We start from the raw sequence: 67,324 nt of genomic DNA, 5'->3' as shown, positions 1-67,324 counted from the left end.
AGCCTTTCCTCTTTGTCTGCCAGCCATTGCCACAGAACTTTTCCCCATAAGTGAAGACTTTGGGCAAGGTGTCCCTGAACCTCCACCCCATGGCAATTTCTGCCTGCCCACCTGCAAGCAACACACGGAACTTCTCTGCCGATAGTGTCATGGCAACGGGCTCCAGGACCCCTCTGTCAACATCTTTCACATTTAGCTTGAGATGAACGACAGGCTTGTTGACCTGCTGGAGCTCACTTGAGCTCAGTGTGTAGTCCACTCTCCAGGAGACAGAATCCAAGCGGTTCACTGCAGACACAGGTTGCTGAGAGGTTAGGAATATTCTGTGCAAGGTCTGGCACTCTCAGAATTATGGAGCACTTTTCAAATTAACTCATCCAACCCCAACATTATGTCAGTTCTGAAATGTATCATTTTGAAAGAATTTAAAAATTTTCATGTTCTCTCTTTTTTACAAATTACAAACTAAAACAGAAATGCATTGCAACTGTAATAGATATTGATAGCAATGAATTCATGGGAAGAAGCTTAAGCACCAGATGATGAGAAAAGGAAAGTTACAAGTGGAAAAAAATGGGACTCAAGATTGTAAGATCAAGTTACATTTACAATAAAAATGATAAATATGTACTTTATTTAAAAATGTATGGTCAGAAGCATAGAAAGAAAATATTCAAAAGAGCCTTCTGATTCTGTTTTCTCTAATAGATGAGAATAGGGTTCAGCCTTGCTGGCCTTTTACAGAATACTTTAGAGATGTCCATAAACATTTCACAACAATAGCAAATTTCCGTGTGGGAAAAAGAGAACACCACAGCCCGGCAAAAGATTGGCAGAGTGCAATTTCCTGCGTAGCCTTTAGTTTCAACATTCTATATATAGAATCTACCGGCTTGACTTACATCTCAGGCTGCACCCCCGAAGGCTGTCCTGCAGGAGGCTCTGTTTCTCCTCGTAAGACCGGCACAGGCCTGTGGCATGTTCTGCCATGTGAAGAAGGGTGGGGAGTCAAAACACATGCAAAGTTAAGCAATCTCTCTGGACCTTCTCAGCATTTAACATGATCCAAGCCCACTATTCCAAAGGAAAACCAATCCCCAAATGGCCCTGTTTTAGAACAGGAGACTTTAAAATAGGGTGAGGAAACCTGTGGTCCTCCAGAAGTTGTTTCACTACAGCTCCTGTAATCTCCAACCATGATGGCTGGAGCTTACGGGAGCTGGAGTCCCAACGTCATCTGGAAGGACAAAGGTTCACCATCTCAGTTTCCTATACCAACGAACGCAGGCGGTGAGTGCTGACAGAAATGGAGCCGAAGCACTGAGAATGAGGAAAGCTATCAGCATGCTTCCTCCAAAGAATCCTGGGAACAGTAGTCTGTTGAGGGTGCTGACAGTTGCTAGGAAACCCCTATTTCCCTCATAGAGCTGCCGTTCTCAGAGTGGTTTAACAATCAATCCCTCTTCCCAGGGAACTCTGGGAAATGCAGCTCCATGCAGGGAATGCGGGGTGTCCTAGCAACTCTTAACACCTTTAACAAACTACAGTTCCCAGAATTCTTTGGAGGAAGGCAGGACTGTTTAAAGTGGTATGACATTGCTTTAAATGTATAGTGCAGAGCGGACCTTTTACATGGCTGGAATGTCACCGATTTGTACAACGTTGCATCTGTTGCACTGCCTCTGGCTTCACCCACCACTGGCATGTGGTCCTTGGAAGGCTGACTACAAGGGAGTGAGGCCCCCAGGGTGTCCCCACCCTATTGCTTCCTTTGAGTCTGCTTTGCATACCTTTAGGCAACCCCAATTGCTGAAGCTCACTGGAGAGAGACTCGCAGTCCACATTGTGTTTCGCGGCATTGGAAAGGATGAAGCTGAGAACAGCAATGGTAGCCTTCACATCCCCAGATTCTGCCAAGAGGAGAAGCAGCAAAGTATGATGGGCAGCCTCTTTCTCACACACAGACACCACAACTCAGGAATCCCACCACAAGGATCTGGTTTAAGGTTCCCAGACACCCAAGGATTCCTACATACTAAGTGCCACTGGTCTGTCTAGGGCCACTATAAAGCTTGAGGAAGCACACAGCTGATTTGCACAAAAGCCATGCAGTCAAGGTGTTAGACCTAAAAGACTGTTGGGCTGGTGACCAGTAGGCATTACTGTCTCTAGTAGTTTTCCATGAAGCCTGCAAGTTTGAAGACGTAACTGTGGTTAAGGGGGAGTTATGTCTTTGCCCTGTCTGGGAACGGACTGCCAGGGCTGTTGCTATGGTAGCCATCTGATAGCGACTGGGAAAGTTCTAACAGAGTCTGTGTGTTGTTTTCTTCTGAATTATGCCTCTGAGCTGAGAGGCTGTCTTGTGTGTTCATCTATGGAGAGAGATGTACCAGAAGGGGGGTGACTGAAGAATCTCTACATGTATTTACTCTTAAGCCTCTGGCCTTAATGTCTTTCAATAAAGACTCTTAACATGCTCTGGAGAAGTTTCTTGCTCAACTTAACTCCAACGTAATGTATGCTGTTTCACACAACAACGCACACACGCCAACAGTGGTAGCAGAGGATGGTTGCGCTCCACAGCGCATTACACCGGAGTAAGTTGCTGGTCTGAACGGCAGACGGAGTTCCAGAGACGGCAGCTTGATTGATTGTACCAGACGGAGGTGAGCAACATGGCTGTAAACCTGTCTGGGGGAGGCTTGCCGATGGAACGGCTTAATGAAAAGAATTATGGCAGCTGGAAGCCAAGGATGCGGGCTTTGCTGATAACAGAGGATTTATGGGACGTGATTAAGGAAAAACCTCCGGCGGTACTGACCGCGGCCTGGAAGCGTCGAGACCAGAGGGCGCAGGCGTTTATAATCTTGGCTCTATCGGATTCTCAACTGATGTGTGTGAGAGATGAGCCATCAGCTAAACAGATGTGGGACGCGTTGCAGGATTTGTCCCAGGAATGGCAGCGAAGGCAGGAGGCGCAGAGAGCCCAGCCGGTGGAGGCTGTCAGAAGCAAGGAGGAGAAATGTGCCGAACCAGAGCAGGCTGCCGAAAGCAGACAGGAAAACAAGCGGGAGCAGCAGCGGCGGAAATCTTGTTTTGCCTGTGGGGCTCGTGGGCATCTCCGTAAAGATTGTGCAATCAAGCGCAACTCCAGGGACGGAGGCTTGAAGCAGGGAAGTGTGAACTTTGTTTGTAAACAGAACTCTCAAGATTTACGACCTGTGAACTGGTTGCTCGACAGCGGAGCAAGCCATATATTAATTAAAGACAGACGTTTGTTTTACGTTTCAGAAGAAGTGAAAGACTTTGTTTTACTTGCTGATGGATCACGGAAATCCGTAAAAGCTAAAGTTCTGGTGAAATTTGACAAACTTGGACTAATGTCAGACTGTTTGTTTGTTCCGGAATTGGCTCATAATATTTTATCAGTTAGCAAACTGGTGAGTTATAATTATTCAATTTTGTTCCACAAAGACCAATGTTTTATAATGAGGGGAGATGAAGTGTGCATGCAGGGAAGCCTTAATGATTCACAGTTTGTAATAAAGAGCAATCAAGCAGGGTGTGCTGTGTTAAACGCTGAGGCACAGGTACATCAGGGCTGCGTCCATGAATGGCATCAAAGGCTGGGGCATGCAAACCTTGACACGATAAGGAAAACCCCTTTGCACAGTGAAGACATGCGTTTAAAAGATTGTGGACAGTTAATGGATTGTGATTCTTGTAATCAAGATAAAATGACTATTGCACCAATAAACCAGGAGGCTGAGAGAACCACAACAGCTCCCTACCAGCTAGTACATGTTGATTTAGCAGGGCCAATAAATGCTTCACGAGGAGGTGCGAAATTCTTCATGGTACTGGTAGATTATTTTTCAAGATTTTGTCATGTTGTTCTGTTAAAGCATAAAAGTGAAGCTGAACAGAAGCTGAAACTGTTCATTAAGAGAATCGAAACTCAACACTTGGTCACGGTGGGGGCTATACGCTCGGACCAAGGTGGGGAATTTACGAGTAAAGCATTGAGTGACTTTCTGGAGAGTAAGGGAATAAACCAGAATTTCACTGCTCCACACAGGCCGTTTTCCAATGGAACTGCTGAGAGAAAAAATAGGGTGCTTGGGGAAGCAATGAGAGCCATGCTGCTGGATTGCAGTTTAGGGAATTCTTTCTGGGCAGAAGCAATTCTTTATGCGAATTACATTCACAACAGGGTGTTACACAGTGCTATTGGAATGTCTCCTTATGAGAAACTTACTGGCAGAAAGCCTAGAATACAACACATTCAAAAATTCGGGGCAAGGTGCTGGATCCACATTCCACAGGGAAAAAGGAGGGGCAAGCTTGCACCCAGAGCACAGCAAGGTTTTGTTTTGGGATTTCAGAATGCATATTATAGAGTTTGGTGTCCAGAAACACAGCAGTTAATTCTGAGCAGAAGCATTAAAGTCTCAGAAAAGCCTTGGGATCAAAGGGAGACAGTCCTTCTTACAGGAACAAATGACACACAAACACAAACACGAACACAATCACAGAAATTTAAGCCAGATGTTGACGTTAAAGTGGAAGGTACACAAATACCTCTCAGACATGCTTTGAATGAGCTCATTTCTGGAAAACGCAGATCAAAGAAACGAAAAGCTGAGGAAATGGAAGCTCCTGTGCAGGTTGTGCCAAGCACAAGCACAAATGGGGGGGCAGAGAGAGCCGAAGCTCTGGTCCCTTTAAGACGCTCCACGAGAGCGAATTTAGGCAAACCGCCAGACAGATTTACTGTGGGATTAATAACAAGTCCTGGAATGAATAAAGTTGTAGACATGGATCCTGAGACACTTTATTTGACATGTGTTGAACCAAAGTTTGAGTGAATAAGGTTTTGAACTTTACTGAACTGAAAATGTATGATGCAATGTACTGAAATGTATTGCAAGAGGTATTGTAGAAATGTATGACTGTATGATTATGTATTATGGAGATGTATTTCATGTGTATTTTGCAGTCTTAATGGAAAAAAGGGAGACTGTTGGGCTGGTGACCAGTAGGCATTACTGCCTCTAGTAGTTTTCCATGAAGCCTGCAAGTTTGAAGACGTAACTGTGGTTAAGGGGGAGTTATGTCTTTGCCCTGTCTGGGAACGGACTGCCAGGGCTGTTGCTATGGTAGCCATCCGATAGCGACTGGGAAAGTTCTAACAGAGTCTGTGTGTTGTTTTCTTCTGAATTATGCCTCTGAGCTGAGAGGCTGTCTTGTGTGTTCATCTATGGAGAGAGATGTACCAGAAGGGGGGTGACTGAAGAATCTCTACATGTATTTACTCTTAAGCCTCTGGCCTTAATGTCTTTCAATAAAGACTCTTAACATGCTCTGGAGAAGTTTCTTGCTCAACTTAACTCCAACGTAATGTATGCTGTTTCACACAACAACGCACACACGCCAACAAAGACACCTTCCCCAGTATCAACCCTTTCAGGCCCTTCAATCAGCAGGGGAGGTGCTGCTGGTACCGCAGCCTGGTTGATGGTGACCCTTGACAGGGTCTTCTCAGTGGCAGTTCCTCATTGGTGGAATGCTCTCTCTCGTTAAGTGCATCTGTCACCCTCATTAACAATGTGCAGGAGGAATTTAAACACACTTAAGTTTGTTATGTTTCTTCAAGTCAATTACGACTTATGGTGACCTTATGAATCAGCGACCTCCAATATCATCTGTCATGAAACACCCTGTTCAGATCTTGTAAGTTCCAGTCTGTGGCTTCCTTTATGGAATTAATCCATCTGTTTGGTCTTCCTCTTTTTCTACTCCCTTCTGTTTTTCCCAGCATTATTGTATTTTCTAGTGAATCAGGTCTTCTTATAACTTCAGTTTCATCATTTTAGCTTCTAGTGATAGTTCTGGTTTAATTTGTTCTAACACCCAATTATTTGTCTTTTTCACAGTCCATGGTATGCACAAAGCTCTCATCCAACACCATGTTTCAAATGAGTTGATTTTTCTCTTATCCGCTTTTTTCACTGTCCAACTTTCACATCCATACATAGAGATCGGGAATACCATGGTCTGAATGATCCTGACTTTAGTGTTCAGTGATACAACTTTGCATTTGATGACCTTTTCTAGTTCTTTCATAGCTGCGCTCCCCAGTCCTAACCTTCTTCTAAATAAACACTCATGTTTATTATTATTTATTTATTAAATTTTTATTCTGCCCTTCCTCCCAAAAGGAGCCGAGGGAGGCAAACAGGCAATAACACTAAAAACATCTATATAACATCATTAAAGCATCTTTAAAAACAAAACATATTAAAAACATATTAAAAAACATTTCCAACACAGAAGGAGGCTGGGATAAAATCTCTACTTAAAAGGCTTGTTGAAAGAGGAATGTCTTCAGTAGATGCCGAAAAGACAACAGAGAAGGTGCCTCCTAATATTTAGTGAATTCCAAAGGGTAGGTGCTACAACACTAAAGGCCTGCTTCTACATTGTACAGAACAGACCTCCTGATGAGATGGCCATCTGCAGGAGGTCCTTGCCTGCAGAGCACAGTGACCAACTGGGTATAGAAGGGGTCAGACGATCTTTCAGGTATTTGAAATGGCATTTGATGGCTGAAAGATACTGTTCCTGGCAACTCTGAAATTGATAGCTGCGAAGATATGTGATCGTTTTACATGCTTTTAGATATGTTTTTAATTTTATTTTTAATTGTATTGTTTTATCACTTGACACTTTTGTGTCGTTTTGTGGCATTTTGCCACTGTGGGAGATAAGGAGAAATAAAATTTTTACTGAGGAGGATAATAATGTGGTTAAGTTTAACAGCTGCTCATGGACCTTGACATTCAAACTGAAAGTTTTCTGTGACAAATCATCCTTTTACTAGAACCCCAAGAGCTACCAAATGCAGCAAATGCAAAACAGAGACACAGCCATATACTTGGAATTAAACCAACAGGGTTCCCCATGAACTTATATCCTCCTTGTAACAGGAATCTGTCAGCCCAAGAATTTGATCTGGGTACCAGAACTGAGCACACAGTTCCATTCACCCAAAATTCTACACTTCGTCCCCAACCAAACTTGTTTCATTTCCGTTGACTATTTTTTTTCTGGAGAAGAGATCTATTGGAAATCATCCAGAGATCTACCAGTAGATCCCATCAACCTCCTGACCACCCCTGTCCTAACAAATACACACACCTTAAACCAGTTTTCCCCAACCTGGTGCTCTCCAGATGTTGCTGAACTATAGTTCCCATCATCCTTGACTGTTGGCCATACTGGCTGGGGCTGACAGGAGTTGTGGTCCAAAACAGCTGTAGGGCACCAGGTTGGGGAAGGCTGCTTCAACGTTCAGTAAATTAAGGTTGGGGAGTCTAGTGCCCTCCAGGTGTTGTCGGACTACAATCCCCATCAGCCTCAGCATACGAGTCAGAAACTATAGTAGTCTAGAAAGCCACAGGTTCCCCACTCCTGTAGTCAATGGATTCAAGTGGGCAAAATACATGGCTCAACTGGGCAATTTTATACTGGGAGAGCTGGCATGAAGGTTGGTAGTTGAACAAATGCAACCAAATCTAGAATTCCAAGCCACTGTCCACAGAAGGAAAGAACACTCACCAAACTTAGCATCCGATGTTAGCTTTAAAATCTTTTCATACTGAAAGAGAAAAACCAAGTCTCAGTTGAGCTCAGCTCACACTAAACCTATGGCAAATCCAAACCACCTCTGGGTCTTCCAGTCCACCCAGGAATCCCAACTCTTCCACAGACACAGGACTCTTTTTACACACAACCTATTGCAAAACCACTTCCAGAGGCTGGCTCCTGCATCACATCAAAGTGTAAATTGGACTAGAGACACGTGCTGTGGCTAAGAGTGCTGAACTAAAGCCAGGGAAACCCAGGTCCAAATACCCACTTAGCCACACACCCACAAAAAGAAGTTACTTGTAAATCTAGGACCATCAGCCTCTCAACCTCACCTACCTCACAAGGTTGTTGTTGGGAAAATAAATGGGACAGAAGGAGAACCAGCCCAAATATTCAAAACTTTCAAGTGTGATCTCCAATTTTGGGGTGATCTACATGACACACAAACACTTCTTCAGAGAAGAAATGGATTAAGGGACTTTCGAACAGGACACACCCCTAGATTTACAGGGCTACAGCTACACAGCAATGCTTTTAAAAAAAAAATTATGAAGCTGCAGAAAGGATGAACGTAGCTGGCCTACACATTTGAGTCAAGAGTTGTTTACTCCTTCTGACTCCTGAAAATCACGTAACATCTATATGAAAGGGCCTGTTTGAAAACACAAGTCTGAAAGCAATGGCCATACAAATATTTCCCTTAGGAAAGATCCTCTCCCACATGCTTTACATTCGTCTCCTCCAACCTGATGGTCTCCAGATGTTGTTGGATTCCAACTCCCATCAGCTCCAACGAGAACCATCAGGGATGATGGCAGTTGTAGTCTAGCAAGAGCTTGAGGACACCAGCTTAGAGAAGGCTACAATACATCACAAGAACTTGTATGTTGGAACAGCAGATGTTCCTACAGATCTTGGGCTTATACAAATATGGGTCAAATGCAAGAGAAGGTTACTTACATCAATCCCTTCCCCAAGCAGATCCTTCAGCACCTGGGCGCAGATCAGCTTAAGTTTCACTGAGGACTAGAATGATAATAAAATTAATAACATCTAATAAAATTTTGCCTGTAACACCAGCTTCTCCAGAAACTCCACTCAGGAGCCTATCAATCCCATGCCAGCCTGACTATTATGATTATGGGTACTGTTACCTGTAAAAGTTGCACTATCCAACTATTTCTGACCAAGAAGACAGAAGCAGTTACATGCATCCACACACACTTGGAATCTTTCAAGTTTGCTGATGATATAGTAGAATATTGCAGCAGGATCTTCCAACAATAGCATAGCGTCAAATTACTGCTGGTCAATCAAGAGTTCTACAGTGCCTGGGGGAATCTCAGCAATAAGCAAGTGACAGAGTCCTACTGCCATTCTAATGTGCTAATAGAAATAAAGTACACATCTAGTGCAGAAAAGAATTTTGCTTACTATTTTGGCCAAAGTACTGATTTCTGCCAAGACCCAGTCAGGACAGTCCAAGTCACCACAGAACCGGAACCTCTGTGTGGGAGAAGTGAAATTAATGCACGTGACCAATCACAGTCTGTTTTAGCAACCCATATTTCAGCCTATAGCAGAGGCTAGAAAACAACTAGTATTGAAGTGAATTTAAACTAGACATTCCACATTTTTCTCACTTAAAAACCCAAGAGCCAAATCTGGGTGAAAAACCCACAACATAGCAATTCAGAATTCCACCCTCTTGACTGCAGAAAACCCAAAAGATAAGGAAGACATTTCAGTAGCCAGTTACAGATTCTAGTCCAAGGTTAGAATTTTGGAAGGACAGGACACTGACATTTAAAAGATCTTAAAATATAAGATTAAAAGCCTGAATGTCAAAATTATCAATTTCATATAAAGTCATGTCGCACACTCCTCTGAAGGGAGTCACACTTTGGCCTCAGCCACTAACCAAGGACATGGGATATAAATTTAATACACAAAAATAATAAATAATAAATCACCTACTATCTCCCAGAAGCAACATCACTGTAAGGGAAAGAAAAACCTAGCCCCATCCATTGGCCAGAGAAGGTGCAGTTGCTCCATTGCTTGCTTTCCTCATCCCTCCCTATTCTTTTTTCCTGTTGTGTAATGTCATATCATCATCATTTATTGGGTTTTTTTCCACAAAAGTGACCAAAAACAAGTTTTACAAATAGTACAAACATTAAAACCAAATATAAAAACAAAACAGAACTAGAACCTAAAACACATCCAGGAATTCTAACACATCACACCCCACTTAAAAAACCCCCACTTAACAGATACATAAAACTCTCAAAATTAGGGGCCAAAAAGCCTAGATAAAAGAAAATGGATTTTCTTTTAAAAATAGATAGCGATGGCACCAGGCGTGCAGGGACTTTAATCATTGCCGTGGTAGCAATAATTGTTATAATGATGATGGTGAGTTGTTGCAATTATTATTACACACATCCCAACCTCTACTCACTCCCTTTCCACCTGTAAATACCTGCAGTTAAAATAAAAAGAGATACCAAAGCTCACATCCATTGCAAAAGCCCCGCACTCCTAAAAATCAGACCTCTAAAGTCCAGCTCTTATTAATCCATTGGAAGCATAAAGGCGTTCTGCATATTCTCTCTTTGCAAATACTTCTCATGTTTTATGGCATAGCTCTAGCACCAAGAACAGCAGCTCACATTAAGACCTGTGAATATTTCCCTTGGCGCTTCTATTGCAATTCCAGTAGCCTGAGTTTTTAAAATACCCAGATCTTTGGAACCAACTTTCAGAAGCTTGTTCACGAGTTCATGCTGCAATTTAACAAACTTTCCTCCCCACCTCAGCAGAATCCTCCTGTCAATCAATGCACAACACAACGCTGGCATAGGAAGCTGCCTTACACCGAGTCAGAACACTGGTCCATCTCACTCAGTATTGCCTACACGGACTGGCAGCACCTCTCTGAGCTTTCAGGCACGGAACATTCCCATCCCTACTTGAAGGTATGGGGGGGGTTGAACCCGGGACCTTTTGCATAAAAAGCAGATGCGCTACCCTTCAGCTGCAACCCTTCCCACACTGCCTCTCACCATGATGCCCGGCGCGGTGCTTGCTGCTCTCTGCCCTACAAGGGTGAATCACCTGACCTCTCCTTTCCACCCAATCACTGAAGGGCTTCCTATGAACCAGCTGATCTTGAAAGACTGATCAGCTGATCGCGCTCAGGGTTTCCAGCCGCTAGCTCCTCCTTGCTTCATCTTTCTTCCTGCATCAATTCTTATGCTGTAACAAGGGACGTCAAATACAAAAGCTTAACGGTTTCCGGGCAATTCTTCGTTTTTTACAGCCCTTTTCGGCATCTCAACTTTTTACGCGGGTGTTTTAATGTTGTATTTATATATTTATTCAGAATTAAAATAATATGCTTTTAAAAAGCAAATACAGAAAACAACTCTAGGTTGCAGCTGCAAGATCAAAAAACGAAAGCTATAGCATTTTCTGAGCTACAACTTCAACATATTTGCATGGGAGCACTGGGGGATTTATTTCTAAGTAAACGCACATAAGGCTGGGCAAACTAAGCAAGGTAATAATTTGTTTCTTCTCCACACAGTTTGTTCCAGATAGCAATATCAATTCTATTGGGAAAAGGCACCATTGTGGACAGTGATCAAAAGAATACTGGATTTCAGGAGTGTTGCTAGGTACTTGTTTGGTGACTCGGCTCATTGTCACATTCTCACTATGCAATTAAAGTACATGGCTTCCCCCAGAGAATCCTGGGAACTATAGTTTCTTAAGGGTGCTGAGAATTGTAGCTTAATGAGAGTTTTTCATCATCACAGCACCTTAAACCAGCCTTTCCCAACCAGTGTGCCTCCAGATGTTGTTGGACCACAACTCCCATCAGCCTCAGCCAGCATTGCCAATGGTCAGGAAAGATGGGAGTTGTGGTCCAACAACATCTGGAGGCACACTGATTGGGAAAAGCTGCCTTAAACATAGCCCAGTAGCTAAATGGCAGCCACATTGTTTAAAACATACAAAAATGCATTGCCTTAAGGAAAATTGTGTGCAGAAAGATTTCATGAGTCATAAAAACATAGTAAGAGCCTTGCTGGATCAGGCCAGTGGCCCATCTAGTCCAGCATTCTGTTCTCACAGTGGCCAGCCAGTTGCCTATGAGGATCATGCAAGCAGGACCCGAGTGCAGGAGTGCTCTCCCCTCCTGAGGCTTCCGGCAACTGGTTTTCAGAAGCATACTGCATCTGCCTAGGGTGGCGGAGTCCAGCCCTTACGGCTAGTAGCTGTTGATAGCCTTATCCTTCATGAACTTGTCTAATCTTCTTTTAAAGCCACTCACGTTTGTGGCCATCACTGCATCTTGTGGGAGTGAATTCTACAGTTCAACTATGTGCTGTGTGAAATACTTTCTTTTGTCTGTCCCGAATCTTCCAACATTCAGCTTCATTGGATGTCCATGAGTTCTAGTGTTACGAGGGAGAAAAACTTTTCTCTATCCACTTTCACAATGCCATGCATAATTTTATACAGTTCTATCATGTCACCTCTGACTCACCTTTTCTCTAAACTAAAAAGCCCCAAATGCTGCAACCTTTCCTCGTAAGGGAGCCGCTCCATCCCCTTGATCATTCTGGTTGCCATTTTCTGAACCTTTTCCAACTCTACAATACCTTTTCTGAGGTGAGGCAACTAGAACCATGTACAGTATTCCAAATGCAGCTGCACCTTAGATTTATATATCATTATATCAGTAGTTTTATTTTTAATACCTTTCCTAATGATCCCTAGCATAGAATTTGCCTTTTTCACAGATGCCACACAAAACTGTATACTAGGAGAAATTCACATTAACATCACCAGATTTTCATTTGGATTTATGTGGCGAGCTGAATTTAAGACTGGAAAAATGAGAAATTGAGAGAAATGAAACAGACAGATGCATCCCTACTAGAGGCTGCATTTCATCCAGTGGAGGCTGATGGCTCCATATCAGTGAGGCAGTTGAATCCACTTTGGGGTTTAGTCTGAAGTAGTGTAGTGGTTAAGGTGTTGGACTACAACCTGGGAGACCAGGGTTCGAATCCCCACACAGCCATGAAGCTCACTGGGTGACCTTGGGCCAGTCGCTGCATTGCAGCCTCAAAGGAAGGCAATGGTAAACCCCCTCTGAATACCGCTTACCATGAAAACCCTATTCATAGGGTCGCCATAAATTGGGATTGACTTGAAGGCAGTCCATTTCCATTTTTTTCAAGGAGCAATAGCACCTTGGAGAGCTCCTTGAAAATCTGGACTAAAAGCCAGAGTGGATTCCACTGCCAAGAAGCCACCAACCCCCATTGATTTCACCCCACTGTTGTAGTTTCTCTTACACACATTTGTTTGGGCATACATCTTGCACAAAAATACAGTATTTGCAACAGCTGAAGAGACAGTGGCTGTGTGTTGAACTTTAGGGAGGACCATAATCTGTTTAAAGGCTATCTTTCCAGTTTAAAGAATAGTGGAGAGCAGGGATGTCATGAAGGTGCCTATCAACAGTTAGCATCTGGACAGAGTGACCAGACACGCTCTTCTCCATTATGGCAAGATGCATTTCAATTTAAACAGTTATATGTTCAATATAAACAAGTGTAAAATTATGCATATTGGAGCAAAAAATCTGAATTTCACATATACGCTCATGGGGTCTGAACTGGCGGTGACCGACCAGGAGAGAGACCTCTGGGTTGTAGTGGACAGCACGATGAAAATGTCGACTCAGTGTGCGGCAGCTGTGAAAAAGGCAAATTCCATGCTAGCGATAATTAGGAAAGGTATTGAAAATAAAACAGCCGATATCATAATGACGTTGTATAAATCTATGGTGCGGCCGCATTTGGAATACTGTGTACAGTTCTGGTCGCCTCATCTCAAAAAGGATATTAAAGAGTTGGAAAAGGTTCAGAAGAGGGCAACCAGAATGATCAAGGGGATGGAGCGACTCCCTTACGAGGAAAGGTTGCAGCATTTGGGGCTTTTTAGTTTAGAGAAAAAGCGGGTCAGAGGAGACATGATAGAAGTGTATAAAATTATGCATGGCATTGAGAAAGTGGATAGAGAAAAGTTCTTCTCCCTCTCTCATAATACTAGAACTCATGGACATTCAAAGAAGCTGAATGTTGGAAGATTCAGGACAGACAAAAGGAAGTACTTCTTTACTCAGCGCATAGTTAAACTATGGAATTTGCTCCCACAAGATGCAGTAATGGCCATCAGCTTGGAAGGCTTTAAAAGAAGATTAGACAAATTCATGGAGGACAGGGCTATCCATGGCTACTAGCCGTGATGGCTGTGCTGTGCCACCCTAGTCAGAGGCAGCATGCTTCTGAAAACCAGTTGCCGGAAGCCTCAGGAGGGGAGAGTGTTCTTGCACTTGGGTCCTGCTTGTGGGCTTCCCCCAGGCACCTGGTTGGCCACTGTGAGAACAGGATGCTGGACTAGATGGGCCACTGGCCTGATCCAGCAGGCTCTTCTTATGTTCTTATGTTAACAGCATTTCAAAATTTACATATATGCATTAGCTTTACGCAAATCTGTGTCTTCTTTTGGGGTGATGCTTTCTCTTTGCAGTGTGTAATATCCACCTGTAGGATAATGCTCATCTGAAGTGGACTCTAGTTTATAAAAGCTCATTCCATTAGAAAGATCTGATTTTCTGCAGTTACAGGATCTTGCTATCTTATGATCGCTTTACAGACTGAAATGCCTCCCCTCTTGCGACTTGAAGCACAGGGGCTGGCTTGTTCCCTTTTCTTTTCAAGACAATTTGCTAATGCCCAAAGGAGTTATTTACTCAGTAAACTTCATGGGCTAGTTGCAGATTTGAATAGCTACTGAGGCTTGCCCACTGTTGCCAAGGACACCATTTCAGCACTAGGTGAAGACATTTCTCTGCATTTCATGTTCATCTTTTTTCTTGCAAAAGATTGCAAAATTTGGAGAAGTGCAAATTTTGAAATATGGATGTGTTTCAGTTCCTATATGGTTTCAAGAAGTACAAATGTGACTTTTGGCTGGCCCTAATGAAACTTATTGCTCAACTGTGGATTTGGCAATTTATGGATCAGTACAGCAGCATTTTGCTTTACTTTGGACATATAATGAGAAGACATGATTCATTAGAAAAGATAATAATGCTGGGGAAAACAGAAAGGAGTAGAAAAAAAGGCCAAACAAGAGATGGATTGATTCCATGAAGGAAGCCACAGACCTGAACTTACAAAATCTGAACAGGGTGGATCATGACAGATGCTCTTGGAGGTTGCTGATTCAAAGGGTCACTGTAAGTCGTAGTCGACTTGGAAGCACATAACAAAATACCATCTGCCTTGTTTATTTCCTGCCACCTTAGACTGGAGTAAAGACACCCATTTCATTTCTTAATTTTATTTTTTTTAGCATCAAGACATGCATTACACAACACCTTAAGGGGAACCAGAATGCTTTTTGAACAGAAGAACTCCAAGAGTAAGTAGAGCCAGAAGTAGAGCCAGAGCCATCAAGATGAGTCCTAACAGCAGCCCAGGAGCTGAAAACAAGCCTGGGGGGAAGGGGGGGAGAACAAAGTTTTACATCCAAGTACCCACAAGTCATTGTAAGGCTACAATTCTAGGCTTTTACTTGGAAACAAGCCCCAATAATTGGGGGGGTTGCTTTCAAGTAAACCTGCATGGGAACATGCTGCCAGTGTTGCAATTTAACACTTGCCAAAGGTTTTACATTAGCTTTAGAGGCTGTTTTGATTTCCATCAGGTTTACTATAGATGTATTCAGAATACCTTTCAGAACAGATACTTGTTGTACCAGATCAGAGTTTGCAGGCAAACAAAGGGCAAAGCTAGAAGTTTCATCAATACAGTTTAATGTGCATTTAAAAAAAGACAGCTAGAGCCTCCCCCTCCCCAAATGAGCAGAACCACAAGGTGAGAGGACTAGAGAATTTAATCTCAAAACAAAAGGTGGGCCCCAATGGAGACTCCCCTCCCAGTTCAAATTACAGCTTCAGGTGACTGTTTCAAGTTGGGAAATTTGGAGAGAATTAATGGACCCAGAAATACAGAGAGTAGGAGCGTGGGGTCTGTGTAGGCATCTTAGGGCACTGTTCGTCTCCATAGAAGAGCTAATGTGGTAGTAGTGGACTTTCTGGTTCTCTGTTGGAATATTTAAGTGGTGTCTTTACTTATATTCAAGTGGTATATAAAATGAAATTATAACAAAATACCAGTGAGCCTCCAGTGACCTCTTTTCAGAGGAAAACAAACTTGGATAAATGCTAACCCCCTGGAAGTCCTCATCAGTTGGAGAAACTACTGAGCATAACAGTTTTTTGTCTGGGCCATGGTGGGCAAAAGGTTAAGCCAGGACTCTAGTAACTTCCTGTGGAAATCAAACTTTTTATACCCAAGAGCTCCTCCAGACTGGCATTTTATTGCAGGTGTGTTCTGCAAGATGTTCTTGACATAATAGGGCATTTGGGGTGGATATATCCTACTTTAGGTTGTTCTGCGATGCTTCTCCAATGCTGCCTCATTATTGCTGTCCTGAAGGGCTATAGCCCAACAAAAACAGGACAAAAATAAACTGGAACATTTGCAGTATAAACAGTTACAGGATTTCAGCAAGACATTACAGCATATGCACTGAAGGGAAAAGCAGTGTTACCACCGCAAAACATGTGCAGGCACAATCAGTAATGAAAGTGGGATCATGTACAACTGCTCTGATGGCATCATAAGTACAAATCATGAGTGTGCAATAAAAAGGACATCTATAGGGGCTCCAAATCATCTTGGGGTTTCTTTTGCCCTGCTTTGCTTGAATTTTAATGCAGGAGAGCCCCTCCAGATGGCAATAATGCAAAAGCATTGGGAAAACACTGCAGAACTTATAAAGCAGAGTGTGTGGACTGTCCAGTATAATGCACTATTATTGCATCAATAGCATGTTGCAGACCACACCTGCAGAAAACCCACCAGTCTGAAGCAGCCCTCTAACCCTTGCCCACTTATTTTAGGGCAGACTATCCAATTTCTAACCCTTTCAGCAGGAAACATACCATAGCTAGAGACATGTTACATACAGAGCTCTCCCAGAAATGTATTCCAATTTGGTAGCCAGATTCCCAAATCACAAGTTCTCACCTCACCCTCACCTGCAATCTTGCAGCATTTACATGTTAACATTCTGTTTTAAAAAAGTGTACCATGTTCTGCTGGAGATTCCATTGCTTTGCTTTGATGGCTGGCAAGACTCTTAGAACCCAAGTATGCATCAAGGATGACGATGGGGCCTACCATCACATGAGTCTCCACTTCCTTCACCAGTTGATCTGCATTTTGAACAAGGTTGAAATAACCTAACATGAGGACAGGTTCAAATTACCAAGCTGTCATTTGCAGACAGAGAGAACAGAGTTGTTTGTCCAGCATTGCTGAAACACACCATGTTTTGCAGATGCATCTCTGCCAGATCTCCTTCCTCTTGCCCAGCTATCCCAGGGGTTGATCCTTCTTGGCTGGCCTCCTGTTAAGCCACAGTTCTTGGTTTCACAGCAGGTGCAGATGTCCCTGGTACCCTCAACTGGAATCCAACTGGAGAGATGGGAAAGAGATGAGGAAATTTTAAGTTACCTGCAGAACTATTAGTTTACCTGTGCAACAAGAAATCAATAATATTCTCCAAATTATTATCTCCTGTTTAAGGGGATCAGGCAGGCTCCACCTGCTCATGCACCAAATCCTCAACACCCATTTACTTTCTCCTTCCCCGCAAGGCTGCTAGCCCAGCATCCCATTTCTCCATAATGGCCAACCACATGTTCCCAGGAAGACCACCAGGAGGACATCAATACAATAGTCCCCCATTGCTTTAGCCTTCAGTGACTGGTATTCACTGGACGGCCAAACTATACCTTATGCTGAAACATAACTGGGACTCTCAATGTAATGCTCATCAAAAGCAGCCACAGGAGCCCCATGATTTGAATCAGGACATGTGTAGTTGAGGCCCCTCTGCTGTGGCCAAGCTATTGTTAAACCCGTTTATCCATGGATTTGCCTTAACCATGTTTCACAGCTAGCTATGTTAGCGGCCACCACTATATTGTGGGAATATGTTTCATAGGTTAAGTACTTAGGATGGTATTCAATTTTGAGCAAATTGTTAGCAAGTGGACAGGCTGTTTACTACCACTTCCTCTAGTTCTTTTCAGCGTGTATTGTTATGTGCACTTCAGTCTGAGCAGTGGGAGATTTCAGGGGAGCCAGCACAGATCTCCGTTTCCTTGGAATGAAGGTCACTGGAGCTTATGGTGTCTTTGTGACATATAGTTTTATTTATATGTATATACAGGCTGGAAGGGCTCACAGGGTTAGGACTCCAACACATCTTGCTGCTCCATTAGGTTTCTAGGAGGGGTCCCTATGCCACAGCTTTGGGTTCAGCACAGAGAGCAAGTCAATCCTCTATGTCTTCCCAGCTCCAGACAAAGACCCTGGCCTATTGTTCTCCCATACCTAGGATGACATGGCCTCCCCAATTTGGGGGAGGGCACTTCTGGAAGCATCACAAGCTAGTTGTTTCAGTGATAATAAATGTGTACATGGACAGCTCTTTAGTAATCTAAAGAGACACTTGGCTAGGGCCATTAACTCAAGAGACTGGACTGACCATGGCAACTGTTCCTTTTATTACAGACTCCCATCTTGCAGTTGTAAAACCACAAGCTTGGAGGGGATCCAAAGACGGCATCCCCCCAAACTTACAACAGCATGTTAGTGTCACAGGCCTGAGACGAGGTGGCTCATTTAATCATTTTGTACCCTGCCATATCATGCAAGAGAAGCAGGAGGACAGCCATATTGCCTGGAACCAAACTTTTTATGTAGTCTGTATAGCAGCCATGGGCAATCTTTGGCTCTCAGCAGTGGAGACCCATGGCTCTGACTGAATCCCTCTGGATTTTAGTCTGAACTTTCAAGGAGCTGTCTAAGGTGCTGCGTTTATTTTGGGTATAGGTTTCAGAACCTTGGACAGCTTCTAGAAAGGTCTGACTGAACTCCAGAGTAGATTCACTGCCTCACTGACAGAGCCATTAGTCCCCACTGCCCTCTAGATGTTGCTGAATTACAACTATCATCCCTGGCCATTGGCCATGCTTATTGGTAGGAGCTGTAGTTCAGCAACATCTGAAGGGCCAAAGGTCCCCACCTGCTGGATAGCAATGGTCCAGGTGCAAGCCATAGAAGCTGACTGGTGTTTTCTTTGCAGAATCCTTGTGTTGGCCTTGAGAGAACAGACTTGTGATAACAAAGAGGCTGAAAGGAGGGGGGATTGAAGGTGAGCAGGTAGAACATAAGATTCTGGTTAGAACTGGGAGTTAGTACCTGCCTGCCAGTTATGGAAGGCAGAGAAGATGGACTGGGAGATATTTGGACAGAAAGAGGAACGAACTTCTTATAACAGAAGATTTTTGAGCCGAAGGAATTTTCTTGATTTTTATTATTCCTTTTATACTATTAACAGAGCAAAATGTGAATAACTACAAACCTTATTTTGTTCAGGTATGCTTAGTAGGAAGCCATTCTTGCATAAATAGGGTGTTTATAGCATTTGAGAAATCAAAGCCCCTTGTGTTTTACTGGGAGGGGGGATACTTTCAAGTTCCAGCATAAGATTTTTCACACATAGGAGATCAAACCTCTGACATTAGTGCACTCACATGTTATTAGCTTCATTGAAGGAACAAGCCTTGTTTGCAGGATCAGGGGCCTGGTCAGCTGCAGTAACTTTCAGGTGGCAAGTTATGTAGATCTAGAGAAGCCAGGTATATAAAAGACAGATTAGGACATGGAGGGAAATGCAACATCATAATGCTGCAATTTAAGGCAGACTGGACACAACAAGGCCTCTTACCAGGTCTTGAGGATGTCCTGTAAATCTGAAGACATCTACTGTGAACTGGAGGAGATCCTCTTTGAGCCTTGGAGAAACAAAGCTGGAGCTGGAGTCTGACCTCCCATCAACCAGGCAGCTAAAAGCACACAGAGATTAGGGCTGTCAGTTTTGTTGCTGCTGCTATGTGCCTTCAAGGCAATTATGACCTTATGAATCAGAGACCTCCAATAGCATCTGTTGTAAACCACCTTGTTCAGATCCTGCAAGTTCAGGTCTGTAGCTTCCTTTATGGAATCAATCCATCTCTTGTTTGGCCTTCCTCTTTTTCTACTCCCTTCTGTTTTTCCCAGGATTATTGTCTGTTCTAGCGAATCATGTCTTCTCATGATGTGTCCAAAGTATGATAACCTCAGTTTCATCATTTTAGCTTCTAGTGATAGCTCTGGTTTAATTTGTTCTAACACCCAATTATTTGTTTTATTCGCAGTCCATGGTATGCACAAAGCTCTCCTCCCACACAACATTGAGAGGCAAATCTGTCATTTTAGTTTCTCATTTTTCCCCTCTTAAAATCAGTTATCCATATTGCCGTAACAATTTGCAATTTTTTTAAAAAAAGAGGTCCTCATGAAAATCCATCAGTCCGTTTCTCCTAATACACACACACTTGAATGCAAATTTGCCTAATATAAACATTTTTGCAACACAATTTTCCCCAATATAATGCATTTTGTATGTTATTTTCACCAACGTTTATGTACAGTTTAACTTAGCATATGCTGAGTTGGCTGCACAAATTTGGCATTACAAAATTTGGAGAATTGCAAATTCCAATGGATGGCTGTGTTTTGGTTCATATTGTTTTGGAACATGCTAATTAGGCAGATTTGGATTTAAATGCAAACTAGATCTAATCCTTCTCCCCTAATCTCTAGCCATCAGCAGTAATTCCTATTTCACAAAGATCCTAGTAATGCTAGTACCAGGGTGGAGAATTAGGGCCCCATAGGCCTCATGTAGCCCACAAGGTCTCCTCATCCAGCCTGCAGCAGGCCCTCTTTCCCTGCAGCAACTGTCCCAGGCTATGGTCTGAAAGCACATAAGGCCAGCTCCCTGCTCAATGTAAGCAGGGTCAGGTCTGGTCAGTGCCTGGATGGGAGACCGCCTGGGAACCATATGTAAGCTGCCTTGAGTTTCATTAAAAGAAAGGTGGGATATAAATGTAATAAATAATAATTAATAAATAAACTGGGCTGGAAAAGCAGCCTAGTGACTAGTGAATACAGCCCTAGAAAGCTCTTACCCCTTGTAGTCAATGATGGGATATCGGGGAATGGAATCTCTGCCTGTGCTCAGCGTGGCTACGCAGCTGTCAACAAACAGCCTCAAAGGCATGTGGTTCTCCGTGTTCACGTCAGCCTGGATGTACATCACATCCCCCAGCTGGTATCCAGTGGAAGCTCTCTCAGCACTCCAGTCACCTGGAAGGCAAGACGGTTACAGAATCTTACCTGGAAGGAATGCAAGTTATTTAGCACAGACTTCAGCATTGCCTTGATATGTCTAATTGTTAGGAGTAAAGCACCAACATCGGTTACAAGTGACCTGAACCAGTGTGTGGCGGGGGGAGTAATAGCAGAGGGAAGAACACATTGCCTTTCTGTCCGATTCCTCTAAAGTGGGAGAAGCAAAGCCTGCAAAAATAACAAACACTTTAGAGGAGGAATCAGCAGAGGAAAGAAATATATTGTCTTTCTGTATCACCCCTCACTGGTTCAGATCATATGTAAGATGAATTGGTGCTTTACTTCCAACAAGCAGGGCTCAATGACTTGCTCAAATTTATTTATTTATATCCCACCCTTCCTCCCAGTAGGAGCCCAGGGCGGCAAATACAATGGAAGCACATAATGCTTGACTGCTAAACCATGTCTTGCATAACTGTGAGCATTTTTTCCATACTTTGAGCCTCACTATGCTCTGAGTTCAAAGTTGCATTACAATTGCACACAAGTCAAATTAACTTAGGCTGCGTACACACTAACCTGCTTTAAAAATACTTTTGTGCTATCATCTGGAATCATTCATGCTCATCCTCAACATCCTGCTTTCGACGAGATTGATTCTAGGTCTGTGGGTATGGTTACTTGATACACATTTGAAAACCCTCCCCTTAATTTGGTTACACATGTCTTTCCTCTGTGCACATGCCTCCGGTGAACGAAGAAGCAGTGACTGTTGCAATCTTGGTATATAACATCATTGGGTGGATGTGGATACACACACCCCCATTGCTGGACTGCCTACATCTCTTTTCAGATAGACACACTGAAAGTTAATGGAGAATTAATCTTTAAACTTTATTTTTGGAATAAAACCAGTTTCTCAAGAAACTCTTTGCAGAGGCAAAAATTGGTCATTAAGTCAGGGACAGCCCTTCTCTGTCATGGACCCTGGCCGGCTTACGTGCCTATGGCGACAACTCCAAATAGCACTGGGCAAGTGGGTCTAGCTACCCTTTTAATTTTTGCAATGCCCCACAGTGATGCTAGGTCAGAGAAGCTGTGCAGAGATTTAAAGAGCAACTAGCTCCACCTGCCTGGTGCTGCTTAGATTGCTGAGCCAAGGAAAAAAAGCCTGCACCCTGAAACCTGGTAACAGCCAGTGTAGAGCAGAGGTTAGAATATCCAACTGGGACCTGGGAGACCAGGGTTCAGAATCCCTGTTTGGCCATGAAACTCTCTGGGTGACTTTGGGCCTGTTGCTGTCTCTCAGCCTAACCTACCTCACAGGGTTGTTTGAGGATAAAATTGGGAGGAGGAGAACCACAATTGTATACCACCTTGAGCTCCTTGGAGGAAAGGTGGCATATAAACAATAAACTCGCTTCCATCATCAGAGAACCCTGCCAGCTGCCAATGTCCTGCATGAAGTAATGGAGTATTTCTGAAATTTCTAGTACCATTCATTAAGCGCAAGGAGAAGCTCAGCTTCTGTTCGGCAGAAATTGTCGAGCTGAAGGGAACCCAAATTGGCTTGATGGCTTTGCTGCTCACATTGCTTCTCCTGGAAAGAAAGAAAAATAAAGTGAAAGACCCTACAGCAGTGGTTCTCAAAGTTTCCCACAGACAGCTCAAAAACTGCCAAGGGTCTTGGCTAACCACTTAAGATTCTTCCGCTGGTTGTAGTTAGACACTATGATTTTTAATTGTATTTTTATTGTTTCTTGTTTTTTATTTTTGTTTTTTCATTTTTATAAAATTCAAACTAATACAGCATAAGAAACTTAAACAGCAATAACACAATTTAAACCAACAAGAATAGATGGGCTGTCTCCCATCTTCAGCCACAAATCCAGACACACCATGAACCAGCTGAATGAAGCTTGTGGACCGCTGGTGGTCCATGGACCACAATTTGGGAGCTCCCACTCCTTTGGTTATCATTAATGTCATCTTCCTAACTCACCTTGGATAGTGGCATTCAATGGGGACTTCAGCTGGACTCGTTCTTATGATAACTGCATTGGTTGGAGTAGGTTTATAGTACAAGCTTATGCTGTAGACAAAGGATTCTGGAGTCATCTGGAGGAAGTAAAACACCAATCTATATAATGTTTTAGTAAAAGAATAATTTAAGAGTAGGAGCAAGCAGAAGGTAGATCAAGATCTCCTGGATTATTTGTAGTAGATCAGCAACTTCTTGACTCCCAACTGTCTAGCAATAGCAAGAAATCCTCCCCCCCAAATTAGATTGCAGAAAAATGAACACCGGGGGGAGGGAACGGAGCCTCTAGCATTATCAGCCCAGTTCTGTGGAATGCTCTTCCAATAGGGATTCAGCAGGCATCTTCTGTATCAACTTTTAAACAGTTACTAAAAACGTTATGCCACCAGGCTTATGTAGACAATTAAGACTGCATTATACCACTTTAAATAGTCATGGTTTCCCCCAAAGCATTCTGGGAAGTGTAGTTGTGAAGGGTGCTGAGAGTTGTTAGAAGACCCCTATTCTCCTCACAGAGCTACAATTTCTAGAGTAGTTTAACAGGCAGTACCACTTCCCAGTAACTCTGAAAATTGTAGCTCTATAAGGGGAATAGGGGTCTCCTAACAACTCTCACCACACTTCATAAACTACACTTCCCAGGATGCTTTGGGGGAAGCCGTGACTGTTTAAAATGGAATTAATGTATGGTGTGGACGTGGCCTTAGAAAATATTTTCTTTAACAGTTAGCTGGCAATTTGTGATTTTTAATTTATGTGGTTTTCTTGTGTGTATAATATATAACTGCTATAAACTGCTTTGATATTTTTATGAAGTTGTAGTATAAAATTATGTTTATATAAACTAAAACCTGGTTTTTACAGGAAATGACTGTTGAGATTGTCCCTGGACTGTGTGCTTAGAGATAGCCTGTTCCTCAATTCTTATATGCCCAACCCATCGAGCCTCTATTTTGCAACTGACTTTGGTTTGTGGACCTCTCTGGACTCTAGAAAACACACACAAATTAAGTAGATCTCCCCCCATGCCACGCACCCGGTTTAGAGCAGCTTGGACAGGGAAGGCCACAGAACCATCGTGCTCCTCCAGACATATAATACCCCACAATGTTCAAGCTATTCAAAATATTTAACTATTTTCCTATGTTTTTGTTGACCATATGGTCGAATAAACTTTCATTCATAAGCCAAGTCTGCTAACAGATCCTTTTATTTAGGTTTCAGCAGCTAGAAAGCCTTCATTCATTTCTAATTAATATTCTTGCTTTCTATTGGAGGAGGTGGCAGACTAAAAACAACCTAAAAAGGGCAAACATCAACACTAGTGGTCCGTGTATAGAGGAGCAGCAACAGGCAGGAATGAAGCACCACCAATTATTTCAGAGGAGGGATGATTACATCATCTTCTGCGGTGCGCTTTGTCAGTCCTTTGCATGCATGCCAAATAGGCTTTTCTCAGGGACAACCCCACCAAGTGAGCGAAGCAGAGGAAAAGGTGGGTTTGCATGCATGGCTAAGGGTTAAATTGACTCTTTTATTCTGTCCTTTTATTATGACCAACCAAAGTATCCCAAAATAGTCAATTACTTAGGCTTTTGCATATGTAAATACTGTCAGTAAGCGCTTGTGCTTCACACAGACAGCTGTGCAGAGCACACTTCATGTAACAACATTCCCCTCTGAAATGGTCACACAATTTCATTTAGGGACGAGGAGAAATTCAATTCAGTTTGCATTTAAAACCTACTAACCTAAAACACACTCTTCAAAACAATACAAAAAGCAACGTGCAGCCATCCTTTGACATTCACACTTATCAGAACTTTGTGATTCAGCTCTCCAAGGAAACATTTGCAAAAATGCATAGATTAGGGAAAGTGTGCATAATAATCGTGGAAATAACATACATAAATGCATTATATTAGAAGAAATTGCTTGCAAAAATGCATACATTGATCAAATCATACAAAGTGTGCTTATTAGGAGAAATTCACACTAAAATGCTGATGGAGTTAAGAATTCTTTTAAAAAGGTTCACAAATGGCTGCAAAAATGTGGAGAGCTGAATTTCAGATTGGAAAAATGAGAACCAGAATCAAAATGGACAGATCTTTCCATCACTGATTGCCACACAATTTCAACAGTGTTATAAGTAATCCCTACACAGCAGGAGGTAAGCACTACGTATTTTTAAAGATGCTACAGTCTCCATTACTGAGTAGGTAGCCTTAAGACTTGCAGGATCTGCTTCCATTTATTAGAATTCCAAGGTCCACCAGCTGAAGCCTGGTGCAAAATAGTTGCTGGGAAGGAAGTGGCTCTGGGGTCACCAATATGGTGCCCATGGGCATTATGGCACCTCCAGACATCCCCCTTGGCTGCTGTGACTCCCAATTTATTTTTGTCTGGGTGCCTGTATTTCTTGGAGGCATTGCCTACTTTTGTCTGCTTTCTTTGGATGGGTGTTTTGTCTGTCGTATGAGGGTCTGAGTATCACTAGTCCTGCTTTTGTGAAATGTTATGGTGCCCACAGAGTTTTAGATTTCTAAAAGGTTGGGGTAGATATACAGGTGATGGCATCGAGGGTGGAGAAAGCCAACCACCTACAGTATTCTACAAATCATAGACTAGGAAGACCTGCCTATGCAAATCTAAATTGACATTTGGACTACCACAGATCAGGATTCTAATACAAACAAAACCCAGTGGCGTCACTTGGGTTGGTGTCACCCGGTGCAGCCCGCAGCACCTTCTCTCTCAGACTCCAAGCAATCGCGTGTGCAGCGGAGTGCGCGTGTGGCCTCTAGGAGCGTGCAGCCGAACAACAGGGCCCGGGAGCGCGCCACCGCCTTGTTGTCTGCCGCCACTTCCAACTTCTAACAGCCGAGGAAGGCAGCTGGTGTGCCACACAAAGACTCTTGTTGGTGCCTAGGCGGTGCCTGGGGGGGGGCGGCTCTGGGTGTCACCCCCATCTGGTGGTGTCACCCGGTGCGGCCCGCACCTGCCGCACCACCCTAGTGACACCCCTGACAAAACCAAACACTCTAAAAAAGACTGGCTACCAGAGCTCTATGGAGACCATATCAAAGGCAACTAATATCTAATTTTCACAAGTAAGGAACAAGGCCAGCCATAGCAGTGAATTTTGTTTGCCATTTTAAGGAACAGCAGATTGCATCAGCACTCATTTCGTTTTTTAGCTGGAAAACACCAAGGCTCGGGGATAAGGAATTTGCCCATGGGTCAGGTACATAAATGTGCCAAAGAGGACTGTAGCCTGTGTTAGGTCCAAGTGTGGCTACTGTTAAATAGGGAGTCCAAAACCCTTGTTGATCTAGTGCCAAGTCACTTCCAGAACTGCCAATAGATACTAATCCATTGCCTGCTAGGAATGGGTGAATCTAACAATTTCAGTTCCTCATTTTTCTATTCTTAAATTCAATACTCTACATCTCCACACCAGTTTGACTTAGAAAAAAGATTGCATGAAAATTCACTAGCATTTTAGTGCTAACTTCTAATGTACACATGCTTTGGTATGCAATTTCCCCCAATATAACACACGTCCATATGTCTTCACTAAGATACACACTTACACGCACACTTTACCCTAGTCTATGCATTTTTGTTTCAGAGATACATCTAATTCAGCTTGTATATATGTATAAGAAGAAAGGCATTACTAATTATCTATATAAGAAAAAAGGGATAAATAGCATATTATCAAAAGCATAAACACAATTACATGTATTGGAAAAATCAAAGCAAAGAAAATAATTTGTATGGACACATTTGGTTCCAAAAAATAAAAATTGCCCAGTTATCTATATATTGATTTATTTGTCCATTATTTTCTCCTAAATAATATGTTACTTTTATCAAACTGATGGTATCCCAGATTGTTAAACCAGTCAAGAACTGATGGTACTTTAGATTGCTTCCACTGTTATGCAATTTCAATTTTTGCTAATGTTAATGAAAGTGTAATCATTTCCAAGTCTGTTACTATGTCTGTGCTTTTTCGTACACATTACTTGGCGGAGAACTGCACTCCAAAATCTGGGGAGGTGGAAAGGAAAGCTTTACTTTGGTTCATGTGTTGTTTCAGAGATTGCAAGGTAGGTGGGTTCACTTTTAAATGTGAACTGAATGGAATTTCTCCTCCACTCCTACTGGCTGTCTACCCAACAGCATACATACCATGTAGATACTAAGAAAGCTCATCAAAAGTGATTATATTCTAATTCCTCTCTCACCTGCCATTTGAGAGAGAGAGGGTGTTGCATTTTTGTAAACATTGTTTGGTTGGAGAACTGCATCCGAAAATTCGGGAAAGTGCGATTTTGGGCGGATGGCTGTGTTTCAGTTCTCATATTGTTCTAAAAAGTGGACATTTGATCAATTCAGCTTTAAATACAAACTGAATCAAATTTCTTCTCCAGCCCTAGTTGAGAGGGGGGAAAAGGTGGTGGGGAACTTAAGTAAAAGATTGAAGCCCTAACAGACCTCTCTCTTCTCTCCTCATACCTTGCACCATAAGGCATCACTGAGCAGGCAAATGCAAGCATTGCTTGAGCCAGGAATAGCCAATGTAGTGCCCTCAAGATGTTGTTGGACACTAGGGGTGGGCAACCTCAGGCCTGGGTGCCAAATACAGGCCAGGCCTTGAGACTGTTCCTAAGGCCATTTCTCCCTCTTCAGCTTCCTAGATCTCACCACTCACTGGTCCTGCTCTGCAACCTCCACAAGTGCTTTCACCTGGTCAGAAGGAGTCCTTGAACTGTGATAACGCTTCTTCCTTACCTGGATGGAGAAGGGTGCATGCCTACAGAGAGACCTCTGATTGTTGCATGGCTGGAACAGCCTACTGTGCCAAACATTAAGTTATATCCATTATGCCACCCATTTCTGGCTCCAGCCATCAGTGGCTTATGGCCCCCAGAGGTTTTCCCCACAAGGGAATGTGGCCCTGAAGCTGAAAAAGGCTCCCTACCACTGTTCTATGCAAACTCCCATCAGCCCCAGCTCACATAGCCGAAGGTCAGGAACGATAGGCAGTATTGTCTATGAGGGGAGAGAGACTCGGCTGCCATCAGGGGAGGCTGCTTCCACCTGCCTTGCCCCACCCTCCAGCCTTCAAAAGGGAGCTGCCTCAAGAGAAGGACTATGAGGGGAGAGAGACTCTGTTGCCATCAGGGGAGGCTGCTTCCACCTGCCTTGCCCCACCCTCCAGCCTTCAAAAGGGAGCTGCCTCAAGAGAAGGACTATGAGGGGAGAGAGACTTGGCTGCCATCAAGGGAGGCTGTTTCCACCTGCCTTGCCCCACCCTCCAGCCTTCAAAAGGGAGCTGCCTCAAGAGAAGGACTATGAGGGGAGAGAGACTCTGTTGCCATCAGGGGAGGCTGCTTCCACCTGCCTTGCCCCACCCTCCAGCCTTCAAAAGGGAGCTTCTTTAGGAGGACTTTCTGATCTTTGGGTTGGGCTGTGTGGGTTGGGGGATAGCTTCTACTTTGTTGTTTAGTTTTATTGCTTCTTTTTTGATGTTTATACACTTTTATGTCTGATGTTTATATGCCTTTATTTTGTACGTCGCTCAGAGTGGCTGGGTTTCCAGCCAGATGAGCGACTAATAAATCAAATAAAAAAATAAATAAATAAATAAATAAAAATATTGTCAGTATTGTGGAGGACCCTACATTGCTTCCCCCTGGCTTCAGCTTTCCAAATTTCAGCATCTGATACAATTCATTTCAAGTACAGCCTTTAGCATAGTAGACCAATGGGTAATGATAAGCCTCTTACTTTTGGGATCAGCTGGGCTCCAAGCAAGACAAGGCTTTATCCCATTATTGAACCACAGCCTGAAAACTAGTACAGTAGCTCAGTGGTAGAGCTACTGGTAGAGTATCTGCCTTGCATGTCAAAGGTCCCAGGTTCAATTCTCAGCATCTGCAGGGAGAACTGGGAAAGACTCCCTGCTTGAAACCAGAGAGAGCCACTGCCAGTCAGGGTAGACATCACTGAGCTAGATGGACCAATGGTCTGACCCAGTATAAGGCAGCTTCTTATGAACAAAGAGGTGATATATATATATAAAATATGAAGTTACCTGCAAGGTGCTACCACACTCATGGAGTCCAACCTCGAAGGTCACTACATCCTTAGCAGCATCAAAGGATGTGTACTGACAGCCAGGAGAACCCAGCCTAAGGTCAGTAGCTTGGATAAGCCTCCCAGTCCCAAACAGGTCCCTGTTGGCTGTTACCACCACTTGAGCCTCTCCACATTGCACAGCCACAGGATTCAAGTAGGACAAAGCCCTAGTCTGGGAAGTATCAACCCAAGCCCAAGAAGAGGACTCATGCCAAGAAGGAGCATAGGGCTCCCGAGGAGGAGGAGGAACAGTTCTTGCAGAAAGTCTCCAAACCATTGGGTTCCTGGGAGCAAACTCCCAGGGATCATATGAAACTACCTCCCCCCCAATCCAACAAAGTAAAGCAAAGGCCAAATTCCCTAAAAGCCCCATCTTGCCTGCTCAACAAATCCAAAATCAAGGAAGCCAGTTTGCTGCAGACCTTTATATTGCCCACCCAAAGCCCACTCTCACCTCACCTGACTCAGGTAACAATGCACTCAATCATAGCCCAATGCAAGCTCTGGAGAAAGAAAGGAGGAAGTGACTGAAATTAGTCTCAGCTGCAAAGCAGGGCCTGTTGGGGAAAGCTGTAGTAGCTGTTTAATGGAGGTGAACTCCGTTCTGAAACTGCTTTGGAATTTACATTGCCTGGTGCTGTAAGGTTAAACGGGGTTGAATGCTGAATGCTGAAGCTGCATTAGGGTGATCTGCTGCAGCAAAGCTCCTGCAGTTTCGGGAAAAGGGAATTTTAGCAGGTGTAACTTCTTCTATCAACTTGCTCCTACAAGTAGGGAAAGCAACATTACCTGAAATTCTCTCTGGCAGTAGCCCAGAGCGATTGTTACCTGCTATACAGGGTACCAAGGAACTGCCATGCAGTAGGTAAACCATTCATGCTTAGCCAACACATGCCCTTAAGATGTTGTTGGACAACAACTCTCATCATCCTAGATCATTGACCATGCTGATGGGAGTTGGAATCTGATCTGGGTTCGTGACTACTTCTGCTCTAGGGGCCCAATCATGAAAGGGCTGCTATGGGATTCCTCCCTCCCTCCCTGGAGAGGATCACTAATGGTATATGGGCCATTGGGCCATTGGGATGCCTTGATATTTGTGTTGTGGACATGATGGAGATGGAGCAAGAGGGGTCTTATTCAGACACATCATTTCCACATGTAGTGATGAGGATGAGAAGTAACATTTAGGCTACAATCCTATACATACTTACCTGGGAGGAAGTCCCATTGAACTCAATGGAACTTACTTCTGAGTAGACATACATAGGATTGCTACTAGTCATGTTCTAGGACAGGGATAGGGAAGTTTGTGGCCTGCCAGATGTTGTTGAACTCCCAACTCTCATCAGCCCTGCCCAGCAGAGCCAATGGTCAGGGGTGATGGGAGTTTTAGTCCAACAACATCTGGAGAGCCAGAGGTTAACCACTCCTGTCCTAGAGGAAAAAATAGCTCTGCCCAAAAGAAGATGTCGTTTCAGATTGACTCAGCTGTAATCACAAACAAAACCTTACCCATGTGGCCAGAGCAGCTGGTACAAGTTCCTAACATGAGTCAACCCAAGACTTGGTGAAAATGGACAAAGTGGACTATTATCAGGTTGATTGTGCCTTTTTTTGGACTCAGGTTTGTTGCTGGATTATAAATGTACATATGCAGAAAATCAAAGCCATTCAGCTGATATTAGGTAGATACGGTGTTTTCATATTGAACATATTCTCATCTATTTTCACTTTTTGACTTTAAAGTCTAGCCAGGGCTGCTGTAATGGGCTAGTTTAAATAAGGTCTAAAGGCATTTTCTGTTGTTAAACAAACAAATCCCCCACACTATTCCTACGGTCCAATGGCCAATAAGTCATCTTCAGAAGCCTGATAAGAGTAATCATTTTGGGGTAATGCTGAACAGAGTTAAACAGACAGCCTTAGCAAGGTTGATTAAAACCTTATGTTAATCTGTGACTTTATTCTTTATATTATCTTTTATTTCCATTATTCCTAGTTGCTAATATTTGTAGCAATATTTTGACCTTAGAACTATTGATTTAAACCATTCATAGACTTAACTCAATGGCAATTCTATTTCGGATTTTTATCATGTTATATTTTTCACACTTGCTCATATTTTAATTGTGATTTTATTTGTTGTACACCGCCCTGAGAGCTTTCTGCTATAGGGCGGTCTAGAAATGTAATTAAATAATAAAATAAATAAATAAATAGCTATTAAGTTTGCCTTTCTTTCTTTCTTTCATAGAGGGAGCTATGGGTAGTATTTAATTAATGTTATCTGCTGTCATTCTTTGAAACAGATTTTTTGTGGGGGGGGGGATAATGGTATAAAGTGATTTGTTCTATCCAATCTAATCTATCTATATATTTTTGTAAAACATCACACTGCAGTTCGCTTGGCCACAGACAGGTGGCACTGTGAACTACAGTGGGATGACTATTGGGACCTTCCATGGGGCCTCTCTTTCCTCCAGGCCATGTGCTGGTGAAGGCAAGTGGGCGGTTGAGACTGGGTGGAGAATGGAGAGTAAGCAGGTGGTGGCCAGGGTGAGCTGCGGAGCCAGTTCATGGGAGGCCTCAGTGTCACTACCACAAGGCCTTCCTTTTCTCCAGGCCATGTGGTGGTGGTGGTGAGACCAGAAAGAGAGCAAGCAAGCAGGTGATGGTGGGTGGCAGCCTAGGTAAGCCACAGAGCTGGTTCTTGGGAGGCCTTGGTGTTGCTATCGCAAAGCCTCCCTTTCCTCCAGGCCATGGGGTGGGGGGAGGAAGGTGAGACCAGGCAGAGAGTGATTGGGCAGGCAGTAGCCTGGCAAGCCATGGAGCAACATGCTAGGGCAGCTTCTCAGCAAGTGTCCTGCTTTGCCATCACCACCATGTACCTCACAAATGGAGGCAGAAGGGGGAGGAAAGCAGCAGAAGAGCAGGGTGGTTGCTGTGGAGCTGTCCAGGCCTGTGCTGCCTGTTCTTCCTGTTTGGCTCACTTCCACCACCTTCCTCCCTTCTCTGCTTCCCTTCTCCTCCATGGGGGAGGAGGTGCCTTGGCGACCTGGGGAAGGGGTGAGATGCCTTGTGGTCTGGGAGGGGGGAGATCCCTTGGCAACCTGGGGAAGGGAGCTTGCATGAGAAGAGTAAGGCAGTGGTGGCCACACAGTGCCTGGAACCATTGAGTTCTTTGGCGCGGTGGGCACTTGGGGTTCCCGTTCCTGGGGTAGGTGGTGGGGTTGATGCACAAAGTGCGCAGGGGTAGAGCTTTTAGTAATTATTATAAATTTGGTATGTACAGATATATCACACCACAGTGGGGAGGACTGTGGGTGCCTGATCTGCTGCCCAGGTGCTGTTGATGGGCCTCTGATCTCCCTTCTTACAGTTCTTTATCTTTAAACCAGATTTGGACTTTCAAATTGAGGAACATCCTCGGATAGTGCAGGAATTTCACTGTAGAAGTTTTAAATTGTGGACCAGGATTTTGATCTGGAAGCCCCTACACAATTTTGTTGCAATTTACCCTCTCTAGTCCTTAAGGCTCTGAGTTAAAAGGTTTAGCAAAAGCTTTATTGACTAGACATACAATAGACACAGCGTCACACAAGTGTAGGAAAATAAAGTTACACAAGAAGGTGTAAGGGCTGTTCACCCATTACATTCAGCGAGTGTACAATCTGTGTGAGCTGTAAACTCGTAGTTATTCACATGTAACTTTCAATGAATGCACACTCAGTGTACTTATCTGTGCAACAGTTGAGCTGTACAAATCAACTCACAAACACCAGTACACATGTAGAGATAGCTGGTACTTGGTTTCAATATAACATGTGGACAAATCTGTTAAAGAGACATTTCCTGTGCTCCAAGGTAGCAGAACGACCTCTCAGTTGAACCATCATTCTCCCATTCCTGCTCTGTTTGGATGAGAAGTATTGCCCACTGGACTGCTCCCTCTAGCTCAAGTATATATTTTTGCAAGTGATTTCTCCCAATATAATGCATTTTTGTATGATTTTGACAGATTCATTCATTTTTATGCACGTATTTCTCCCAACACGTTTGTAAACATTGGTTGGAGAACTGCATTGCAAAATTTGGATAAGTGCAAATTTTGAAGGATGTCTATGTTTTGGTTCTTATATTGTTCCGGAAAATGCGGATTTGGTACATTCGGCTTTAAATGCAAATTGAACCAAATTTCTCCCCCATCCCTTAGAGCAAGATATATTTTCTGTTCTGACACAGCTAGTTTCTTCTCGTACAAGTGTTGAAATAGCATCTGTCTTAAGTCCCAGTGACATGCAACTGAAATAAATTTATTGGAATAAATTTCTCTTACGGTAGCCCTTCAAACAGAGAACTGTCCAGCACCCTGTTTTCCACAGTGTGTCCAACCAGATGCCTATGGGAATCCCACAAACATATGAGTACAATAGCATTCTACTGTTTGTGTTTCCCAGTATTCAGTATTCATGCTGCCTCTCATGTTGGAGATACTGTACAGCCATCATGATTAAACAGCCATTTGAACAGACGCAGCACAACAAAAAACATTTCCATGGTCCATTTAACAATCATCACAGGAGAAGTTTGACAGAGGAGGGGAGTTCTAAAGTTGGGGAGCCCAGTTCTGCTATCTTTTGGCATCTTGATATTGGCTGATCATACCAAGAACTGGGAAATAAGTGGCTATGCTGTGGTTCTCTCTTCTCCAGGTTCAAAACAATCAGATGGCAAACTCACACCACCAGAAGAAGTGTTGCCAGTGGTGGCTGGTGCCCATTGGACTGGTAGGGTAGAAAGCTGGGAGACCAACAGTAGGGGGAGCCAGGGCCAATGACAGGCAGAGCCAATAAATTCTAGCTTTCTCCCTATCTTCCTCCCTGCTGAGTTCTACAAGGGCACTGAGACTAAGGAGGAGGATGCTGACAGCCAGGGTCACCCTCGGGAGTGGTTGTAAGTAAGAAGGCAGGCAGACAGGCAAGGGCTGATTGACCCTGGTCGGACAGTGCCCCATTTGCCCTGATGAGCCAGCCTCTGCTGTCTGCCATGCAACCCTATGTGTGTTTACTCCAGCGTAGGTCCCATTACCTTCAATGGGGATTACTCCCAGGTAATGTGCATAGGGCTGCAGCGTTAGGGTCACACTGCGAACACGGGAGTGTAGCTCAGGAAGTTGCTGCAGGTTATGGATGCCAAGCAGCTGATGGGAGAGTTTGGAAATGGATGCGAATCTTACTCAGCTTTCGGATTTTTTTCTCAGTGTCCCTTCGCCTGGAATTCAGGTATCTGCACAATTTCTTCAGCCCCTTTTCTGGGTCCTTTTGGTACTCACGTTGGAGTGTGGAAAGGCAGATGTTGTGCAGTGCCAAGGTCTGTGCAGAGGGTTTGGAGAGGAGTTTCTTCCGCAGGAGGGGCTGAAGGGAGGCGTAACATCGCAAGCTGGAGTAGGTAGTCACTGCCTTTTTCTCTCTCACTGGATTAACTTCCAAGACTGTGCACAAGTTCTTCAGGGTTTTGGCACAATCAACAGCTTGGGTGTTGTTCAACTCACCCCAAAGATATATGCTGTCAAGGTCCTTCAGTGTATAGCTGGGGACCTCAAGGTTTTTCTCTTTAAGGAGGGGTAAGGCATCAACAAAACCAAACACAGAGGCTTCAAATTTTTCCTCCTTGTTGATATTTTGCAGGGCACTGAACAGGGCTGGAAGAAGGTCCATGGACCAGATTTTGTATCCCACTAAAATAGGCATACGGAGGAAGTGGAGGTAATCAAGGAACTCCTCTAGCTCGCTGTCCCAGAAATTGCTTCTTATGGGAGAAAACGTCATCAAGACAGAGAAGCAATTTCCTTCTTCGGCTACAGCAGCCAGGTGCAAGATGTCTTCAGCTGAAAACAGAAGAAAGAGATTGGGTTGGTCCAGGTGGATGACTTGAGACACCTGTATCACCTTTTTTTGGGGGGGTACTCAACAACGTAAGAAGAGCCCTGTTGGATCAGGCCAATGGCCCAGATAGTCCAGCATCCTGTTTCCCTGCAGTGGCCAATCAGACGCCTCCAGGAAGCCCACAAGCGAGGCATGAAATCAATAGCCCTCCCCTGCTGTTGCTTCAGTGGCATGTTGACTCCAGCCATGGATGTTCCACATAGCCATACACCATTGATAGATTGATCCTCCTCACTCAGGGACATTCTTAGAGGGTTGCTCAGGGGCCCTCATGCTTCATGTTATGAAGAATTCCAGCTACAGTAACTTTGTTTTGTACTTATGCAAACGGATTAAAAATGGATTAGCTTAGAATAAGATATAACCCGCCCCATGATGGGCTCTGCCCTTTCACAATATAAACTCTTTTTTCTTTTTGCAGAAATTGAAAAAAACATGTACTTTGTGTATGTTGAAAATATAAATATAAATTAAATATCAGAAGTGGTATCCTTGCCTATATCCAGTATGTGCTCCTCTGGTTCCTCTAGAGTACCATCCTGAATTGATAGACATGGCATAGTGGAATATAATTTTATCCTGGGAAAACAGACACTTGTTTTGTTTACATGATTCTTCCCCATAATAATCCAGTATCGTATGAACAGAGCAGATATGGGCAATCCAGGCCCAAGCTGGGTACAGATCTACCAATTTAATCATCTTCAAACAAATTTAGTATTTGAGCTAACAGATACCTTATTAAATTTGAAGTGACAATGTTGAATACAGGGAAGGGTTTGGTGTCCACTCTGTACAAAGAACTGTTAGACATCTCAGCTAGACCTCTTGCAAGTCTTAAAACCATGTGGGAGACTGATATGGATATTGATATAAGTGAAAAACTAAATGTGAAAAACTATGGTTCTCTAAGCCATACACATCAGTGTCTGCTTATGTGAGATAAATCCCTCTAAAGATCTCACACAAGTGATAGTGCACACTGGTACAGTTATTATTTATTATTATTATTTATTATATTTATATCCTGCCCTCCCTCCTAGTAAGAGCCCAGGGCGGCAGTTATCTCATATGACTTCAGGGTTGGCACTGGATTGTTGGCACAGGTATGGTGCAAGAGGGACCTACTTCCATTTATGGTGGGAGTGTCCACTTGCTCATAAATTTTGGACTGAAGTATATCAAGAAATTGCTAAGACTGCTATTCAAATGATTATGCAATTATCACTGCTAAACATACTGGATGACCAAGCAGTAAATATTCATTCAAGGGAATTATTAATGTGCTTATTGTATTTCCATTGTTCAAAAATGGAAGACATTACTTTACCTACAATTATCTTTGTGGCCAAGATGAAGGAAGTGTGAAAATTGTAGGGAGAAATATCAAGAATTTAAGATACACAGACAATAACATACTACTAGCAGAAACCAGTAATGATTTTAAACGAATGCTGATGAAAGTAAAGAGAAAAGCACAAAAGCAGGACTACAGCTGAATGTCAAGTCAAGAAGACTAAAGTAATGACAACGGAAGATTTATTTAACTTTAAGGACATGGAACTTTGAGGACATGGAATTTGTCAAGGATTATCAATACCTTGGCACAGTCATTAACCAAAAGGGAGACAATAGTCAAGAAATCAGAAGAGGACTGGGGCTGGCAGCTATGAAAGAACTAGAAAAGGTCCTCATATGCAAAGATTTATCACTGAACAGTCATGATCATTCAGGCCACGATATTCCCGATCTCTATGTATGGATGTGAAAGTTGGACGTTGAAAAAACCAGATAAGAGAAAAATCAATTCATTTGAAATGTGGTGTTGGAAGAGAGCTTTGCGCATACCATGGACGGCAAAAAAGACAAATAATTGGGTATTAGAACAAATTAAACCAGAACTATGACTAGAAGCTAAAATGATGAAACTGAGGTTATCATACTTTGGACACATAATGAGAAGACATGATTCACTAGAAAAGACAATTATGCTGGGAAAAACAGAAGGGAGTAGACAAAGAGGAAGGCCAAAGAAGAGATGGATTGATTGCATTAAGGAAGCCACAGAGCTGAACTTACAAGATCTGAACAGGGTGGCTTGTAACCAGGGCCAGCACCAAAGGGCAGCCAGGTCGGGCCCTGGCTGAGGACCCTGAGGCCCACAGGGGCCCCTGAAGGGTTCCTCGTTAGGGTGGGGCAGTAGCGTTCATCTTCCGCGATCCGCAGGAGGCTCCCTGCTGTGGACGCAGGGAGGGAGCTTTCAGGCTGCCCACCTGTTCACTTGTTCCACCTACCTCTCCTGTCTTCTGAGGCTGTATGTGCAGGGTTGCCATCAACCAAGATGGCAGCGGAGACTTTTTTAAGGGGCTGATGCTCCTACTGCCATCTTGGTTGATGGCAGGCATGTATGTGCGTGTGTATAGTGTACAGCACATGTGTGCCATCAACCAAGATGGCAGCGGTGACATCAGCCCCTTAGAGAAGCCTCTACTACCATCTTGGTTGATGGCAGCCCTGTGCACACAGCAACAGGACACAAGAAAGAGATAGGTAAAACAGGCAGGAGACGTGAGCTCAGGACAAGCTCACGCCCAAGGACCTAGTCATGCCTAGGCCCTGCTTGTAATAGATGCTATTGAAGGTCACTGATTCATAGGGTCGCCATAAGTCGTGATCGACTTGAAGGCACATAACAACAATGTTTGGAATCTGGCAATCTCTGAGAAAATAACACATAACAGTCTCGAAAGGATCGGAGGACCTGGAATATTTCCATGCCATTTCGGGAGAATGTATCATTTATGCTACTGCAAATGATCTGCACAGTTTGTTGCTTGTACAAATGCATGAAATTTGGACCTCACAATTGTTATTTGTAAAAATTATGTTCCTCTATTGAACTCATTTAACTGTTAATACCAGATGAGGAGCTCTGTAATGTGACAATGGAAACAATTTTTTAATGTACAACCCCTCAATGTATTTGAGCTGCATTTGTTTTGTTGTTATAAAATACCACGCACCAGTCTAGATGCCACATTTTACACCAACTGCAGTTTCCGAACAAGGAAGGGCAGCTCATTATAGAGCATGTTACAGTAATCCAATGGTGAGGTTGCCAGCATTTGAGGCACTGTGACCAAGCTGTCCCTTTCCAGAAAGATGGAAAAAGGCACTCTGCTCAGGCCACTTGGGCCTCAAGCAACTATGCTGAATTTAGGAGAACCCCCCCAAACCTGCACACCACCTGCTCTTTCAAGAGGGAGGGAGCATGACCCAGCCAGAACAAGCGACCTACCTAATTCCTGGACCTGGGAACCATCAATTCACAGGACCTTTGTCTAGACAGGATTCAGCTTCAGCTTATTGGTCTTCATCCAGCCCACCGCTATATCCAATGTGAGGTGGGATGGTGGCATCGTACCCTACCTATGAATTTTGCCTCTGGTGGCTGGCAAGCCACTACTGGGAAACAGAAGGCCAAGTTGATCTGCCACAGCATCACAACTCTGACATTCTTAATGATGCATATCTGAAATTCTCTCAGACAGTGAAAGAAGAAAAAGGTGATAACCTTTTCTCCAGTGGAAGGAGGAAGAAAGGCTGAGGTTTTTCTTTTTTGCTCCCCATATTACATGCCATATCATCCCCTCCATTCACTCTCAAGTAGAGATGGGGAAGAAATTTGATTCAGTTCACATTTAGTGTCCATCAAAAGTGCACTTCCCAAAACAATATGAGAACCAAAGCACAACCATCCTATGAAATTTGCACTTATCTGAATTTTGCGATGCATTTCTGCAACCAAGCAATGTTTACAGAAATGCATAATATTAGGGGAAAAGTTTGCATAAAAATCCATGTGTTAGTGAGCATAACATAAAAATGCATTATATTAGGGAAAATCTCTTGCAAAAATGTGTACATCAGTCAAAACTGCATGCAAAAATATGTTTAAAAGAAATTTGCTGAAGCTGATGAATATTCATGAAGATTTTTTCAAAAATCACATTTTTTGCTGAAATGTGGAAAACTGAATTTAAGATTGGAAAACTGAGAAATGGAGAGAACTGAAACTGACACATCCTTCCATCCTTACTCTCAAGTCAGAATTTTGTGATTTGATTCTAAAAGTGGCAGTCAGCCCCTTACATAGAAGCTTCAGGTCGAAGAACACCATGGTCCCTTGCCCCGAAGCAAGCTCCTGTCTCGGGTGTTCTTCCTGGCTACTCTGTGATCTGTTGTTGATGTCCTGTAGCAAGATGGAGCCCTGGTGAGAAGATAAACAAGTGGTGGAACACCGTAGAGATTAAGGGCTACTGACACATCCATCCCAGCCGCAACCATCACACCACTTTCTTGGGCACTGGAGGGGGAGAGTTACAGGACCCACAAAAAAGAGCTTTGGGACAACTTAAAAGACTAACAAGGTTTTATTGCAGCTAAAGGTTTTTTGTAGGGAACCACCTCATTTTATCCAGTTCACAAAGTGCACTGACAAGAAGGGGAGATGATGCAAAAGCACAAGGGTAGAGAGATGCACTCAGTTTCCCCATCTGCAAAATGGAAACATCAAAGTTCTGCTTCACTGGGGCTGTGTCATAATTATGGATGAGAGAAGAATTGCAAAGCACTTTATTTTTTAGTTGAAAGGTGCCACAGATGTGATGAATGACCATAGTCTTCAAGGGAGACTCCGTTGGCTGGGGGCAGTGAGGAGGGCACCATTCGACAGCGAGCTGGTACTCTGGTCTCGGGCATCTCAACACTCACCACAGATTCATCATCGGTGGCTTCTTCTTCTGAACAACTATCTATAAAAGAAGCATCATCTGCAAGAAAAAAGCCAGGACATCAGTGCAGCCATACTGCACGCTTTAGCCTATTATAGGCAAGATCAACATTGCAATTAACACACCTGGTCGCCTATGGCAGCCAGGATTTCCATTTAAATGAGTGAGTGTTCTGGGAGAGGATGGTTGGATCAATCTGTTTCTCCTCCATCAGCCCACTTGCTTTCTGTGATAAAATGAAGGAAGGGAAGGTCCCTTTGCGGAGACCGTCACAGAAACCCAGCAGGTTAGTGAAGGACAGGTGAATTGCTCTGTTCCTCTTCCATCAATCACTCTCATTGGTAGAAGGCTTTTTTTTACTAGCCTGCTAAGAGGCTTGTATTTCATTCCAGTTGGATTTATTGAGCAAAAAGTTTAGGCATATGGGCGTTGTGACCTATCGTCAAATAATCACAATTGTGCCAAGATCTCACACAGCTTTCAGAAAACCAAGCTGAGTCTCAGCATCAGCTCTAGACATTTTGCTGCTTTATACTGAGCTGGACCATTGGTCCATCTCACTCAGTATTGTCTACACTGACTGGCAGTGTCTCTCCCAGGTTTCAGGTAGGGAACTTTCCCAGCACTACTGCATGCCAGAGATTGAACCTGTGACCTTCTGCACGCAAAGCAGAGGCTCTACCAGTGAGCTACAGTCCTTCCCCTGTGGCCCTGCCTGATGTGAAGGACAAGATGGCCTCCATTCCATGTCCAGAAGCCAAATGGACTAGTAGTTGAATCAACACTGGCAATGGAATAATGTTCCCCACAACACCTAAGGTCAGCACACTAGTTTAGCACGCACAAGCAGGATACACAGTGTTGTCTTCCAAAAGAGGCCAGGAATGGCGAGGGATGGCTCCCCAGACATAAGTATCCACTGCCTGACTTGATATAATCATTAAACCAGATCATCATGTTCTTTGTAATATTTGTGCCCCATCCTTCTTCTAAGGAGCTCAGAAGGTTCCGAGGTGATCTCCCACTTCCACTGTGGAATACTAATTGCTGGGAATCACAAGTGGGGAGAGTGCTGTTGTGCTTGTGCTCAGGTCCTGCTGTAGGCTCCCGTAGGCATCAGGTTGGTCACTGTGAGAACAGGATGATGGAGTAGATGGGCCACTGGCCTGATCCAGTAGGCTCCTCTAATGAGGCCCTGAGCAGACCAAGCCAGACATCCTTAGCTTTGGAGAGGGAACCTTCAAACAAGAGCCAATTAAAGAAATCCAAGTTGACTCATAATTTTTGCTTGCTTGCTTACTTTCTCTCTTAATTTTTTGGATGATGCATGCTTTTGTCAAAGCTGGCTCCATCTTAAAAGAGGCATTCCCCCTCCCTTTCACACAGGTAAGAATGTCTCTTGTATGATGATGAAGAATTTAATTCCTATCCCACCCTTCCTCTTAAAGGAACCCAGGGCAGCCATTGGAGGTTTGTGTAAGCACTTGTATTAAATATCATTTTAAGAATCTTGTTAATTGTGCGTGCTCTGTAATAAATCAAGAAATGTTTGATTAATAACTCAACCTGTTTGATTAAACCAGGGGCGGTTCACCGGTGGCCCTCCAGATGTTGTTGGAGTCTGACTCCCACCAGCCCCTGCCAGCATGGCCTACGGTCAGGTCAATGACATCTGGAGGGCATCAGGTTCCCCATATCTGGATTGAACGCTGTAGCTTTCCTTAGACCATTCCGTGGATTGATTTCACCACGAAATACTAACTTAGGTTAGGTGCTATTAGCACCCCTGCCCCCCCTTCCAAAAATAGACCAAACATTTATGAATTGGTCCTAATACCTCCAAAGAATCCCTAAACAGCAGGGGCCTGCCTTTACCTGATTCAGATGAGGAGGAAACAGGAGTCCACAGTGAGTTGTTCATGCCTTCTCCTGCGTTGCCTCCACCCCCTGTGGCGTGGCTGCCTCCTGAAGATTGAGAACTGGTCCCTGGTTCTTCTAGCAAACTGTTGCTAGGTGGCCTGCTCTGTTTCACCCATTCGCTGTCATCAGGCTCCGTTTTAATCACTTTTGGAAGAATCTGAATAGCCCTTTCCTCCTGGACACGTTTTCTCTTTGCCAGTGACTTTGGTAAATCGCTCTAGGAGATGAGAAAAATGCATTGAATAAGAACATAGAAAGCGGCCTTATATGGAGTCTGATTGCTCCATCTAGCTCACTATTATCTACACTGACTGGCAGCGGCTCTCCGGGGTTTCAGGTGGTGGTGGGGAGAGGAGATTCAACCTGGGACTTTCTGCATGCCAAGCAGATGCTCTAGAACTGGGCTATGGTCCTTCCCCATTATATTCCCCAAATATTTTTTGATTTCCACTTGAGCAGCAAATGCCCTCTGCTTCTCTGTTGCTGCGTTTGCTGCCTCCTTCCTGTCAACATCCTGCCCAAAGTGCCAATTGGGGCCCATCTGCACTACACACTGAAAGCAGTATTATACCACTTTAAATGGTCATGGCTTCCCGCAAAGAATCCTGGGAACTATAGTTTATTAAGGGTGCTAAGAGTTGTTAGGAGACCCCTGATGCTCTCCTAGAGTTACAATTCCCAGAGTTCCCTGGAAAGAAGGACTGACTGTTCAACCATTCTGGGAACTGTAGCTCTGGCTCTAGTGCCAGCCTTGGATGTTGTTGAGAGCTTCCTGTGTCTACTCAGATACCTCCTCCTCTCCCCACATTTTCTCTCTTTCTGTCTTGTCTAGAATGAGGTTTACATGACAGGTTGATGCCACGATCATCACAGTGAGGGAATGCAGGAGGGTGGTAGGGAATGGTGGGACAGGAATTGCACTTCCGTACTTACCAGAGTATTGTTAAATTTGTTACTGACGGCTGCCCCACAGATGTGATTGCCATCCATGCTATTGGCCTTCATCGTCCTGTCAACCTAGAAAAACAATCAAACCATTAGCGGTGGGGGGAATGTTAAAAAAAAGTAAGTGCATCCAGGCATCTAATTGGTCTCTCTTGGTCATGACTAGGGATGGGATCTGTTGGCCAGTGCAGGTCAAACACATTCAATAGACCTCACAGGCTGGCATCGACTCAAGTTCGTTCTTTATCTACTAGCAGCTGCTTTTACCAATCTGTGTTTTATTTCACTTGGGGAAAATATTGATATTAATATCAATTTTTAATTTTTTATATTTTGATGGAAATATTACTTTTAAGAATGATAATTTTTGAACTATTCCTTTAAAAATATCAGTATTTCCTAAAAGCAATGTTTTTAATTGATATTTCAAAGGAAATATCAATAAATTATCATTCTTAAAACTGATGTTTTAGAGGTGGATTTTTTTAAAGTCCATTTTAAAAAATAGTCATGGAAATTTACTACATTAAAATCCTATTCTTAATGATTGAGAATAATTAATGGAAAATTCAATACGAAATATAAATTGGGCATAATTCTAGCACATCCCTAGTCATGACCCTGATGTAATTTGTAGATGTGTGAACTGAATTCCTCCCTCATCCCAGCCTGTAAGTCACAAAGAGCTCTCTCCTTTTCCTCACCCTGTGGTTTTCTTTATATGGCAAGTTTTGGGAGAAATGTTTCAATTTTTGTAGACATACTGCCTGTGCAGGTTTTTCTAAACATCTGAATCATCCCAGATTTTCCTTGGAGCCCCCCCCCCCCCCTTCATTTCAGGGCACTTTGGAGAGATCCTACTTTGGGCCGGACAATTCCTGAATCTGTCTAAAGCGACTCACTTTGATTCTCAGTTCAGGATTTGTCCTAATCTGATGTGCATACCTTTAGCATGCCAGAGGGGCAGGTCATTTCATGCATGTGTGGGATGCTTCTTTCAGCTTTTCCAGATTGCGGACTGATTGCACTATAAAAAAAATTCTAAAACTATTTTGTCCGGTGTTCATGGTGAAAGACCTAAAAATGCTTGCATGTGTTAAGGCCAACAACTCTACAGCATTGCTTCGAAATCTCTGAAAAGATACCTCCAATGGAAATGTCGATCCCGACTTATGGCTACCCTATGAATAGGGTTTTCATGGTAAGCGGTATTCAGAGGGGATTTACCATTGCCTCCGTCTGAGGCTTGTCCTCCCCAGCTGGCTCCAATGCACAGTTGGAGTTTCTCAACAAGGAAATAACAGTTCATGATGTGTACAAGGGATGGGAGACCTGCAGCCCTCCAGATGTAATTGGACTATGACTCCCATCATACCTGACCATTGGGCATGCTGGCTGGGGTTGATGGGAGTTGGGAGTCTGTCTAGGAAGATCTGGAGAGGCACTGATTTCCCAACCCTGCTGTATCCAAATCAACTCTCACCTGGTTGGATGCCGTTTCCAGTCTAGCCGGGACAGCTTCTAAAAAGGATGAAAAAGTATTAATTAGAAAATGGGCTCCTGGAGCAAATTGGTTTGCTCTTATTTAGGGTACGCATACACTGAGTACCTCAAGAACATAAGAAGAGCCTGCTGGATCAGACCACAGGGCCATATAGTCCAGCATCCTGTTCTCACACTGGCTAACCAGATGCCTATGGGAAGCCTGCAAAGCATGACCTGAGCACAAGAGCACTTTCCCCTCCTGTGGTTTCCAGCAACTGGTATTCAGAGACATACTGCCTCCGACAGTGGAAGCAGAATACAACCATTGTGGCTAGTAGCCACTGATAGCCTTATTCTCCATTAATGAATGAAATTTAGGTTTGTAACTGCTACTGGTATGACTATACCAGCGTTCACTTTTCTTCCTATTCAGTGTAAAATGTTTTAGTAAATCCTTGCACAATAAAGTTTTAAGGAACAGGCCTTTTTTTACTCTCCCCTCCTGGCAAATAATAATAATAATAATAATAATAATACAAAAAACTCCTATGGATTCCCAGTTCTCAAGATGATATCTCCATTTTGCAATAGCACAAAGTAGCCAATAGTCAAACTGTGGGCAGGCATGGACAAGGATGAAGTATCAGCAAAACATTTTATCTGTATTCATCACCTAACATTAGATGACTAGAATATGACTATGGGAGCCCCTGAAAATCATGTAATCTGCCTTCTTAACTGAGTGGAACAAAGGCTGATTGGGCTCTTGAATTTCAATTACCTACCAATTCTAGAATCTTAGTCAGATTCCACATTTAGTATGCTGCCATATGAACTTACGATATTGCCTTATACAAAGTCAAATCACTGGTCCATGTAGGGTAGTATCATCTGCTCCAACTGGCAGCAGCTCCCCAAGATCTCAGGCAGGTCCAGCCAGCCACTAGGATTTTAACTTGAGATGCCAGGATTTAAACCTGGGCTAGTGGTGCAATTAGGTAAATTTAGATTCAAGGTTGTCTTTGGTGGTGGTGGCAGCTCTTCTTTACATGGGAATGTGTATTAGTAATTCAAAATGTGGTAAGGCAGCCGTGCAACGTTTGAGGCCCTCCTGCTCATTCTGCTGAGTGGGGCCCTGAACATTTGCCCTAAAGTCCTGCCCTGATGACACCATTGAATCTGGGACTTTCCACACACAAAGCAGGGAGCTTGCCACTGGGCTACGGTCCCTCCCCTCCACATCCTATCCCACCCACCCCAGTCACACCAACCAAGGTCATCATCATTCTGCAAGGCTCTTACCTTGGACGTTTGTCACTCTGTCAAACAGAGACTGGAGCTGGGCCTTGACCTCTCCAAAGTTCCCCACTTCAATCTGGAGATCTACAACTGGTGGCTGCTTCTCTATGAGCTCCTGCAGAGACCCTTTGATGTAGGAGTGCATCTCCAACACCTCTTGGTCGGAGGCATAGAGGTGCATCTTCTCCACCAGCTGCTCGCTGGACGCCATCCTCTTCACCACTCCCTCCATGTCCTTGAGCTTCTTCTCTACATTCTGGACTTGTTGCTTATGCTGCTCCTCCACCTCCGCTAGAAACTTCTCCTCCTTTTCTCGCAGCACCTTCACCATCTCGCCGACCTTCTGCTGGATCTGCTCTCTCGTCTCATTCCTCACCTTCTCCATGTTTTTCACCAGCTCTAGGAGACTGTTATAGGTGTTGTTGTAGTTGCTTTTCTTCCCCTTCAGCTCTGTGCTCATGCTCTGCAGCTCATTTTGCCGGCACCCAATTTCATTTTGGATATCACAGTGGTGATCCTCATTGTGCCTCCTGTCTAGCAGTGCACAGACACAGCACATGGACTTCTGACACTCATTGCAATAGATGCTGTGAATCAAATACAGTTAAACTCATGGCTGAGCCAGTGTAGTGAAGTGGTTAGAGTGTTGGACTAGGACCTGGGAGACTAGGCTTAAATCCCCACTCAGCCACGAAATTCGCTGGGTGTCCTCACTGCCTCATAGCCTAACCTACCTCACAGGGTTGTGGTAAGGATAAAAAAGGATGGAGGGAACTATGTACACCATCTTCAGCTCCTTGGAGGAAAGGTGAGATAGAAATACAATAAATAAATAAATGACTGCTGGTCAGCATTGGCTTTTATTATTCAGTATTTTAATTAGTAATAACAATAACAATTATTATTAATTATCAATTAGTAATATTATTAATTATCAATTAGTAGTAATACTTTATTATTATTAATTACTACTTGTTAGTATTAAATTATTATTGTTATTAAATGTTAATAATTGTTATGGCTAATTATATTAATAATTACTAATACTAATTAATATTTATTATTACAGTAATTTATTATTATCAAATTTATATCCCGCCCTTCTTTCCAGTAGTAGCCCAGGGCGGCATTTAAAATAAGATTTTATTTGTCACCTTATACAAGACAATCTCTAGGCCATCTTTTGCCTAGCAGCTGGGGCTGATGGGAGTTGTAGTCCAAAACATCTGGAGGTTGGGAAGCTACTAGTGCAGCCTTTCCCAACTAGCACGCCACCAGATGTTGTTGGACCACAACTCCCATCAGCCTCAGCCAGCATTGCCAATGGTCAGGAAAGATGGGAATTGTGGTCCAACAACATCTGGTGGCCCACTAGTTGGGAAACGCTGTACTAGTGGGAGGACAACCACTACAAAGGAAATCCCCTCCTTAGACGTAGCCGAATCCAGAAACGTGGGAGGTATACCCCTTGCTACATGCCTGGACTCCCCATGAATCTGCCATCACTCCCTAAACCCCAGGCCCAAAGGCAGCAGCAAATCCAGAAAGAGGTTGCAAAGGATCATCAGAAGCTGCCTCATTCTACTCTACGGTTCATTCATAGTCGACTCTGACTGGCTGCCGCTCTCCTTTTCCCACTTCCAGATCCTCTAAACTGGAGATACTAAAGATCGAATCTGGACCCTATGGCATGTAAACCATGTTGTCACAAGAAGGGCAAGGATCTTTTCTTGATTGTCCCAGAGAGCCGGACATGGAATAATGGGCACAAGCTGAAGGAAGTCAGACTTCGACTGATCATCAGAAAAAATGTCTTAACTGTAAGAGCAGTACAACAACGGAACCAATGACCTAGGGAGGTGATGGGCTCTCCAGCACTGGAGGCATGCAAGAGGCAGCTGGACAGCACCTGTCAGTATGTTTTAAGAACATAAGAACATAACATAAGAACATAAGAAGAGCCTGCTGGATCAGGCCAGTGGCCTATCTAGTTCAGCATCCTGTTCTCACAGTGGCCAACCAGGTGCCTGGGGGAAGCCCGCAAGCAGGACCCGAGTGCAAGAACACTCTCCCCTCCTGAGGCTTCCGGCAACTGGTTTTCAGAAGCATGCTGCCTCTGACTAGGGTGGCAGAGCACAGCCATCATGGCTAGTAGCCATTGATAGCCCTGTCCTCCATGAATTTGTCTAATCTTCTTTTAAAGCCATCCAAGCTGGTGGCCATTACTGCATCTTGTGGGAGCAAATTCCATAGTTTGACTATGTGCTGAGTAAAGAAGTACTTCCTTTTGTCTGTCCTGAATCTTCCAACATTCAGCTTCTTTGAATGTCCACGAGTTCTAGTATTATGTGAGAGGGAGAAGAACTTTTCTCTATCCACTTTCTCAAGGTCATGCATAATTTTATACACTTCCATCATATTTTACGTTGGATTCCTGCACTGAGCAGGGGGTTGGATTTGATGGCCTTGTAGGATCCCTTCCAACTCTACTATTCTATGTGCTCTGTCACTGAGCTATGATCCCTCCACTGTTAGAAGGATTCCTCCATCGGCTGGCAGCACAAGGCCCTCCTTCACTTAGCCCCTATTCAGTGGACAGCTCCTCTGCTGCTTCAGCAATAATTTCCTAGCACCTGTTGCCAGTACTAGCCTTCCTCATTAGCTGGAGAGTTCCCCTCTCTTGCAAGTTTGTGACTCCAGGCCCACCAGCTCTTGTGCTTACAGGAGTTGGACCCTGGCCCTCAAAATGGGTTCCCCAATCTGAGAATTAAGTGCCGATGGACAACCTACCTTAGAGCTTGACCTTTGTGGCCAATGTTGGAGCAGGACATGATACTCTGCTTTCTGATCCCTGCAAGGAACTCCATGCTAGACTCTGCCTGAAGATCCCTCAGTGGTTTGGCTTCATGGCCTTCCCTTTTCATATATCTCTGGTGGAATTCTAAACACATGGCACAAAGGAACTCATTGCAGTCAAAACACCAGGACACTGCCTCATTCTTACAGTTGATGCAGATCAAGTCTTTGCCATTCTTAATCTTCTGCCAGATCCTTAGCTTGACCTGAAGGTTTGCAAAGAGCAAATTCTCCTGCAGTTTGCAGTCCTCTTCATTTTGCATGTATGAGGTTCCACATGTGGCACAGAGATGAATGGACTTGTTCTCTTTGAGGCACTGGGTGCAGAGATTGTGAAGGCAGGGCAGGAGTTTGGGGCTCTGGACTTCCCCTTGGCATCTCTCACACAAGAGGAACTGGAATTCATCCATTGCCTATTGTGGAAAACAAGGATCAAGGGTGAGATTTTGGATGATGCTCATTAGAGTTCAACACACTGACCCAGCCATGCAAATAGAAAGGAATAGTGGTGGTGGTGAGGAATTATGTAACAAAATATGTATACTTTTTAATTGAGGGAGAAATTTGTTTCAGTTTGCATTTACAGCCGAATCAATCGAATTTGCACTTTGTGGAACAGTATAACTGAAACACACCATTCTTCAAAATTAATTATTATCCAAATTTTGCAATGTAGTTCTTCCACCAAACAATATTTACAGAAATGCATATAATAGGGGAAAGTGGGCATAAAAATGAATATCTTGGGGAAATAACATATGAAAATGCATTATAGGAAAAATTAATATATATTAGAAATTGTAACAAATGGTACACTAGTCAGAATTGCACACAAAAATGTGTTTATTAGGTGAAATTCACACTAAAATGCTGAAGAATTTTCATAAGGACATAGCAAATTGCTGCAGAAATATAGAGAACTGAATTTAAGAATAGAAAAATGAGAACCCAAATGGACAGATCTTTCCATCCACATGGCTGATTGTGGTAAAATCTGTTGTAAACCTCATAGAAATTATTCACTAATACGCAAAAAACCTTGCAGTTTAAGAATGTACCTATAGCCCACAGATATTTCTACCAAACTTTAAAAGCAGGGAAATTGGGCAGCTATAGTGAATGCACCAGGGGAGCAGGAGACCTGACCTCCTCTCTGAGATATTGTACTGCCCTACAAAGTTGTCAAAATTCAAACACAATTTGGGTTGGTCTTTCACAGTCCAATCCACTTGCTGTGTAGCTTGGAAGAATTTGGTAACATGTGCCTCTGAGCATATGGTGAGTGGTGGCAACACCTGCCATCTCCAAAGATGGAGAATTATATTTTTGTATGTTTGTTGGTGTTCTTCTTACTTTGCTTCTTTCCTGTGTTACCAATGTTTCTACAGAGAATCTAAACCAGAAAATTTCCCCCCTCCTTATTCATCCTAGAAATCTGTGTCAAATGTATTTCTATTAATTTCAAAGCCTTTTTATTGGTCATTGTCATGTGATGGTGAAGACAGCCTTTTGTGTTTTATATTGGAGGTTATGTTCTATTTCTATTTTGGGTGCATTAACAGTTGAATCTGAAACTGCAGTTTGATGTAAAACCAGACTGATCACAATATGTTGCTACTTCAACAATGACTCTAGCTGTTGGAAAAAAGAGGATGTATGTTTTTAGCCTGCTATGTTTAAACCACTTTATTTAAGGCAAGGTGTTCACGATCAATTAAAAACATAGAGCACATCTAGAATTTTGCTAGAATATATTTCACCTTCCACTGTCTTATCTTGTGCAAATTGAGATACTTCTGAGGTCCACTGGAGACTATTTTGCAGAAGTCAGTGCCATTATTCTACAGTTATGTTTGGAGTTTTTTTAGTATAAATTTTGCAAAGTGTTGCTGTACTTCACATATTCATAGAAACAAAAGCAAAAGAAAATGATTTCCTATAGGAAACTTCACTAAAATTGCAAAGTAAATCAGACATATTTAAAGTGACCATCTCAACTATATCAACTGTCTTAATAATGTTGCTTCCTCCCGGCTAAAACAAGATCAGCACAGGACATATCTTCTATTATTTGGGCTGATTATAGGTGTTGCCACCACTTACCATATGCTCAGAGGCACATGTTACCAAATTCTTCCAAGCTACACAGCAAGTGGATTGGACTGTGAAAGACCAACCCAAATTGTGTTTGCATTTTGACAACTTTGTAGGGCAGTACAATATCTCAGAGAGTAGGTCAGGTCTCCTGCTCCCTTGGTGCATTCACTATAGCTGCCCAATTTCCCTGCTTTTTAAAGTTTGGTAGAAATATCTGTGGGCTATAGGTACGTTCTTAAACTGCAAGGTTTTTTGCCTATTAGTGAATTTTCCTGCTTTTTAATCTGGGAGGTAAGAAATGGGATCCTGCGCAAGTTTGCTGACAATGGATTGATCATTTGCATACTTATTAAGTGGGATTTACACACACACACACACACACACAAACACACACATGGCAATCATGCTTAGGATAGGTGAAACTAACCACAGGGGATGGGGAAGGGAGGAGGGGGAGGGGGAGGAGTGGAAAGGCAGAGGGGAGGACTGGGATGGGAGCAGGCAGGAGGGGGAGGGGAGAAGAAGGACAGATGTGGTCATTTGCATGTTTATTGAGTTCAGTGGGATTTACTCCTGTGCAATCATGCTTAGGATAGGTAAACCTGACTGGGGGGCAGGGACAGAGGGCTGGAGTGGGCAGTGGAGGCGGAAGAAGGAAGAGGGGAGGGGAGGAGAAAGGGAGAGGAAAAGGGAAGGAGGGAAAAGGTAGGTCTGATCATTTGTATGATTATTGAGTTGAATCGGATATACTCCTATGCAATCATGATTAGGATAGGTAAAACTGACCAGGCTGGGCCTGGCAACCAAGATGTCTTCTGTATCTTTCAAAGTTGGGCAGGGGGAAGGGACAATTCTACCTTGTGGTTTTTCCCATTACAGTGTTGCAAGAACACCTGCACTTGGCTGACTTTCTCTTCTACTAAAGATACAGGATCAGTCTCAGGCCCTGAATCTGGCAACCCTACCTCCCACCCAAATTTAAAACAAAGCTGTCCCTGGCCACATCCACACCAGGCCTCTATTACACTTTGCACAATCATTATTTATCTATTTATTTAGTGTATTTATATACCGTCCCATAGCCGAAGCTCTCTGGGCAGTTTACAATAACTAAAAACAATAAAAAGAAATATACAAATTTAAAAACACATCTTTTAAAAACAATTTAAAAGAATTTATCATGGCTTCTCTCAAAGCCATGGCTCAAAGCCAATCATGGCTTCTCTCAAAGAATCCTGGGAAGTGTAGTTAGTGAAGGGTGCTGAGAGTTGCTAGGAGACACCCTGTTCCTCTCACAGACCTTCAATCAGAGTGGCTGACTGTTAACCATTCTCTCAGGGGAATAGGAGTCTCCTCTCAGCACCCTTCACAAACTACACTTCCCAGGAGTCTTTGAGGGAAGCCATGACTGTCTCAAGTGAAATCAAGTCTGGTGTGGGTGTGGCCCCCTGATTAGCCAAGCCCAGCAGCTGTGAGGCTTTTAGAACACTGACAGTTGGTCCTTACTGAGCATGCCCCACGTTATAATAGGCTTCCAGCCAAAATTTATTAAATTAATTAAAAATCAACCAGGCATTTTTTTAAAAAACTTTTAAACTGCAGTAGATGAAGGTCAGAGTATAGGGCAAGGTCAGTATTAGGATTACAGGTACTCTGTGAACATGGCTGATTTTTAATGAATTTCAACAGATTATGAGAACTCTCAGAGAAAAAAGTCCAAAAGGGCTCTGGTTTTTCTCTCTCTCTTTTTAGACTTTGAACTCTCGATTCTCTCTGACTGTTTTGTGTATCGCCATGAAAATTGACAGGGTTGTTAAGCAAGCGTTTCTGAGTTCAGAACTATAAATTTTGTAAGGTTTTGTTTTGAAATTAGCTTATGGGAAGCATCAGAATGGCATGCGGGGGTATTTTCCATTTAACATTGCGGAATGTGAAAAATCCATGCTGGCTATAGTATACAGCCACTCTTGTGGCTGTATAATCAATAAAATACACTTAAAACAGGTATTTTAAACATTCAAAAATTAAAATTAACAGCAGGGCAAAAACACATGTTTTTTTATCTCAAGTTCTACATGTCTGGATAGGCTTGCCTAAACAAAAATGTTTTAAGCAGATGCCAAAAAGAATACAGCAAAGGTGCCTGCCTGATGTCACTAGGCAGGGAGTTCCAATGTGTAGATGCTGCCACCCTAAAGGATCGATTTCTTACAGGTGTGGAATGAGTATTGTGTGGCACCAGTAACAGTGCCAGTTCTGCAGCTCAAGTGGTATATATAGATATCATTTCCTACCATATAATTTATTTATCTTAGAGTATTCATATCCTGCCTACATGCTGAAATTCTTGAGCTGGCTTATAATAAAACTCGAGATGGGGGAGAAATTTGGTTCACATTTAACAGCAAACCTACTTAATTCACACTTCCTGAAACAATATGCAAAATGAGAAGCAATCATCCTTCAAAATGTGCATTTCTCCAAATTTAGCAATACAGTTCTCTAGCCAGTGTTATGTAGTGGTTAGAGTGTCAGATCAGAACCTGGGAGACCAGGGTTCAAATCCCCAATTGAGCAGTGAAGCTCACTAGCCTCTAAGCATAACCTACCTCACAGGGTTGTTCTGGGGATTAAATGAGGAGGGGGAGAAAAGGCTGGATAGAAATTGCAACAAATAAAGTGTACAAAAACCATTTACTAGGGTGAAGTGTGCATGAAAATGCATATTTTAGTGAAAACAACATACACAGATGCAATATATTAGGGAAAATTGCTTGTAAGAGAAATTCACACTAAAATGCTGATGAATTTTCATAAGGACTTGTTTTTAATGCAAACTATCATCATCATCATCATCATCATTATTATTACCTGCCCTTCACCCAAAGGTCCCAGGGCAGGTTACAACAATTTTAAAACATATAATTAAAAACAGTTAAAAACAACCTAAACAACCTCACAGAAAATAGGGTGGATCCTAAAAATATACAACTCAGGTGTCGAAGGCTAGGGTAAAGAGGTGTGTCTTTATTTATTTATTTATTTATTTTGTTCGATTTATATACCGCCCACAGCCCGAAGGCTCTCAGGGCGGTGCACAACATAGGATAAAATACAATAAAATCACAAAAACAGTAGAACATAAATATTAAACAATAAACAACCTAATATACGTTAAAAGCTTAAAAGATAGATTAAAATGCCTGGGAGAATAAAAAGGTTTTCACCTGGCACCGAAAAAATAGAAGTGTAGGCACCAGGCGGACCTCATCGGGGAGACTGTTCCATAATTCGGGGGCAGCCACTGAAAAGGCCCTAGATCTTGTTGCGACCCTCCGAGCCTCTCTGTGATTCGGAACTCGGAGGAGGGCCTTAGATGTTGAACGTAGTGAACGGGTAGGTTCATATCGGGAGAGGCGTTCCGCTAGGTATTGTGGTCCCGCGCCGTGTAAGGCTTTATAAGTTAAAACTAGCACTTTGAATTTAGCCCGGAAACGGATAGGTAGCCAGTGCAAACGAGCCAGAACAGGTGTTATATGTGCGGACTGTCTAGTTCTCGTCAGCAGTCTAGCAGCTGCGTTCTGTACTAGCTGTAGTTTCCGAATTGTCTTCAAAGGCAGCCCCGCATAGAGTGCATTTGCCAAACGTTTTACAATGAAGTTGCCAGATACACCTCGGTGGGGAGGGAATTTCACAGCTTAGGGGCTGCCACAGAGAATGCCCTCTCCCAGGCCACCCCTCAAGCTTCCGAGGGTGGCGGAACTACCAAAAGGGCCCCTCTGCTGATCTCAACACCCGAGAGGATGTGTAGGGAAGGAGGCGGTCTTTCAGATATTTGGGACCTAAGTCATTTAGGGCTTTAAACACTAATGTGAGCACCTTCAACTGAGCACCTTCCCTGATGTGGAAATATAGACAACCGAAGTTTAAAAAATGAGGAACTGAAGTTGACAGATCCACCCATTCCTAAATAAACCACAATAAAGTAGACCAGAGGTACAATATTTACTAGACTGGGGCAAAGATATATATACATTTCCCCTGTACTTCTCCAGTGTTTCAGGGAGCACCACTCTGCAGCTGAATATCATGGCCTGGAATTTGACTATTAAAGCAGCCAAGCTTTTAGTCCTTGACAGGCCTACTGATGCCTCTCACTACCCCCTGGCTCTGCTGGCAGATGCAGGAGGCTCTGGGGGAGCACAGATGTTAGAAGCCTCTTTCCCAGTCCTCAGATGTCCCAGGGTTGTATGTGCCCTTGAACTACAGAGCATTCTGCAGAACATGGCTATTCAGTACTGTGAACTTCCAGATGTTGTTGAACATCTTCCATCATCCCTGGGACCATGGATTGAGCAGGCTATATGGCTGATGGGAATTGGAGTCCAACAAGATCTGGAGGGCACCACGTTCTCCATCCCCGTTCCCAGAAGCTGTGGTTAGCGCATTCGAGTTGGAGGTAGGAAGCTGTAGTTCAAAACCCTCATGACACGAAGTTCAGTGGCTAGCTTTGGGTAAGTAATAACTCTCTCACATATGGTCTGAGCCTACCTTGCAAAGCTGTTGTGCAACTGCAGTGCCAATTGGAGCTCTTTTGGATGGGATACACATGCAATAAAAAGAGCTCTGCATCATGTTAAGAAAGGGGTTTTGGGGCAGTGTGTTTATGCGCCAACAGAGTAGGGAATTAGGACAAAAAAGAAAGAAATGCGATATTTCAAAACAAGCATACATTTCATTGATTGGAAACTGTAATGTAAGAACATAAAAAAAGCTCTGCTGGATCAGACCAGGGGCCGATCTAGTGTAATGCCCCATTCCCAAAATAGGCAACTTAATGCCCATGGGAAGCCAGCAAGCAGGACCTGAGTGCAACAATCCCCTCCCCTCCAGTGATTCGGAGCAACTGGTATTCTAAGGCAGTGGAAGACATCATGACTAATAATGATTGATAGCCTTATCATCCCACATTAAAATGCCCTTTCCCAAAACCTTTTTAGATGGGGCAAATCACTGCTTGAGGTGGGACAGAATATTTGCTGGCCACACCCTGGTGCCTGCGGTTTTCATTCTGCACAAGGGCTCTTGCAGAATTTAGCTCCTATTCTTTCCCACCTATCCTTGTATATCTGGGTTTGCCCTCCTCTTCTTCTACTTCAGTCCTTTACTCCACCTTTGATACTCCTCGGCCAAGTTTTGTGTGAGTCTGTCTCTTGCAGAACTGGCGCCAGGGGTCGGCATTGTTGGGCACTTGCTGAGGCCCTCACTTTTGCAGGCCTCCCTGCTGCTATTCTCTGATGCTTTCTGGTCCTGCAGCTCCTCCTCCTCGCCTGGTCACCAGCCTTCTCTTAAAATGCAAAGAAGGAGAGGAGCGTGGAGATACAGCAGCGATTCCCTCTGTGCGCGTGGGAGGAAGAGGCCAAAGGCAGAGGGCAAGTGAGTGGGCTGCTTGGAAAGGAAGGGGCCACAAAAACCCTGAGCCAGCGCTGATCGTTTGTCGTGGTAAGGAAGTAGAGCAAATTGGCTGTCAAAGCTTCCTGATTATTTCTCCCTTTGCGAGTCCCTTGCAAAGTTGGCTTTGTTCACTGAAACCCAACTGAATCTTCCCAGCAGCGAAGATCAGAGTCTTACCTCGTTCTCTGACGGTGATGCTGAGGTCTCCTGAGCCATCGTTATCCTCCCAATTCCACTGGCTCTGTCCTCTTACAGAGCTCTTAACACTGAATGGTGGCTTCCCAGATCGTTCTAGTTTGTTGGTTTCGATTTCGTAGAAACTGAAAGTCTCTCAGCCTGTTTCTACCCCCTAAAGTTCTGTGTAGTAATTGCTGCCTTCCGTCCATTGTTAACTATTTACCTTTTTTTCTGTTTTAGGAGAAAGATAACTCACTTGGCAAATGTGCCATGAGCACTGCAATGATTTATGTATATAGTGCATTAATTGCTGTTACCGTGAAATATGCCCCCCCAAAACCTCACTTCTAAAAATACACACACACATAGAAGGAAACATTCATTCCACTTAAAATTATTATTATTTACTGAATTCATATTCCGCCCTTGCACTCGAAGGAGTACAGGGCGGCAAACATAAACAAACAATTTAACAAACAAACAAAAATACTAAAAACAGTTGAAAACATTCCAAAAACATGATTACAATTAAAAACATACTAAAACACAGTTAACCATATTGTAAAACGCAGTAAAAATATTCTAAAACACAGGCTTGAAAACAGTCGCCTTTAGCCATCAAATGCCTGGGTAATCAGGAATGGTTTTCAAATTCCTCTTGAAAGTTAATAGTAATGGAGACAGATTCACCACACTGGAGAGGGCATTCCACAATTTTAAAGCCACCACTGAAAAGGCCCTGACACTGTGCCTGGGAGGTGACCACAGCTGAGTGGTAGAATACATTTGAAGCAGGAGTTAGCAGTGCGCTTCTGAATGCCAGTTGCTGAAAACTGCAGGAGAGTGCTGTTCCGCTTAGGATTTGCTTCCCATGGGCATCCGGCTTTGTCCCATGCTCCTGCCTGCTGTCTTGCAAGGGCAATACTGAGACTGAGGAAGAGGAAGTTGGCAGGTAGTGCCACTCCCTGGATTGGTTGTTAATAACAAAATAGGCAGGTGAGGGGCTGGATGTGCGCAGTTGGATGAGCCAGCCTCTGCTGCCAGAGTGTCATGACTGGATGGGCAGGTAGGGGGCATGCAGGTATATGGGGAAGATGGGTCCAAGCACCAATAACTAGCCAGATGTAAGAGTACAGGAGCAGATGGCCAATGGGAGGCAAGCATAATTAAGCTAGGGAAGCCTCTTCCCAGTTGAATTTTGTAAGCAGTTCAGAAGCTGACCACCTTCCACAGCACAGTGCAGAATTAGCCAGTTGCCACATGGCCAAGCAAGATTTTTTCTTCCCAGTCTGCATTGGCTCTGAAAAGAATCCCACTCCACACTGATGAACCCAGAATGGTACGCTGCGTGTGGTAGCCGTAAAGAGGTTGTCACCAGGTCACACTAGGCAAGGATTTTTTAAAGCAGATTTTCCAACTGCACAAATTTCCATCTGACAGCCCACATGGAAAAAAAGAAAGCAAAGCAAAGCCAGACGAACACAAAATGTCCTTTACTCCTTGCTTACACGCTGTCTGTAAGTATAGGGGTTCATATCTACTGTACAGTGATGATTCATTTGTGAATCTCAGTAACTAATAGGCTCAGGAACTAACACGCTTTGCCAAGAATAGCTAAGGTTGAGCTAAGGGTGACCAAAGTAAAATGGTTCATCCAGAGAGAATTATGGGGAATATTTTGCATAGGTTCCTGGGATGCTCTTTGCTGAGAAAAATTAGGGTGTCTTGTACCAGCCAGCTGCAGATTGTTATTCTAGCGGGAGGCAGCTGAACCTTATCTATCAGCCTGGTACCAAGCTCAGGAGGCCTGAGTTGTAAATTAGTAGTCCTGCCCTTGCTATGAACTTTCTAGGCGATTCCATCATCAAGAGGTGTCAGGAATGGCTAACTGGCCCTCTTGCTGTTGCCTGGCAAAACCCCATAAAAAGAAGGGTGATTCTTTAGTTAGTTGTTCCTGTCTTATGCCATCTTGACTGGCCTATGGGATGTTCTGTGGTCTATGGAGCCAAAGGGAACCAGGCTCATACTTTCTGAAGTGAGTATTAGCTTAGGTTAGCAAGCTTCATTGTATTTTGTCTGTCTGAACCTCTCACCGTGTTTTATGTAAGTTTTGACTGTGCTTAGCTCTGCTTAGGGTGTCTGGGCTTAAGGGGATTTGTTTGCTGCTCTTTTTATATGCACTTTTATATATTTAATAAACTACCTCATATTACTTTGTGTATGCAGTTCCTTGACCACAACGCCACTGATTATTATTTTGGGATTGGCTAAAGGTTCCAGGGCAAGGAGTGTAACAATCGGTCTTGCTCTTGGGAATCTTTGTCATTCTTATCAGTGCTCTGAGTTCCCCTTGCTTAGAGTGGAAAGCCAGGTTAAGGGGTGGTAGCAGTCTACCTACCTTACAGGGTTGATGTTGGTTGTAACTTAGCTTTGTTAAGGAGAGGCACAGGGAGTGTCTGCCCGGGAACAATTGCCTAGGGGGTTGGGGACTGGTCTCAGAAGCAAAGACCAGGGGTCATGGACCCGAGGAGCCTTTGACATGCTCGAGAAACGGGAGTACTCTAAGGGTATTTACAAGGATGTGATGAAGCGTTATGTGCCCAGAGATGAAGGTGAAGAAGAGGAGGTTCCAGTTAAAAAGAAGGTGTTTTAATATGCTTTGGGCAGTTTGTTTTAATTATGGAAACTGCATGCATTCTACCCTTATAGAATTAAAGGACATTTCTTGTCCTTTAAATCCTTTAATAAACATAGTTAAGCTTCAATAAACGTATATGCTAGTCGTGTCTAATTTGCCCTCCACTTTTCAAACTGCCCATTATTAGCTTTCCAACTGCAGTTTTTCCCAACACCACCTTTTGTGCCCAATTGCACGCTAAGCAAAACCTTGAGAGTTAGCAGTGACTGCATGGGCCGAGAACAGGCAGAACTTGGTTCTTAACCTGAGGCATAGGCAGGGTGAAGAGCAGGGGTGTAGTTGTGCGGGGTCTTCGGGGTGTGTGTCTTACACCCTTTAGGTGTGTATTAGCCACTGAGAAGAGTCTTCTAACATGCTTCCTTGTCCTTTCCTGCTGATTGGAGCCAATCACAGTGAAAGGAGGTGAGGCAAACACCGAGAAGACTCTTCTCAGTGCTAACACTCTCTTCTTGCATGCTGATTGGTTCCTAGGCATTAACAAGGATCTCATTCTCAACCCCACAGCAAAAAAAAGAGGGCTGTGATTAACATGAATTTGCCATTACACTACTGGTGAAGAGAGATCCTTCAGAGGAGTCTTCCTGAGGTTGCAACAGGCCCAGGGAACAGAGAAAGGAGCACCCTTTGTCCTTGACGTACCCACCCTAAGGTAGGTGCCTTGGGGTGTGTGACTGCACCCTTTAGTGCACATAATGAAGTGGGTGGCAGTGATGAAATGGAACCAGTGACTGCTTCTCTTTCAGAGACAGGAAAAACTCACCCTTGGAGAAGCAAAATGGCTATTGGCATATTAATGAGCATGGCTGGGGAAGCCGTGCCCTTTCTGATGTTGTTGGACTCCAACTCCCATCAGCCCCAGTCAGCATAGCCAGTGGGCAGGAATTATGGGAGTTGTAGTCCAGCCACATCTGGAGGGTCACAGCTTCTACAGAGGAAATGTAGCAGCAGCAATATTGGCAGCAACCAGGAAAGGCTGTAACATCTGAGTTGGGGTGGCAATGGCTGCATACACACCATGCATTGCAAGCACATTTAAAGCACACTTTCCCCCCTTAAACAAAAGAATCCTGGGAACTGTAGTTTACCCCTCACATAGCTACAATTCCCAGCACCCTTAACAAACTGCAGTTCCCAGGATTCTTTGGGGAAAATAATGTGTTTTCAATGTATGGTGTGTGTTTTCTTGTATTCCACCCCACTTGCTTCTGGAAGGTCTGCCCTGCTAAGGACTAGTGGCACTCTAGGTGCTGTGGGAACTTTTCTGGCAGCTCAAGAGTGCAGGTGAAGGGACGGGAGATGATGCTAACCCTTGACTTCCAGACCAGCATTACCTGAGCAAGCTCTGGGCACTTTCTTGGGAGGGTTGTGGCTGACATTTGGGTTAGGGATAAAAGGAGGCCCCGTTGTGAACCCTTTCCTGGAAGCAGCAGCAGCAACCCCAACAATAGGAACTAACAGAGGGTGTAACATCTGAGCTGGGGTGACAAAGTGTTTTCTTCTATCTTTGGACTGGAATGTTTATTATGTTTGTCATTAGCTGATTTGTTTCAATGGAAAGAATAAAATAAAATGATCTCTGCCATGCCCCCTCTATGATGAGCTTCCGGGCCTTTGTATCCGTGAAGCCATAATAACCGCACAATCCCCAGTTGTAGTGATAGATCTTTTCCAGGAACTTATCTCCTCTATTCGCCAACTTTTATCCCCCAAAATTACTAGAAGGCTTAGAGCCCAACGATATAACTCCAAACCATGGTTCGACCATGAATGTGTCACCCTAAAGAACCTATTGCTGGATAAATACAGGGAGTATAGATCCTTGGACTTGCCCTCCTTGCCTGGGGAGTATTTTGAGCTTAAGAGGAATTATAAAGCTCTAATAATAATAATAAAAAACGTGCTAGGAAGGAAGATTGGGAAAACTTGATAAAAGCAGTCAGAACGAGAGACCAACCCAAATTTTGGAAACTGGTTGCCAGAGGATGCCAGTCTGTTACTGCGAACGTGGATTTTTATATCTCTCCTACGGCGTGGGAAGCTCACTTTAGGTCGATTTTCTCCAAGCCTGCTTTCAAAGACCATATAGATAAGGAGACAAATCAATTGGAATTGCTTCCCGAATGGCCCTCAGTGTCAGTCTCGGAAATTGTGTCGCTTATCGATAAACTTAAATTGGGTAAGGTCCCAGGAAGCGACAACGTGCCTCCAGAACTCCTCAAGGATAATGTGGACTGGTGGGCACTGCTTTTGGCAGCCCTCTTTACACACATTGATTGAACTGCTTATATCCCTGATGACTGGAGACTGGCCATTGTAATTCCCATATTTAAGAAGGGGAAACGATCAGACCCCACTAATTATCGTCCAATCAGCCTGCTAAGTATTATTAGCAAGCTTCATGCTTCCCACCTGCTTGTCAAATTTCAGGAGTGGCTTGAAGCTGATAAGATCCTAGCAGAGGAACAAGCTGGTTTCAGGGCAAGTCGCTCCACCCTTGACCAGGGGCTGGTATTGCAATATCTCATGGAAAAGTACATGTCCCCCTCTGGTGAATCTTTGTATGAGGCGTTTATTGACTTTAAATCCGCATTCGACCTGATCCCGAGGGACAGGCTATGGGAAAAACTGAGGGAGTATAAGATAGACTGGCGATTACTTGCCTTGATTCAGAACCTGTATGGGAACACCTCTTTAAAAGTTAGATGCAATTAAGCGGGCCAGTTATCAGCTTCTATTCCAACACATAACGGTGTTAAGCAGGGGTGTGTCCTTGCGCCATCGCTGTTTAATTGTTATAATTAATCCCCTAATTAAACATCTTGCTGTGGAAAATGCCCACCCTCCCATGCTAGCGGGTAGATCATTGTCGTCTCTTTTGTATGCTGACGACGCTGTCCTACTGTCCTTAACGTGTGGGTTTGCGTCGTCTTCTAAAAGTGTTTGGCTCTTTTTGTGAGACAGAACATCTTATAATTAATCATGACAAGTCTAAGATCGTAATATTTACCTGTAAAAGATCTAAACATCGTTGGTGGCTGAACAACCATCTGATTGAACAAGTTCCATTTTATAGATATCTGGGGATTATTTTTCATTCATCGGGTTCCTGGGCGTGTATCATTTAAGAAATGCTGGTGAAAGTGCACAGAGAAGCACTAGGGTGCTTCTCTCATTCTTTTTCTCCGAAGGGGGTCAATACACCCCTTCGACAATGCTGGTTTTTAACGCCAGACTAATTCCGCAACTCTTATATGGAACACAGTTATGCCCTCAAGGCAACTATGCCCCTCTGGAATGTGTTCAATCAAAGTTCATTAGGAGCATTTTAGGCCTGCCCAGCTGCATACCAAACGTTGCATTACGCCGAGGTAGACACCCTGTTGGTCGAGACCAGGGCGTGGGCTTATAGGATAAATTTGTGGCTTAAGCTGATTTTTGCCACCCTGGGTCTTGCCCCATTAATCCTTACCGACCTTTTTCAGTCTAGATGGAAACATATGGTGACCTCTAAGTTGTTGTCCTTAGGCTTCTCCCAGTCAGCTATATTACAACTGGGATATTTCAAAGCCAAAGAACTCACCATGCAACGTATTAGGGACATAGAACTTCAGTTTAATATGAGTCAGTTGCCAGCATTTCCCTATATTAGGCCCAGCACAAAGGTGCCCGCACTTGCGACTTACCTAACTACTTTGAGTCTTCCCAAGTACAGAAAGGCATTTTCCTGGGCCAGATTTAACACTCTTGCCTCGGCTGTACTTGATGGGAGGTATAAGAAAGTGCCCTATGCAGACAGGCGCTGTATCTGTGACTCCGGAGTGGTGGAAGGGGTGGAGCACGTTATGTTACGTTGTCACTTTTATTCTGATCTTTGCACTCTGCTCATCTATCCCTGCCTTCTTAAAAGGATCAGAACTTTTGAAGAAAATGAAGTCCCTATTTTACTTGAAGATCGAGATCCATTCATCAGGGATATGGTTGCAAAATTCTGTGTTGCGGCCATGGCTTGCAGAAAGCTTGGTCCAATCATCTTAAATTTTATTTCAATTATTTTATCACCTGGTATCAGGTTTGGGTAAAATGTATTTTATATGTCTATTTATATTTGTGTCAAAATTGCTGGTCTTGGACCGAATTAAATAAAATTCAAATTCAAGACCTGGCTCTTCAGGCAGGCTTTTAGGGTGGGTTAGGTTTTATTATTATTGTGAGATTTTTAATATTTTAATGTATTTGTATGTTTTTATTTTGTACATCGCCCAGAGTGGCTGGACAACCAGCCAGATGGGTGACTAATAAATTTAATAAATAAATACATAAATAAATTGATAGTTTTGTTTTCTGATGACTTTAAATGTTGTGATGTTTGTAATCGAACTCAGTTATTTGTCAAATTGTTATGCTTTGAAATGATTTAGTATTTGATTGTTACTGATATAGTGACTTGTGTTTTTGCTCTGTTGTGAACTGTTTTGAGCATATATTTATGGAAAAGTGTCATACAAACTTAAATACTAAATAAAGGTGGTATGCAGAATCTGTGCAAGATGACCTAGTGAAATCATCCCCAGATGTTACTTGAGAGAGACTCTGTTTGTCACCAGGAGAGGGCTATTTCCACCTGCCTTGCCCCACCCTCCAGCCCTGGAAAGCCTTCAAATGCAACTTCTTTCAGAAGACTTTCTGGTCCTTTGGGTTGAGCCATAGGGTCAGGTGGATAGAAGAGATCTTTATATCAGCTTGGGGGCAGTGGCGTCACTAGGGTTGGTGTCACCCGGTGCGGCCCACAGCACCTTCTCTCTCAGACTCTGAGCGATTGTGCGTGGGTGGCCCCTAGGAACGTGTGGCCGAACAACAGGGGCCGGGAACGCGCCTCTGCCTTGTAGTCTGCCGCCGCTTCCACCTTCTAACAGACGAGGAAGGCAGCCGGCGCACCACGCGAAGACTCTCATTGGTGCCTAGGCGGTGCCTGGGGGGGGCAGCTCTGGGTGTCACCCCCGTCTGGTGGTGTCACCCGGTGCAGCCCGCACCTGCCGCACCGCCCTAGTGACACCCCTGCTTGGGGGTTAGTTTTTATATATTTTGGTTTAGCTTTATTGAGCTTTATGCTCAATATATATATATATATATATATATATATATATATATATATATATATATATATATATATATATATATATATATATATATATATATGTAGTGATTATACTTTTTATTATGTACTGTTGTGCTACAACATTTGGATTGTTTGTGTGAACCACTTTGAGCACTTACGTATTTGTGGAAAATGCAGTATATATATATATGAATTGAATAATAATAATACTTGTTGACCGGAGCAGGGTGATGACTCATATATTATTTTCTTCACAACTTCCGCATGTCTGCATGGATGAACTCAACACCTTGGAGGTGGAGGAAGGTGTGTGTCTGTGTAAATAAGCCAGCACAGAGATTAATCAGTAGACAGTACTTTCCCCTCTCCCCCCCCCCCCGCAATGTCAATTCAAACATGATGCCTTTCACTGTTTACATGTGTCTGAGTCATCAGATATTGAGTCAAGAAATGCCTCATGCAGGAATGTGACATCATTTCAGCTATGTCTGTGTTTTTCATGTGGTTTTTAAGAACTCAGTGCTGCTATGACTCTGGGCCAAATCAGATATTACAAGGAGCAGCCTAATTTGCTTAAACTCAGGTCAGCCCCAGTCAAGTTCAAAGCAGGCTTGGTAGATGGGGTCATACTCTCTCTGAAGGAGCAAGTTTGTAGTTTGGGGGTGCTTCTGGATCCATCGCTGTCACTTGAGGCTAGGAATGGGGTTTGCTGCCTACTTCCCATCCGCTTGGATTCCAAGAGTCCATCTTTCCTTCCCATTCCACCCTTTTTTGTTTGTTACTGTTTGCTTTCGAGCTTGCTGATCTGATTTTTTTAACTGGGGGGGGGGGACACATAATTTTAAATGAAAATGCTTATGATGATCTACGTGGTTTTTTCCTATTTACTTATCAGTTAGGCAGATAATTGCCCATTGAGTCTGTTGCCTCAGGCTGATGTGCTGCTTAATGATCCTCCCCTTTTTGCTATTCTTGTTGTTTTGCAGTACTTTTGATTTTTACTATTGAAAAGTCGACAACCATTGCTTATTTTAACTTCTTTTTTCCTGCTAAATTTTAGCAGTACAGATTCAAAAGCCCAGGTGGAGGATCCTGTCCGTATGGCTGCTCTGTACTACAGTGTAATGGGTGGGGGAAAGAAAAAAGGGGATGAACTGCTGAATTTATTATTTATTTATTATTTGATTTATATCCCACCCTTCCTCCCAGCAGGAAGCCAAACAAATATGCTGAGTAGTGAATGAAGTGAGTCTCTCATATTGCATTTGAAAAGTAATGTCCTTTGCTGCATAGCACCAAAATGTACTTATTTTCATAATTGGCATAGTGGGGAGACATGACTAATTCTTATAGTAGTAAGTAAGGAGAAGCAGTCCATTTTTTAATCTATGCGTAAAATAGCATCTAAATAAATCAGTGTGAAACTGCTGCAATTGGCAGATGGTTTGTTATAATAAAATGATGCTGCTTTGCTTGCGAACCTTAATGCGATGTCCATCTGCCAGTGCAATCCACACACTCTGCAACAAAGTGTTATTTAAGGTCCTCCACAGAACACCTACTCAGAGTGTCTGCTGTGCTGTGTGTGGTATACATGGCATGGCTGCCATTTAGAAGAAAAATTCACATAGTCTTTCATAGATGAAAATGGAAAAAAATGCATTGAAATATCAATTGGTAAATTGAGAAAACTACATTTTCTTCTGTGATTTAATTTGATAATGAATAATGACCGAAATGATTACTTAACCTAAACATTATTTAATGAACAGAAGAATAACAGAACAGATAGACTAAGAAAAAAATTAACATGAATGTTAATAGCCATTTCTGAAAATTAACAAAGAGAAAATTGGAAGGAGGTTAATGGATGTCAATGATGATTGTACTCAACTAGACAGCTGTTAAGTATGCCTTAACTTAGAGGACAGCCAATTATGAAGATAAGGTAAAATTTGGAGTGGATTTTTTTTTCATGCCAATGACTGCTGCGACTCATCGCAAGAAATCAGTGCTGGTCTGAAAAGACAGCCGACTATTGGATGGAGTCAAAATCCAGTACTAAGTCTGATTTAATGGATATTCTTCCCAGCTCCTGTTTGAGGCACAGGTGGTCTCCGTGCAGAGTGCCTTCCAGCAACTTAGGCTGGTGGCCTAACTACAACCCTATCTGAACATGAATAACTTGGCTACAGGAATGTACACTCTGGTAACCTCAAGAATGAACTGTTGCAAAGCCCTTTATGTGGGGCTGCGTTTGAAAACAGTTTGGAAGCTTCAATCAGTGCAGAATGCAGCTGCCCAAATGTTGACAGGTCTGAGACAAACTGATCATGTATCACCAGTTTTGTTCTAGCTACAATGCCTGCCTGTATGCTTCAAAGCCCTATTCAAAATTCTGGTTTTAATGTATAAAGCTGTTTACAGCTCAGGTCTCCAATATCTTCTGGAACATCTTTCCCAGTATAAACCTACCTTCATCTTCTGAGGCCCTTCTCTTTGTCCCTCTCTGATGGAGATTTGGAGGGTGATGACAAAGGAGAAGCCTTCTCAGTCCCCCATCTGTGGCATGCTCCCCTCGGTGAGGTCTGCCTGGCACCTTCACTGACATTTTCTGTGACAGAGAAAGACTCACCTTTTCCCCTTGGCTTTTGATGAACTAAGCGGATTTTGTTCTGCTCTTACTATGCTGCCAAAGCTTCCTGTGGTTGTTAGGGGGAGGGCCTTTGTTTTTTTTATGTCCATTTTTTATGTCATGTGTAAATGACTTGTAGGTGTTTGTAAGAGACCGTTAATGTTTTATATGAATTTCTAATGGTATTATGCCTTTATGTTTGTAATAGTAAATCACTGGGAGTCCTTGGTAACAAGTGATGAATAAATCTAATAAATAAAACAAATAATAATTCAGTTTTTAAAGCAAAGAAGGCACATTGGAAAGAATCACTGGACCCTCCCTGCAGGTGTGATGTATGGATCCATGGCAGGAGAAAGTGTGATTTAGGCATAAGCAGCGAGAGTATAAGGAGCACAGGCGGAAGGCGTGGGAAGTGTCAGGATGAGGATTTTGGTTGGTGTCAAGGGTTGGCATAGTTGGGCATCTGGCAAGAGGCCACACCGCTCCAGGGGACCTACTGACAAAAGTCCCCTGGATCTGCTCCTCTTCTTTGTCCTTGCAACCAACTTGTTCACCTGCTTCTTGCTCTGGCCCAGGCAACAGTGGTAGTGGTGAAGAGGGGCTGTAGATGCCACTGCCTGCTTTTATATCCTCATTACAACCCTG

At 43.4% G+C, this 67,324-nt stretch overlaps 3 protein-coding genes and 1 long non-coding RNA gene across 8 annotated transcripts in view; 1 reads left to right on the top strand and 3 right to left on the bottom strand.

Moving 5' to 3' along the window:
• Nucleotides 1-10,830, bottom strand: part of COMMD4 (COMM domain containing 4) — a 13,780-nt gene extending 2,950 nt beyond the window's left edge. Inside the window, exons 1-7 of one of the 2 annotated variants that reach the window (XM_061595611.1) lie at nt 10,722-10,830; nt 9,088-9,159; nt 8,614-8,679; nt 7,621-7,660; nt 1,791-1,910; nt 903-983; nt 112-288 (exon numbers count right to left, since the gene is read on the bottom strand). In XM_061595611.1, coding sequence (XP_061451595.1) covers nt 112-288; nt 903-983; nt 1,791-1,910; nt 7,621-7,660; nt 8,614-8,679; nt 9,088-9,159; nt 10,722-10,724 — 559 coding nt within the window. In that variant the 5' untranslated portion in view covers nt 10,725-10,830. Of the gene's footprint in view, nt 1-111; nt 289-902; nt 984-1,790; nt 1,911-7,620; nt 7,661-8,613; nt 8,680-9,087; nt 9,160-10,210; nt 10,323-10,721 lie in introns of those variants that run through there. The other variant, XM_061595610.1, reaches the window with a different exon arrangement.
• Nucleotides 10,831-15,068: 4,238 nt separating this feature from the next.
• On the bottom strand, nt 15,069-29,781 carry LOC133369809 (zona pellucida sperm-binding protein 3-like). Of its 4 annotated transcripts, none has more exons than XM_061595437.1 (9): nt 29,713-29,781; nt 23,062-23,177; nt 22,556-22,659; nt 20,897-21,074; nt 19,612-19,729; nt 19,418-19,509; nt 17,140-17,288; nt 16,901-17,053; nt 15,069-15,238 (listed from the first exon to the last, which is right to left on the bottom strand). In XM_061595437.1, the coding sequence occupies exons 2-9, from the start codon at nt 23,175-23,177 to the stop codon at nt 15,123-15,125; spliced, it is 1,026 nt and encodes a 341-aa protein (XP_061451421.1). In that variant the 5' UTR covers nt 29,713-29,781; the 3' UTR covers nt 15,069-15,122. The 4 variants fall into 4 exon arrangements, with proteins under 4 accessions (XP_061451421.1, XP_061451417.1, XP_061451418.1 ...); XM_061595433.1 differs by lacking the exon at nt 29,713-29,781 and adding an exon at nt 29,210-29,665; XM_061595434.1 differs by lacking the exon at nt 29,713-29,781 and adding an exon at nt 29,210-29,665 and having other exon boundaries at nt 16,901-17,026.
• A 3,050-nt stretch (nt 29,782-32,831) lies between these two features.
• On the bottom strand, nt 32,832-56,346 carry LOC133369807 (protein PML-like). Its single transcript, XM_061595430.1, has 9 exons — nt 56,228-56,346; nt 48,434-48,912; nt 45,647-46,230; nt 44,343-44,380; nt 42,848-42,931; nt 41,870-42,131; nt 39,975-40,033; nt 39,354-39,471; nt 32,832-35,143 (listed from the first exon to the last, which is right to left on the bottom strand). Exons 1-9 carry the CDS (start codon nt 56,264-56,266, stop codon nt 34,440-34,442), a joined length of 2,367 nt encoding a protein of 788 aa, XP_061451414.1. The 5' UTR covers nt 56,267-56,346; the 3' UTR covers nt 32,832-34,439.
• On the top strand, nt 55,864-66,973 carry LOC133369811 (uncharacterized). The gene is made up of 3 exons (XR_009758995.1): nt 55,864-56,098; nt 59,430-59,574; nt 66,134-66,973. It is a non-coding gene; the product is annotated as an uncharacterized LOC133369811 (long non-coding RNA).
• The last annotated feature ends 351 nt before the right edge of the window (nt 66,974-67,324 follow it).

Source organism: Rhineura floridana, chromosome 14, assembly GCF_030035675.1.
Source record: "Rhineura floridana isolate rRhiFlo1 chromosome 14, rRhiFlo1.hap2, whole genome shotgun sequence".
Lineage (NCBI taxonomy): Eukaryota > Metazoa > Chordata > Lepidosauria > Squamata > Rhineuridae > Rhineura > Rhineura floridana.
This window is presented reverse-complemented; position numbering and strand designations above follow the sequence as displayed.

Excerpts from the sequence above, each read along its gene's own strand:
- LOC133369809 (XM_061595433.1), bottom strand. The coding sequence starts at position 29,626 with ATGGGGCTTTTAGGGAATTTGGCCTTTGCTTTACTTTGTTGGATTGGG. Across the intron at positions 17,289-19,417 it reads TTCAATGAAGCTAATAACAT|TTGGATTCCAGTTGAGGGTA; the intron begins GTGAGTGCACTA and ends CCATCTCTCCAG. Across the intron at positions 17,054-17,139 it reads AGATGCATCTGCAAAACATG|GTTATTTCAACCTTGTTCAA; the intron begins GTGTGTTTCAGC and ends TCCTCATGTTAG.
- LOC133369807 (XM_061595430.1), bottom strand. The coding sequence starts at position 56,266 with ATGGCTCAGGAGACCTCAGCATCACCGTCAGAGAACGAG. Across the intron at positions 48,913-56,227 it reads CATCACCGTCAGAGAACGAG|GCAATGGATGAATTCCAGTT; the intron begins GTAAGACTCTGA and ends TTTCCACAATAG. Across the intron at positions 44,381-45,646 it reads CAGAGTGACAAACGTCCAAG|AAGCTGTCCCGGCTAGACTG; the intron begins GTAAGAGCCTTG and ends CATCCTTTTTAG.